General features: G+C 40.6%; 5 protein-coding genes across 7 annotated transcripts; 4 read left to right on the top strand and 1 right to left on the bottom strand.

Annotated features, from left to right (window-relative positions):
* The first annotated feature begins 22,584 nt into the window (after window positions 1-22,584).
* On the top strand, window positions 22,585-23,532 carry LOC127681207 (olfactory receptor 51H1-like). The gene has a single exon (XM_052177234.1). It carries the CDS (start codon window positions 22,585-22,587, stop codon window positions 23,530-23,532), a length of 948 nt encoding a protein of 315 aa, XP_052033194.1.
* A 10,484-nt stretch (window positions 23,533-34,016) lies between these two features.
* LOC127681202 (olfactory receptor 52I2-like) lies at window positions 34,017-34,991 on the top strand. Its single transcript, XM_052177223.1, has one exon. The coding sequence runs from the start codon at window positions 34,017-34,019 to the stop codon at window positions 34,989-34,991; it is 975 nt and encodes a 324-aa protein (XP_052033183.1).
* A 6,517-nt stretch (window positions 34,992-41,508) lies between these two features.
* On the top strand, window positions 41,509-42,459 carry LOC127684304 (olfactory receptor 52I2-like). Its single transcript, XM_052181286.1, has one exon. The coding sequence runs from the start codon at window positions 41,509-41,511 to the stop codon at window positions 42,457-42,459; it is 951 nt and encodes a 316-aa protein (XP_052037246.1).
* A 1,015-nt stretch (window positions 42,460-43,474) lies between these two features.
* Window positions 43,475-57,559, bottom strand: Trim68 (tripartite motif containing 68). 3 transcript variants are annotated; one of them, XM_052156034.1, is made up of 7 exons: window positions 57,397-57,559; window positions 50,186-50,649; window positions 47,802-47,897; window positions 46,265-46,525; window positions 45,784-45,806; window positions 44,936-45,036; window positions 43,475-44,746 (listed from the first exon to the last, which is right to left on the bottom strand). In XM_052156034.1, exons 2-7 carry the CDS (start codon window positions 50,609-50,611, stop codon window positions 44,196-44,198), a joined length of 1,458 nt encoding a protein of 485 aa, XP_052011994.1. In that variant the 5' UTR covers window positions 50,612-50,649; window positions 57,397-57,559; the 3' UTR covers window positions 43,475-44,195. The 3 variants fall into 3 exon arrangements, with proteins under 3 accessions (XP_052011994.1, XP_052011998.1, XP_052012006.1); XM_052156038.1 differs by lacking the exon at window positions 47,802-47,897; XM_052156046.1 differs by lacking the exon at window positions 57,397-57,559 and having other exon boundaries at window positions 47,802-47,979; window positions 50,186-50,289.
* Window positions 57,560-69,034: 11,475 nt separating this feature from the next.
* LOC127681194 (olfactory receptor 51D1) lies at window positions 69,035-70,003 on the top strand. The gene has a single exon (XM_052177211.1). It carries the CDS (start codon window positions 69,035-69,037, stop codon window positions 70,001-70,003), a length of 969 nt encoding a protein of 322 aa, XP_052033171.1.
* The last annotated feature ends 1,818 nt before the right edge of the window (window positions 70,004-71,821 follow it).

Below are 71,821 nucleotides of genomic sequence, written 5' to 3'. Positions count from 1 at the left end.
GTTTGATGATTTCCTGCCTTCTATTCCTCCTGGGTGAATTGGCTTCTTTTTGTTCCAGGGCTTTCAGGTGTGTCATTAAGCTGGTAGTATATGCTCTCTCCATTTTCTTTTTGGAGGCACTCAGGGTTATGAGTTTTCCTCTTAGCACTGCTTTCATTGTGTCCCATAGATTTGGGTATGTTGTGTCTTCATTTTCATTAAATTCTAAAAAGTCTTTGATTTCTTTCTTCCTTCCTTTCTTCCTTTCTTTCTTTCTTCCTTTCTTCCTTTCTTTCTTTCTTTCTTTCTTCCTTCCTTCCTTCCTTCCTTCCTTCCTTCCTTCCTTCCTTCCTTCCTTCCTTCCTTCCTTCCTCCCTCCCTCCCTCCCTCCCTCCCTCCCCTCCCCTCTCTCTCTCTCTTTCTCTCTTTCTCTCTCTCTCTCTCTCTTTCTTTCTTTCTTTCTTTCTTTCTTTCTTTCTTTCTTTCTTTCTTTCTTTCTTTCTTTCTTTCTTTCTTTCTTTCTTTCTTTCTTTCTTTCTTTCCTTTCTTTCTTCCTTGACCAATGTATCATTTAATAGAGTATTGTTCACTTTCCATGTGTATGTGGGCTTTTTGTTGTTTTTGTTGCCGTTGAAGACCAATTTTACTCCATTGTGATCTGATGGGAGGCATGGGATCATTTTGATCTTCTTATATTTGTTCAGGTCTGTCTTGTGACCAATTTTATGATGTATTTTGGAGAAGGTACCATGAGGTGCTGAGAAAAATGTGTATTCTTTTGCTTTAGGATGAAATGTTCTCTCTATATATATCTGTTAAATCTAATTGGCCCAAAGCTTCAATTACTATCTCTGTGTTCCTGTTTAGTTTCTGTTTTCCTGATCAGTCCATTGAGGAAAGTGCAGTGTTGAAGTCACCCACAATTATTGTGTTAGGTACAATGTGTGCTTTGAGTTTTAGTAAAGTTTCTTTTTTGAATCAGGGTGCTCTTGGATTTGGAGCATAGATGTTCAGGATTGAGAGCTCTTCTTGGTGTATTTTTCCTTTGACCAGCAAGAAGTGTCCCTCAGTGTCTCTTTTGATGACTTTAGGTTGAAAGTCAATTTTATCTGATATTAGAATGGCTACTCCGGCTTGTTTCCTGAGACCATTTGCTTGTAAAATTGTCTTCCAGCCTTTTATGCTAAGGTAGTGTTTGTCTTTGACACTGAGGTGTGTTTCCTGTATGCAGCAAAATGTAGGGTCCTGTTTATGTATCCAGTCTGTTAGTCTATGTCTTTTTATTGGGGAATTGAGTCCATTGATGTACCCATATGTTTGAGGTCCTTCCCTACTTTCACTTCTAAGTTTCAGTGTATTTTCTTTTATGTGGCAGTCCTTGATTCACTTGGACTTAAGCTTTGTAGTAGGATCTGATGGTTTTTTGAATTTCTACGGTTTCTGTTATTATGTCTCTCTCTTCATTTCTGATTTTTTTAATTTGTGTACTGTCTCTGTGCCCTCTGGTTAGTCTGGCTAAGGGTTTATCTATCTTGTTGATTTTCTCAAAGAACCAGCTCCTGCTTTTGTTGATTCTTTGTATGGTTCTTTTTGTTTCTCCTTTATTGATTTCAGCCCTGAGTTTGATGATTTCCTGCTGTCTACTCCTCTTGTGTGTATTTGCTTCTTTTTGTTCTAGAGCTTTCAGGTGTTCTTTCAAGCTGCTAGTGTAATCTCTCTCCAGTTCCTTTTTTGCATGCACTTAGGGCTATGAGTTTTCCTCTTAATACGGCTTTTATTTTGTTCCATAAGTTATGGTATGATGTGTCTTCATTGTTATTAAATTCTAAAAAGTCTTTAATTTCTTTCTTCCTTGACCAAGTTATCATTGATTAACATGTTGTTCAGCTTCCATGTGTATGTGGGTTTCTGTTGTTTTTGTTGTTATTGAAGACCATTGTCTGTGGTGATCTGATAGGATGCATGGGATTATTTCAATCTTCTTATATCTGTTGAGGCTTGTGTTGTGACCAATTATATGGTCAATTTTGGAGTAGGTACCATGAGGTACTGAGAAGAAGTTATATTCTGCTTTAGAATAAAATGTTCTATAAATATCTGTTAGATCCATTTGGTTCATAACTTCCGTTAGTTTCACCGTGTCTCTGCTTAGTTTCTGTTTCCATGATTTGTCCATTGTTGAGAGTGGAGTGTTGAAATCTCCCACTATAATTCTGTGGGAGGCAATATGTGCTTTGAGCTTTAGTAAAGTTTCTTTTATGAATTTGGATGCCATTGCATTTGAAGCATAGATGTTCAGAATTGAGAGTTCATCTTAGTAGACTTTTTTCTTTGATGAGTATGAAGTGTCCTTCCTTTTTTTTTTTCTTAAGTAACTTTTGGTTGAAAGTCAATCTTTTTCGATATTAAAATAGCTACTCCAGCTTGTTTCTTGGGTCCATTTGCTTGGAAACTTGTTTTCCAGCCTATTGCTCTGAGATAGTGTCTGTGTTTGTCACTGAGGTGCATTTACTGTATGCAGCAAAATTCTAGGTCCTGTTTATGTATTCAGTGTTTTAGTCTGTCTTTTTATTGGGGAATTGAGTCTATTGATGTTAAGAGATATTAAAGAAAAGTGATTGTCACTTCTTGTTATTTTTGTTTTTGGAGGTAGAATTATGTTTGTGTGGCTATCTTCTTTTGGGTTTGTTGAGAGAAGATAACTTTATTGCTTTTTCTTAAGTGTAGTTTCCCTCCTTGTGTTGGTGTTTCCTTCTATTATCCTTTGTAGGGCTGGATTTGTGAAAGATATTGTGTAAATTTGGTTTTGTCATGAAATACCTTGTTTTCTCCATCTATGGTAATTGAGAGTTTTGCTGGGTATAGTAGCATGGGCTGGCATTTTTGTTCTCTTAGAGTCTGTGTGACATCTGCCCAGGATCTTCTAGATTTCATAGTCTCCGGTGAGAATTCTGGTGTAATTCTGATAGTTCTGCCTTTATATGTTACTTGATCATTTTCCTTTCTTGATTTTAATATTCTTTCTTTGTTTAGTGCATTTGGTGTTTTGATTATTACGTGACAGGAGAAATTTCTTTTCTGGTCCAGTCTATTTGGAGTTCTGTAGGCTTCTTGTATTTTCATGGGCATCTCTTTCTTTAGGTTAGGGAAGCTTTATTCTATAATTTTGTTGAAGATATTTACCAGCCCCTTAAGTTAGAAATCTTCGCTTTCATCTATACTTATTATCCTAAGATTTGATCTTCTCACTGTGTCCTGAATTTTCCTGGATGTTTTGGGTTAGTTGCTTTTTGCCTTTTGCAGTTTCTTTGACTGTTGTGTCAATGTTTTCTATAGTATCTTCTGTACCTGAGATTCTCTCTTCTATCTTTTGTATTCTGTTGTTGATGCTTGCATCTACGACTCCTAATTGCTTTCCTAGGTTTTCTATCTCCAGGGTTGTCTCCCTTTTTGATTTTTTTATTGTTTCTCTTTACATCCTAGAGGGTTTTGTTCATTTTCTTAGCCTGTTTGATTGTGTGTTCTTTAAGGGTTTGTGTGTGTGTGTTTTCATTTTAAGGGCTTCTACTGTTTTCCTGTGTTCTCTATTTTAAAACCTGAGTTATTTATATCCTTAAAGTCCTCTATTATCATCATGAGAAGTGACTTTAGATCCAAATCTTGCTTTTCTGGTGTGATGGTATATGCAGGTCTTGTATTGGTGGGAGAACTGGGTTTTGATGGTGCCAAGTAACTGTGGTTTCTGTTGCTTATGCTCTTGAGCTTGCCTCTGGACATCTGGTTATCTCTAGTGTTACCTGCTCTTGCTATATCTGACTGGAGCCTGACCTTCTTGTGATCCTGGTTGTGTCAGAACTCCTCAGAGTCAAGCTGTCTCTATGATCCTGTGATTCTGGGATCCTGTGATCCTGAGATCCTGGGTGTGCTGAGCTCCTGGGAGTTAAGCTGCTTCTGGGACCCTGAGATCCTGGTGTGACTACGCTTTTCAGATACTGTCATCCTGTGACCCTGGGCATGTTAGAGCTCCTGGGAGTTGAGCTTCCTCTTGATGTTGTGGGACTGGCTGTGGAATTAGTGCCCTAGGTCTGCTCTGGGCACCAGCTCAGACTGGAAGTCTAATTTTATTTTTGAAATGAAAAATCTGGGGAAGTTTTTTCATTTTTATTTTATTGTTGTTTGCTTTTTTCTTTCCTCTCTTAAAAGTAGCCTGCTCATACAAACCTCAGATAGAATTTAGAAGTATTGAAGCCAAAAGATGTACCAACAACAAAACAAAACATGCAAAAATATGAAAAAGCATGGCAACATGACTCCACTGAAGGATCAAAGCTCCTCAGCTACAGAGCTCTGAACTACGGGACTAAGGGAATGTCTGATGAACGTTTTATATGAACAAGAGTCAGGAAGGAGCCCCATCATGTCTACAATAGCAAACCAGCAAATGCCTAATTCTGATAGGGGATAAAAACAAACAAACAAACAATTATCTAACAAAGCAAAAAAAACTTTACAGGAATCTGTAAACATCTCTCCATAGTAATCTTAAATGCAAACAACCTTAAGTCACTAATAAAAAGGGATAGACTAGCTGATTTGATTAAAAAACACAGTCATAGTATTTTCTTCAAGAAACACATCATACTGGCCAAGGCACCCACAAATTAATGTCAAAGTTTCAAATAAATGGAATCTGAAAACCAAGTGCTGTTCTATCTCATAAAGTAGACCAAACCAAAATTATAAGAGCTCAAAAGGCCACTATACATTTATAAGGGGAAATACACTAAGAAGAACAATACTTATAAATATATTTGTTGAATGTTGGGGCTCATAAAATACTAATTATAACAATATGTCACATATGTGTTTATATAATAATACTGGATGCTTTCAAGATTGCATTCTCACTGAAACCAACAAAGAAACTTCAAAGTTAAGCTATATTATACATCAAATGTAATTAATCTGTAGACTATTCCAGCTAATTGAATAACTTGTAATTGTGGAGCTAAATAACCCTTTGTCAGGATATATAATTATAGCAACATAAAATGAAACTAAGACAGGTGTCTGTTTGGTGCTATATGGTCTGCCAAGGGGGAAGTGCATGACTGATTTTCTGAAGGGACTTGGGAACTGAGTGACAAATAAACCCTCAAAGATTTTCTGACTACAGTATGGACACTTTCATCATTGTTATTAATAGCATTGAAGTCCCTATTTGTTGGAAAATCATGAACTAGGTATTACAAAATTGAATGAAATTTTATACTATAATGGAGTTTGGGGTTACTTAGTCTACATAGTGAATTCTAGGTTAGATGGGGCTAATGGTAAGTCCCTATTTAAAAAAACACAACACAAAACAAAAATATGACAGATAAAAATCATGGTATGCACTCACTGATAAGTGGATATTAGTCCAGAAGCGTGGGATACCCAAGACATATTTCACATATCAAACGGTGCCCAAGAAGGAGGAAGAAAAAAGTATGGATACTTGGGTCCTTTGTAGAAAGGAGAAAAAATACCCACAGGAGGAGATACAGAGACAAAGGGTGGAAAAGAGTCTAAGGGAAAGACCATCCAGAGACTACCCCACCCAGGGATCCACCTCATATACAGTTACAAAACCCAGACACTATTGTGGATGCCCACAGTGCTGGCTGACTGGAGCTGGATATAGCTATCACCTGGGAGGCTCTGCTAGTGCATGACAAATGCTGACTCTCAGCCAGCCATTGAAGTGAGCATAGGGTCCCCAATGGTGGAGCTAGAGAAAGGACCCAAGGAGCTGAAGGGGTTTGCAGTACCACAGAAGGAACAACTATATGAGTCACCCAGTACTCCCAGAGCTCCCAGGGACAAAATCATCAACCAAAGAGTACACATGGAGTTACCAATGGCTTGAGACTCATAGGCAGCAGAGGATGGCCTTCTTAGACACCAAAGGGAGGAGAGACCCTTGGTCCTGGAAAGACTTGATGCTGTAGTGTAGAGGAATACCAGGACAGGGAAACAGGGGAGGGTTGATTGGGGAAGGGGAGATGGCTTATGGGATTTTTGGGGGAGGGGGAAACCAGGAAAGGGGACGACATTTGAAATGTAAATAAAGAATATATCTAAAATTAAAAAAAGATAAAAATCAATGAAATGCAATATAAGTAGATTAAAAAATACATTCTCCTAAATTTTGATTCAGATATGAAGTGACAGAGAAAAGTCTATTAGAGGAGTAAAACGTGAAAGCTTGGATAATAGAACTAGACATATTTAAAATTTGCTTGTGTTTATTGGTTAACTTTTAACCAATGGGAATCTTAAGAAAGGATGATGTGGTGATCTGGAAATCAGAGCTTTGGTAAAGGTCAATGACCTTGAATAGATATTGTGCCTCTATTAGAGCACTGACCTCAGGAGACATACTAAAATGATCCAACTCCAAGGAGAATTATTCTGTATTTTGGAAACTTCTCCATTTTCTTTTTTTGCTTGTCTTCTATAGATATGTTAGTCATACAAAATAAAAGGTTTGATTATCATGTTTTCATATGCACTCTGCCCTACTTTCTACAGTAAAGAGATAGTTCAATGATGAATTCTGTGGCTTTTTTTTTTTTTTTCAATAGGTGACATTGATGGCAAAAAATAAAATTCTTTCCTTGGAAAATATGAGGTTCTCGTGAAAATAATCTCCAGGATAAAGGGTTGCTGGTTAGAACTGAGCTTGTGTATTGATACATATTTGTATGTATATATGAATGTACATGGAGCAAAGCCATAAATACAAGTCTGACTCTTCCTTTATGTCCTGGTGGCATCCCCAAAACACTTCTTGGTTTAGTGAATCTGTACACTTGTTCACTAGGTTTTACCAACAGGAATTTTGAGGTTGTGATCTCTGCAAATTCCCAGAGCTGCCTAAAGTTCATGTACTTGTTGACTAAACCATCCCTTGATTTTCTGTTACACTTTCTTGAGCTGTCGAACATATGCCATAAGCCATTTTAGGTATAAAATGTATGCAAACATATTACTGTTATTGGAATTATATAATATAGACATATATGCCACCTCATTAGGTAGTGTATATCCTGGGGTTAATGTCACACCCTTGATGCTTGCAGCAGTGATTTTTAAAAGGAAGTGGGTTACAACAGTGCTTCTCAAATGTTGATGTGTATGCAAATCACTTGGGAGGTCTTGTTAAAGCATGCTGATTACCATAGCTTGGAGGTGAAAGAATGTTTCTTTTCTTTTCTTTTTTCTTTTAACAAGCTCCCAGGTGATATAATACTTGTTTGAGGGCCATGCTTTATGTAGCAATGAGTTACAAAATCTTGGTAATTCCCTAAGTTAGATTGAAGTCTAATCTTAACACTCACCCAAAGATTCTATTTTTGATGAATATTATCTTCATTAGTGACCATAATGATATGTATTTGTGAAGGATTTCACTTTACCTAGACAATATGATAAACCCTGCACATGTAGTTAGTTAATTTTTAAAAATAATGTAGAGAATAACATGTTATATATGAATTGCAATTTACCAATGAAGAAATTCAGGTAGAGAGACATTAAATCACCTGGTTTGAGGATAATAAATCCCTTTGTTTAAATGACATGTTGGTAGATTTTATTTTCTAAACATTCACTAGAGATATATCAAGCTACCATGTTTGGCAAATAAAGGATACTCTATAAATCAATAATTTTAAAATGATTTGTTTTGTATGTTTTCTTTAGAAAATATCTCATGTATCTCATGCTAGTTTTCAATTCTTACTATAGCTAAGGAAACCTTGAACTTCTGATCCTCATCTTCATGGGTGTTTATGTGGTGCTGGGAACTGAGACCATAATGAAAACACTAGAAGAAATCGGAAAGAAAATCTCTTAAGTCCTTGTAATGTACAAGGCAATTCAGACAAGTCTCCAAGGGAAACAGAAAACAAAACCTAAAGTTTACAAGGAAAAGGAATTAAAAAAAGCTGAAGGGACAACACACAGAGTTGAAGAAGGAATTAACAAACTAAAAAAATGAGAAAAATGTTTCTGAGATCTATTGTACAGTAGGATAGCTACAAATAAAAAGAATATTATAGTGGATCAAGGACCTCCATGTAAAACCAGACACACTGAAACTAATAGAAAAGAAACTGGGGAAGACCCTTGAGGACATGGGCACAGGGGAAAAGTTCCTGAACAGATCACCAATAGTTTATGCTTTAAGATCAAGAATTGACAAATGGGACCTCATAAAATTACAAAGTTTCTGTAAGGCAAAGGACACTGTTAAAAGGACAAAACGGCAACCATCAAATTGGGAAAGGATATTCACCAACCCCACATCAGATAGAGGGCTAATATCCAAAATATACAAAGAATTCAAGAAGTTAGACCCCAGGGAACCAAATAACCCTATTAAAAATGGGGTACAGATCTAAACAAAGAATTTTCACCTGAAGAAATTCGGATGGCCAAGAGGCACCTTAAGAAGTGCTCAACATCATTAGTCATTAGGGAAATGCAGATCAAAACAACCCTGAGATTTCACCTCACACCAGTCAGAATGGCTAAGGTAAAAAACTCAGGAGACAGCAGGTGTTGGCAAGGATGTGGAGAAAGAGGAACACTCCTCCACTGCTGGTGGGGCTGCAAGATGGTACAACCACTTTGGAAATCAGTCTGGAGGTTCCTCCGAAAACTGGACCTGAGACTTCCAGAGGACCCTGCTATACCTCTCCTGGGCATATACCCAAAGGATTCCCCGGCATGCAATAAAGACACAGGCTCCATTATGTTCATAGCAGCTTTATTTATAATAGCCAGAAGCTGGAAAGAACTCAGATGCCCCTCAAAGGAGGAATGGATACAGAAAATGTGGTATATTTACAAAATGGAATACTACTCAGCAATTAGAAACAATGAATTCACAAAATTTTTAGGCAAATGGTTTGATCTGGAAAATATCATCCTAAGTGAGGTAACCCAAACACAAAAGAATACACATGGAATGCAATCTTTGATAAGTGGATATTAATTAGCCCAGAAGCCCTGAATACCCAAGGCACAAATTGCATAACAAATGACTCCCATGAAGAAGTATGGAGAGGGTCCTGATCCTGGAAAGGATTGATCTAGCATTGGAAGGGAATATAAGGACAGAGAAAAAGGAGGGAGGTGATTGGAGAAGGGATGGAGAAAAAAAGGTTTATGGGACATATGGGGAGGGGGGATCCGGGAAAGGGGAAATCATTTGGAATGTAAACAAAGAATATAGAAAATAAAAATATTTAAAAAAAGAATATTATACATTTCAAAAATCTGTAAGTATTTTAGAAGATAGAAGAAATGTTTTAAGATATATGTTTAAGTTGATTTAACATTATGTAGTGAATGTATACATGTAATATTACATATTACTGTAACATGTAATTTTAAAGATTTTTATATATTAGCTAAAATAAACTTAATAGCAACAGTATAAAATAAAATAAAGTTCTGCTATATATATTCAATTATGGCTAAGAAAAAAGTATCACCACATAAATTATTTCTATCTGACATGTGGTTATTTGCTGTGAAGATATGAATACACTTAAAAAAACAAAGGAGCTCCAAAGGAACAGGAGAGACAGAGTTACAAAGACACAGGCTGTGGAAACTGGCTATTGTTGTAGTAAGAATGATCTCAAATTGAAAACATTCCTGACACAAAACATCCAGGAGACCCGCGACACCAAACAGATGAAACCTAAAAATACTAAGAATGGCATAAAGAGAAGAATCTCAGTTCAAAGACCCAGAAAATATTTTCAACAAATCAGAGCTGAAAAATTTTCCTTAACTAGAGAGGAAGATGTCTATAAAGGCACCGGAAATATATAGAACACCAAATAGAGTGGAACAAAAAAAGGTTTCATTGCAACACAATAATCAAAATAAAAAGCATACAGAACAAAGAGAGAATACTAGAAGCTACAAGGCAAAGTAGTAATAAGGCAAACCTATCAGAATTACACCCAGCTTCTCAATGGAGACTCCAAAGGCCAGAAAGACCTAGAGAGATGTTCTGCAGACTCTAAAAGACCATAGATGCCAGTGTATACTACTATATCCATCAAAACTTTTAATCACCAAAGATAGAGCACACAAAATAGCTCATGAAAAAGTCAAATTTAAACAATATTTCTTCACAAATCTAGGCCTACAGAAGAAGGAAAACTCTAACCCAAAAAGGTTAACTACACCCATGAAAGCACAAATAATCTCACACCAGCAAAACCAAAAGAAGAGAAACACACACACACACACACACACACACACACACACACACACACGCAGCACTTCCAACAACAACAAAAATCAGGAATTAACTATTATTAATCATTGATATCTCTTAAAGCAATAGACATAATTTCCCAATAAAAAGACACAGACTAACAGAATGGATGCAAAACAGGATCTATCTTTCTGCTATATACAAGAAATACACCTCAATATCAAAGATAGACATTACCTCAGTGTAAAGGGTTGGAAAAAGATTTTCAAACTAAATGGATCCTAACTAAACTAAAAACAAACAACAGACAATAACAACAACAAAAGCTGGCATAGGTATTCTATTATCTAAAAAAAGCAAAAACAAAAATAAGACAAAAACAAACAAACAAAAAAACCCTTCAAACCAAAATTAATTAAAAGAGATGAGGAAGAGTACTTCATACTCATCAAAGGAAAAATCCACCAAGACAATCTTTCAATTCTTAAAATCTATACCTTAAATGCAATGGCACCCATGTTTGTAAAAGAAACATTACTAAAGCCTAAATCACATATTGACCCATACTCATTAATAGTGGGAAACTTTAATACTTGATTCTCATCAACAGACATGTCATTCAGACAAATGCTAAACAGAAAAAAAAATCACTCTAATGGATGTTATGAACCAAATGGACCCAACAGATATCTATACAGAATTTCACCAGTGTGTAGATCTTCTTCTCAGCAGCTCCTGAAACTTTCTCCAAAACTGACCAGATACTGGGACAAAGCAAGGCTCAACAGATACAAGAAATTTGAAATAATCTCCTGCATTTTATCAGACCACTATAGATTGAAGTTTAATTTTAAGAACAGAAACAACAGAAAACCTACAAACTCATAGAAACAGAACAGCTCTCTACTGAATGACTTCAGGGTCAAGGCAGAAATAAAGAATGAAGTTAAAGACCTCCTAAAATTCAATGAAAATGAAGGCATAATGTACTCATACTTATGGGACAGAACAAAAGTGATAGTAAGATAAAAGTTCAAAGCATTAAGCTCCTTCATAAAGAAATTAGTGACTTTTCGTACTAGCAACTTAACAGCATACCTAAAAGTTCTAGAACAAAAATCCCAAACACACTTAAGAGTAGACTTCAAGAAATAATCAAATTAAGGGATGAAATCAACAAAATAGAAACAAAGAGAACAATATGAAGAATCAATGAAACAAAGAGTTAGCTCTTTGAGAAAGTCAACAAACTATCTAAAAGACAGAGAGAAAGAATATCAAAAATAAATTCAGAAACAAAAAGGGGACACAACAGACATGGAAAATCTAAAGGAAACAGAAACTTTTCTTTATAGATATCACCTACCAAAGTTAAAACAAGATTAGATAAACAATCAAATTAGACCTGTTAACCCCAAAGGAAATAGAAACCGTCATTAAAATCTCCCAACCAAAACAAGTCTAGGGCCAGGTGTTTTTAGAGCAGAATTCTACTAGAATAGCAAAGAAGAAATAATGCCAACCCTCCTTAAATTATTATACAAAATAGAAACATTAGGAACATTGTCAAAATTATTTTATGAAGTATCACAGTTGCCCTGATACTCAAGGATTCAGCAAAAAGAAGAATTACAGACCAATTTTCCTCATGAAAATAGATGTAAAAATACTCAATAAAATACTCATAAACTGGAGGAAGCCTAGGCCCGTGGCTCTGCTGCTTGCTGAGCATGTGTGCAGCTTCTCTCCAGAGCAATAAGACAAGAAAAGACAACTTAGAAGAAAAAGTCAAGTATTACTATTTACATATGATATGATAGTATAAATAAGTCACCCCCAACATTCTACTAGGGAACTCTACTCTTACAGCAGATAAACACCTTCAGTGAAGTGGCTGAATATGAGAATAACTATAAAAAAAAGTAGCTCTCCTATAGACAAATGATCAACTTGATGAAAAAGGAATCAGGAAAACAACAACCTTTACTACAGCCACAAATAATAGAAACTATCTTAGGGTAACTTTATTTTTTCTTTTCTTTTTATTTATTTGATATATTTTTATTTACATTTCAAATGATTTCCCCTTTTCTGGCTCCCCACTCCCTGAAAGTCCTTAAGCCCTCTTCTCTCCTCCTATTCCCCCATCCACCCCTTCCCACTTCCCTGTTCTGCTAATCTTAGGGTAACTTTAATCAAGCAAATAAAAGATTTGTATGATAAAAGCTTCAAGTCTTTGAAGAAAGAAATTGAAGAAACTATCATAAGATAAAAAGATGCTCATGGATCCATAGGATTGACAGTAAAAATGACCATCCTACCAAAAGCAATCTACAGATTCAATGAGATCCCCACCAAAATTCCAATACAATTCTTTATAGACCTTGAAAGAATAATACTCAACTTCCTATGGACAACCAAAACCCAAAAGATATCTAAAATAATCCTAAAGAATAAAAGAACTTCCAGATTGTAGATTATTATCCACACCCTGATTTTAAGTGGTGTAACAGAGTGATAGCAATAAAAATTGCATGGTATTGGCATAAAAACAGACCTTTGTTCAACGGAATTTAATAAAAAACTCAAATATAAATCCATAAACCTATGGACAGTTTTTTTTTTTAAATAAAGAAGCCAGAAATATACACTGGAAGTAAGATAATGTCTTCATCAAATGGTGCTAGTCTGACTGGATGTCTACATATAGAAGAATACAAATAGACCCATATTATCACCCTGTAGAAAGCTCAAGTCCAAGTGGATCAAGTCCTAGACATAAAACCAGACACACTGAACCTGATAGAAGAGAAAGTGGGTAATAGCCTTGAACACATTTGGACAGGAGACAACTTCCTGAGCAGAACCAGTAGCGTGGGCACTAAGATCAACAATTAATAAATGAGACCTCATGAAATTGAAGAGCTTCTTGTAAGGTATAGTACACTGTCAATATGACAAAACAGCAAACTACAGAGTGGGAGAAGATTTTTTACCAACTCCACATCTTATATATATATATCCAAAATAAATAATGACCTCAAGAAACCAGACATTAACAAACCAAATAATCCAATTATAAAATGGGGTGTTGTTGAGTGGTGGTTTAGCACACCTTTAATCCTAGCACTCAAGAGGAAGATGCAGATGGATCTCTGTGAACTTAAGGCTAGCTAGGTTTACAGAGTGAGATCCAGGACAGCCAGGATTATACAGAGAAACCCTGACCATGACAGAAGAATGGATACAGAACATGTGGCTCATTTGCACAATGGAATTCTACTCAGCTACTAAAAATGAGGACATCCTGAATTTTGCAGGCTAATGGATGGAAATTAGAAAATATCCTTAGTGAGGTAACTGAGACCCAAACAGACATGCATGGCATGTACTCGTTAATAAGTGGATATTAGCTAAAAAAAAAAAAGTACAGTCCACAGAATTCAAAAAGGTCAACAAGCTGAAAGGCCCAAGTGAGGATGCCTTGGTCCCACTTGGGAGGGAGAAGAAAGCAATCACAAGTGGGGAGGGAGGGAGGGAAGGACATGGGAAGTTAAGTGCACTGGGATGCTGCTGGGGAGAATAGGGGAACTTGATCTGGTATTTGGTGAGGGAAAAAGACTGAAGCCCTGAGGGCCAGAAAAGAATGGAAATAGGCAACATTTGGGAGGTAGGAGGTTGAGGGTACCCTCCAGAATGCACCAGAGACCTGGGAGGTGGAGACTCTCAGGACTCAAAGGGAGGGACCTTATATAAAATGCCCAACAGTGAGGAGAGGTAACTTATATAGCCTACCTCCAACAGGAAGACAGGGCATCAAAGGAGGGAGGGGGCTACCAACCCATAGTCAAAACTCTGACCCATTCCTGTCTGAAAGAACTACAGGGATGGAAATGGAGAGGAACCTGAGGAAAAGAAGGTTTATTGACAAGCTCAAAGTGGGATCCAGCTCAAGGGGAGGTCCCAAAGCTTGACACTATTACTGAGGCTATGTAAGGGTTATGTGCTCACAAAAAGGGACCTATCATGACCGCATTCTGGAAGACCCAACAAGCAGCTGAAAGAGTCAGATGCAGATATTTGCAGCCAACCAATGGACAGAAGCTTCTGACCCCTGTGGTTGAATTAGGGAAAAGCTGAAAGAAGCTGAGGAGGAGGGAGACCTTGTAGGAGGACCTGTGGTCTCAATTAATCTGGACCCGGGAGATCTTTCAAACACTGGACCACTAAACAGGCAGCATACCCCAGCTGATATGAGGCCACCAACCCATATAGAGCAGAAGACTGCCAGGTCTGTGTTCAGTCGGAGATGATGCACCTAACCCTCAAGAGACTGGGAGGTCCCAGGGAGTTTAGAGGTCAGGTGGGGTGGGGGTTGGGGACATCCTTGTGGAAATAGGGTGGGGAAGAAGTATGGGATGTGAACAGTCAGAGGGTGGATGGGGGAGAGGAAATAAAATCTGGTGTTTAAATAAATAAATAAATGTATAAAGAAAAAAGAAATAACAAACATACGAACATTGCAAAAGAAACAAAGCTAAACAAATCAACCAACCCACCAACCAATCAACCAACCAACCAAACAAACAAAAAATCCAAACCCAAGCCTCCAAACCAAAATACAACCCAGACCAAACCAAACCAAGCCAAACCAAAAACTCAAACCAGGAGATTTCAACAGAGGAATCTCAAATGGCTGAAAAACACTTAAAAGAAATATTCAACATAGTTAGCCATTAATTCGAATCATATTTGAATTTTGAATCAAAATTCAAATCAAAACTACTTTGAAATTTCCTTTTCCAAAATCAGATGTGCTAAGATCAATAAGACAAGTGAAAGCTCAAGATAGTGAAGATGTAGTACAAGGGGAACACTCCTTCATTGCTGGTTGAAGTGCAAACTTGTACAACCACTATAGAAACCAATACGGAAGTTCTCCCTAAAACTTCAATTTGATATAACTCAAGACTCATCTATACCACTCTTGGTCATACCCCAAAAGGGTTTGCCATCCTACCTCAAATACCCTTGCTCAAGTATGTTCAATTATGAATAAAGGGGCTTTTATTCATAATAGCCAGAAATTGTAAATTACCTAGATGTCCCTCAACCAAACAATGGATAAAGAAAATGTGGTACTTTATACAATCAAGTATTACTTAACAGTTAAAAAAAAAAAAGAAGACCTAATGAAATATGCAGGCAAACAGATGGAATCAGAAAACATTATCCTGAGTGAGGTAACCCAGACCCAGAAAGACAAACATAGTATGTACTCATAGTATGTTAAAAACTGTACTCATAGTATGTTAAAAACATAGTATGTACTCATAGTATGTTAAAAACTGCATGGTATTGGTACAGTGACAGGCAGGAGGATCAATGGAACAGGATTGAAGATCCAGAAATGAACCCACACACCTATGGCCACTTGATCCTCGACAAAGAGGCTGAAAACATCCAATGGAAAAAAAGATAGCCTTTTCAACAAATGGTGCTGGTTCAACTGGAGGTCAGCATACAGAAGAATGCGAATTGATCCATCCTTGTCTCCTTGTACTAAAGCTCAAATCCAAATGGATCAAGGACCTCCACATAAAGCCAGACACTCTGAAGCTAATAGAAAAGAAACTGGGGAAGACCCTTGAGGACATCGGTACAGGGAGAAAGTTTCTGAACAGAACACCAATAGCGTATGCTCTAAGAGCAAGAATTGACAAATGGGACCTCATAAAATTACAAAGTTTCTGTAAGGCAAAGGACACCATCAAGAGAACAAATTGGCAACCAACAAATTGGGAAAAGATCTTCACCAATCCTACATCAGATAGAGGGCTAATATCCAATATATATAAAGAACTCAAGAAGTTAGACTCCAGAAAACCGAACAACCCTATTAAAAATGGGGTACAGAGTTAAACAAAGAATTCTCACCTGAAGAACTTCGGATGGCAGAGAAGCATCTTAAAAAATGCTCAACTTCATTAGTCATTAGGGAAATGCAAATCAAAACAACCCTGAGATTTCACCTTACACCAGTCAGAATGGCTAAGATTAAAAATTCAGGAGACAGCAGGTGTTGGAGAGGGTGTGGAGAAAGAGGAACACTCCTCCACTGCTGGTGGGGTTGCAAATTGGTACAACCACTCTGGAAATCAGTCTGGCGGTTCCTCCGAAAACTGAGCACCTCACTTCCAGAAGATCCTGCTATACCACTCCTGGGTATATACCCAGAGGATTCTCCACCATGTAATAAGGATACATGCTCTACTATGTTCATAGCAGCCCTATTTATAATTGCCAGATGCTGGAAAGAACCCAGGTATCCCTCAACAGAAGAGTGGATGCAAAAAATGTGGTATATCTACACAATGGAGTACTATTCAGTCATTAGAAACAATGAATTCATGAAATTCTTAGGCAAATGGATGGAGCTAGAGAACATCATACTAAGTGAGGTAACCCAGACTCAAAAGGTGAATCATGGTATGTACTCACTAATAAGTGGATATTAACCTAGAAAACTGGAATACCCAAAACATAATCCACACATCAAATGAGGTACAAGAAGAAAGGAGCAGTGGCCCCTGGTTCTGGAAAGACTCAGTGAAGCAGTATTCGGCAAAACCAGAACGGGGAAATGGGAAAGGGTGGGTGGGAGGACAGGGGAAGAGAAGTGGGCTTACGGGACATTCGGAGAGTTGGGGGCTAGAAAAGGGGAAATCATTTGAAATGTAAATAAATTATATCAAATAAAAAAAATTTAAAAAAAGAAAAAAAGAAAAAAAAACATAGTATGTACTCACTTATAAGTGGATATTAGCTGGTCAGTAAATGATAATCACACTACAATCATAGACCTAGAATGGTTAAGGAACAAGGAGGGCTCTCGGTGGTGGCAAGATCTTCCTGGAAAGAGGAAATAGAATAGGACTGGAAAAGGGTCAGGATAGGAACAAGAGGGATCAGGTGGGCAGGGACGGATGGAGGGAGAGAGTACAGGAAAGATAACTGGAACTGAAGGACATTTGGGGAAATGTTGTGGAAACCTAGTGCAGTAGAAAATCCTATGATTTTGATGTGGTGACCCTAGTGGTGACACAGCCACAAAACCTTTGACCCACAATTTATCCTGCTTGCAAGATGTGTTGTGTCAATGGAGGCTCAGAACTTGTGTGAGTGGCCAATCAATGACTGGTCTAATTTCAGGTCTATGCCAGGAGATGGAGCCCATGCCAGACACTGCATTCATGACTAGAACTGGAGGCTGGATAGCACAGAGACCTAGGATGAGATGGGGGTGGTGGTGGTGGTGGTGGTGGGTGAGTGGAGAAAAGAAAAAAAAATCAATAAAATGAGTCCTAATGATATTCCACTGTACTCATAGGTTGGCGCCTAGCCCAACTGTCATTAGGGAGGCTTTCTCTGGCAGCTGGTGGAAACAGATTCAGATACCCACAGGCAAACATTAGGTGGAAAGAGCCCAAATTGGTGATCTCCAGTGGGCCCTTCCCCTTGGTTCTTGGGAAACCTGTGGAAGAGGGGAAGGACTATAGGATCCAGAGGCCTCATGGACACCAGGAGAACACAGATTACAGAATCAACTAAACAGGGCTCATAGGGGCTCACGGAGAGTGAAGGGGCAGTCACAGCCTCATGGGTCTGCGCTAGGTTCTCTGCTTATATGCTATGGTTATTAGCCTTTGTGTGTGTGTGCTTGTGTGTGTGTGTCCCATAACAGTGGAAGTGGTGGTGTCTCTGACTCTTTTGGCTGCTCTTGGGCTCCTTTACCTCATTCTGGGTTGCCTTGCTATGGTTGTCTACTTTCATTGTATCTTATTATGTTGTGTTCAGGGCTTATGGTATCTCTGGGAGGCCTGTTCGATTTGGAAGGGAAACTGAGGAAAAGTAGATCTGGAGGAGAGGAAAAGACTTGGAGGAGTGGAGGAGAAACAGGTTGGAATGTATTGTATGAGAGAAAAAAATAAAAACTTTATGTCAAACAAACAATTAAAAAAAGAATGGCCTCTCTGACAATAAGGTTCACCACACAAACAAATGTCTATTAAAACAAATGAAAGAACATAGACATCATAGATTGAAATTATTAACCAGAAAATCCAAGAGTCTTCCACAAATACAAAGAGCTTTATATTTCTAATGGATAGAATCTAGGCAAATTTTCCTTTCATTCACAATTGAGTAAACCCCAGCCAAGTTTCAGGGAAGATTGTGGCATAATATCATCACTGAGTTGGAGAATGGCTTTAGAGGTAAGAGATTTGGATTCAGTGAGGGAGCGACTCTTACAACTGAGTGACATAATAAGAGGCAAGTGTGTGTGTGTGTGCGCGCGCGCGCGCGTGTGTGTGTGTGTGTGTGTGTGTGTGTGTGTGTGTGTGTGTGTGAGAGAGAGAGAGAGAGAGAGAGAGAGAGAGAGAGAGAGAGAGAGAGAGAACACAAACATATAATGGAAGCTTTGAGATGCAGAAAACTCTGTCCTTGCTGCAGTGGCCCCAGTGAAATCTGTAAAACAAAATTTTACAGACTGAGGCAAGAAATGTCTCCTGGGACTTTGTGGAACACCCTGTTCAGAAGCCAAAAATCTCACTTGGCAATTTCTTAAATTCTCCTCCTTCTTAGTAGCCCGGATCAAGAAAAACCAAGCTAATTAAGATGGGGGACTGAGGGGACTGAGGGGAGTGAGGGTCCAGAAAAGGGGAAATCATTTGAAATGTAAATAAATATATCAATACATTAAAAAAAAAAAGATGGGCCTGTGGTGCTCAAGAAGCAGTTTGCTCTGGACTTCCTCCTTTTCTCTCTTCACAGGGATTCCTACGGCCTGGGTCTTTGAAGTCAACTCACTGACTGCAAGCTCCCTTTGAAGAATTGCAATGTTTTGCCTCATAGTCATTTACATAATTACAACCTTCCAACCACATGCAGGTTTATATGGCTGTGCATATGTGGATGAGGGTGGCTCTGGCACTCTGGTACAGAAAGCATTGATTAAGTCAGGAAGTTTTTTTATTTACAAGGTAGAAGCTAAAAGTTAGATAAGGATTTCTCACAAAAAACTTGTTAAGACCCAGGGGGTGTAAGAAACTTCAAACTCTTTGAAGGTTTACTGTAAACTATTAGTGACTTTATATTCTAATTAGGAAATTTGATGGCATCTGTAAATTGATCCTCTGTATCTGTAACATGGGAAACATTGTATCTGATTGATTTTGCAATTCCTTGTACCAAATGGTTATGATAATTGTGCCTGCTTTACTGGCTACATCTTTTGAAATGGTAATACTAACTCTTCGTGTATAAAAATCCTTGTTTTAGAGCTCCTAAATACATTCAGATTCAAACCGCCTCTGTGTGTGTGGTTGTTTCTGTCTGTCATCCCGCCGAACCTGTGTCCTCTCCTGAGATACAAAAGTTCCCCCTTGGATCTGAAAGCTTTCAGCTGGGACCATCCCTGACATGTCCTGTTTGAAGAAAGGGGTTAGAGTTCTTGAAGACATGAGGACAGAATAGCCAAGCAGCTACACACCACTCCTCAAGGGATGATTTTCACAGCAGTTGTAAAATCCCTGTGGAATCCTGTTGGGTATAGATAACCACCGAGGTCTGATTCATCCTCATAAATATGTTGCAAGCTAGTCTCAAGGAAGACAGCACCTAAATAATTCATAACTGGAGCACAGGGATTGACTGAGGTAGGAAAAAATTTTAATTTGTAATGTCTTTTACACAGGCAGATTGTATACAAGATACTATATGTATATTTTAAAAATCCTCAGAGAGTTTGAAGAGCAAATAGAATTAAGACAGAAGAGGATAACAGAGAGCCATGCTACATGGAACGCTATAAGGAATGCTATGATGGAATGCTAAGGGGGAAACAAATAAAGCACAGATGCTTTTAGTCGGAATAAAAGATGTCTGCAGAAGGAAAGAATACAGTGCATGGAGAAGCTGAAATAAAGATGAGATTGAAGGACCGGGATTTAAACTGAGAGATGGGATAAAGAGGGCTATGAGTTCTTAGGGAAAGTCCTTAGAAGAAAAGGTATAGACTGTGGACAGGGATGACAAGGGACAGGACAGGGGAAAAGCAGGAAAAGGGATGGGAGAAGAGGAACCAACTGTTTGCACACAGTAGTGATTCAGGTGGCCCTGAGGTTTTCACCAAAGGTTACTTAAAGACTCTTCAAGAACTTCCAAATAAAATAACCTGGGGGATGTTACCTGATGATTATGGGGCCATTAGCATTGCCTGGAAGGATGGACCAAGAGGCCCTGAGAAGTGAAGGAAGGGCTGCTATGTAACATGGGAATTCTCATAAAGTTCCATGCTTAGAACATAGGCAGAGAACTGGACAGGCACTACGAAGTGCTTGCTTGGAGGTGACTGTTTACCTGGAGAGAAGCCTGGATTCTGGTTACAAGACGGCATGGTTTTGCAAAGGGACATGGACTCTGCCTTTTAAGGATTCCAAGAGATCAGAATCTGATGACTATCTTTCTTGTAATCATGGACCCTATGTAGCAATTACTCATCTTCTACAGAAATGGAGCAGGAGTTCACAGACCAGCACTTGAGTTGTATTTTTTTCTCTTTCCCTTCCTCATCCCTCTCTCAAATATGGATGTGAGCAAACTCTAGTATTATTAATCTCAAAGTGTCCCTTTATTTTCTTAGGCCTTGAGAAGAGATTTTTCCCCCCTTGGTTAACAATTATTAATCCATAGAAAGGAGATAGGGGAGGCATTTGAGGGTTTTCTAGAAGCCATGAAACAGCCTGACTTTTAATCATTTTCATCCATGTACTGTTTTCTTCCTTCACTGAACATAGGAAATGCTTGTATATTCTTCCCATATGTTCTATGAAGTGATGAATAATGACAGTTTTCTTTTATTGTGTTTAACTTGGAAGTCCAGAAAGGTATAAGTCTATACTTTTATGAAAATACTTATGCAACTTTTAACTAACTGCATTAATTTATAACAAGGAAGGATTCCAGCATGTAAAAATAGCATACCAAAGAGTTTTAAAGTCCTGTTAGCATTTGGAAAAGGGTCACTTGGTTCAGGTAGATTGGCTAGGTAAAGAGAAACAGATGTGGGAGACCTGATAAGGAAATTGGAAAAGTATTTTTTATAAACTTTGTATCAGAGATCCAAGTGTAAGTCTGGCTGGACTGAAGGGACCAAATGAAAGAGACACTGGTGTAAATTGTTAGGGATTTAGACCTAGGGAGGCAGACAGGCAGGTACCTGAGGGTTCTGAGAGTAGAATTCATGACCCTATTTAAGAACATTAGGATCTTTTTAAAAATTAATTTTAATTTATTTTTTTAGACTACTTGTTTATTTTATGTATATGAGCACACTGTAGCTGTGTTCAGACGCACCAGAAGAGGGCGTTGGGTCCCATTACCGATGATTGTGAGTCACCATGTGGTTGTTGGGAATTAAACTCAGGACTTCTGGAAGAGCAGCCAGTGCTCTTCATAGCTCAGCCATCTCTCTGGTCTAATTTAGAAGCATTTGTTTGTGATTAATAAGTCAGATTTCTAGAAAAATAGTTTATTGTAACTTAAGAGTGAAAAATTTGCTGAAAGAGGTGTAAATGTGGGGAAAATGACATGGAGTATCTGACATAGAGAAGCACATTACTTATGAGCTGTAAGAACAGAAAGAAAGGAAGAGGGGCACGTGGTACATACCTGTAAGCCCAGTGTCCATGGGGCTCAGGCAGGAGAATTACAAGTTCATGATCAATCCCAGGGACACAGTGAGACTTTGTTTCAAATCCCCTCCTTCACCAAAAGAGAATGGGAAGAAATGATCTGCTTTTATAACTTTCAGACATAAATTTGGAAATGAGTTAAACATTGCTTGAATGGTTTCCAGTATTACCTTCCAGATTTCTGGTGTATCAAAAGATTATGAAAATAAAATTTGTATAAATTTTTATATATCATTCTCTGTTGTTGGCTACCTTGAAATTATGTGGTTGACATTTGTACATTCACTACTGTGTCATATAGCTCTTCATAAACATAGTGGCTTAAGGGCATAGGAAAGTCTAAACACCCAGAGAAGGGAAGTCATCGTGTTCATCCAGGAAGCTGAAACGCAACGGGGAACAAAAGTTACTTAGCCACTCTTTGCTAACCCAATTCTTTTCTCTGTTTTATCTGTGTGTTTATGAAATCATTTGCTTATCTCATATGAAATTATCTTTTCAGTTTAGGAACTGTGAACCAAGTAAGAGAGACCAGCTTTATCCAGTGGCGAGATCACCAAGATGAACTCAAACATTTCACAAACCAGTCACCACAGTTTCATTCTAACAGGCATCCCAGGGATGCCAGACAAGAACTTGTGGATGGCCTTTCCCCTTGGATTTCTCTACACACTAACTCTCCTGGGAAATGGCACCATCCTAGCAGTTGTCAAGGTAGAGCAGAGCCTTCATGAGCCTATGTACTACTTCCTCTGCATCTTGGCTCTAACTGATGTTAGTCTCTCCATGTCCACCTTGCCCTCTATGCTCAGTATCTTCTGGTTCAATGCCCCTGAGATTCCCTTTGATGCATGCATCACACAGATGTTCTTCATCCATGGATTTGGAGTAGTAGAATCTGGAGTCTTAGTGTCCATGGCCTTTGACAGATTTGTGGCTATCCGGAACCCACTGCGTTATGCTTCCATCCTCACTCATGGGCTTATTGGAAAGATTGGACTAGTTGTCTTTGCCCGGGCAGTATGTATGGTATTTCCAGTGCCCTTTCTTATAAAACGGTTGCCCTTCTGTCGTTCCAATGTCTTATCTCATTCATACTGTCTTCACCGAGATGCAATGAGGTTAGCCTGTGCCAGCACCCGTGTCAACAGCCTCTACGGCCTCATTGTTGTCATTCTCACATTAGGGCTTGATGCTCTCATCATTCTTTTCTCTTATGTACTTATCCTGAAGACAGTGCTGGGCATTGCCTCCAGAGCTGAGAGGCTCAAAGCCCTCAACACCTGCCTCTCTCACATCTGTGCTGTGCTTCTTTTTTATATTCCTCTCATTGGTGCCACCATGATCCACAGATTTGGGAAACATTTATCACCAGTTGTGCACATGTTCATGGCTAATATCTACCTTCTCCTTCCCCCTGTGCTAAACCCTATTGTCTACAGTGTGAAGACCAAGCAGATTCGTAGACGGATCATCCAAGTGTTCCAGGGGAGAAAGAACATGACCTAGTTGGGTGGAGTCCTATACCAGATCTAGAAGAGGTAGACAGTGGAAAAAAACCAATAGTTACACATTTAGAAGCTGTGGTGAAATCAGATTTTATGCATTCAGTAAAACACAAGGTCAAGAAAGGTTTGTGCAGATAAAACACATGTAATTCTTGTTGTAACATAAGCTATGACAAATTGTTTAGATAGATAATATAACTACTCATTCTTATACTGTTAAGAATTATTTTAATTGTGCTGTTGTCCATCAGTTGTCTGTATTCTTGAAAGTAACTTCTTTTAAATGTATTGGTTCTCCAACTAATTAAAAATTATTTTATTTACGTATCAATTATGTAATAATTATATCAAGAAAGAGACAGTAAGTCCTATAGTAATTCTGAGAAATAGGTAGTAAAATTGTCTTTTATCCTTGGACTAGCCCCCTAGAAAGGCTAGCCAATTCCAAGAGGTCAGCCCTAAATACATATAAGCAAAAGATCTCAGCTGTATTTACTAACATATATACACATATGTAATGATTATAGTTAAGCAATTAGAGGCTACAAATTTGAGAAGGAGTGGAAGGAACTTGGAGGAAGGAAAGGGAGGAGAATGTTGTAAATACCAAACTCATAAATGTAATTTGCCCCCCCCCACCAATAAATAAGGTAAAAAAACCCTAAAATATTTTTACTTTTAAGTAGAGAAAAGAAAACTGTTACAGTATCAAACTACATCTGTCTATATCTATGAGTTCTTTGGAGAACTAAGAGTCTATGTTTCTTTACAGTGAAGTGTGTTTATGACACACCTAAAACAGATACATGTGTGATTCCTAATATGTGGCTTCTTTAGTAATATCTCTTCTTTTTATATTTAACATATTTCTAGATTTTCTATCACACACTTAGGGAAGTAAAACATGTTCTACCTCTTCTCTCTTGACCCCCCCCAAATGGAAATTTTTTCTCATACTGGATGATTCCTGGTCTTTGTGTAAAGCAAGCAAAAATTCTTCTTAGAAATGTTTTTTACTGCTGGGTGTGCTGGTGCACGCCTGTACTTCCAGCACTTGGGAGGCAGAGGCAGGCGAATTTCTGAGTTCGAGGCCAGCTTGGACTACAGAATGAGTTCCAGGACAGCCAGGGCTACACAGAGAAACCCTGTCTCGGAAAAAAAAAAAAGAAATGTTTTTTATTATCTGAGAATTTCATACATGCACATGTTTTGGAAGAAATCTACACTTCACCCTCCTTTAAAATCTTCTCTGTATTTGTTACCACCTTATCCTCTCAATTTCATGTGATGATTTTTTTTTAATACCAGTAGATTCACGTAATACTGGTAATATGAATATTGGTATAGGGGCATCCCCAGAGCATGTGTATCCATCCTATCAGTGCCTGCATCCCTGAAGAAAACTGACTCTCTCTCCAATAACCATTAGATTGCAAGAGTTCTTCAAGTGGGAGAGAGGAGTTTCATGACTTCCTTTCCATCCCTATTTGGAGTTTGACAAGCTTGTTCTTGTGTAGATCTTGTGCATGCAGTCATAGCAACTGTCAATTGTATGCATGGCCTCGTTATATCTGAAATGACTGTTTTGAAGCAGTCATCCACTGCTTGGGGAATCTTATAGGTTTCCTGCCACTTCTGAGACATTCCATGAGTCTTCAGGGAAAGACAAATGGTATATGTCTCATTTAGGGCCAACCACCCCATCCCCTCTTGTCCTCTGCACACTGACTAGTTTTGAATCTCTGTAGTAATCAGTATCTACTTTGATGAGGGCTGAGAGATGCATTAATCTATTGGTATAAAGACAAGTAACTAGGAGAAAATTTAATACTATATATTTAGTAGAATAATTATACTAGCCACTAGTTTTTGCCTATTTAACAGTACTAGAAATGAGTTCTGTTTTATGGGGAATGCCTTAAATCTAATTAAAAAGTGGTTGTGACTGCTCCAATGGATCTATGCTGCCAGGTCAGTTATTGCATCCTTAAGTGTTCACATCTAAATAAGGTTTACACCTAAGCAGAAAGTGGTTGGTTACTCCTTTAACATTTGTGCTACTATTGCACCAGCAGATCTATCTTGCTGGGTCAGTTGTTATTGCAGCGTGCAGTGTTCATATCTGAATTAGGTTAATGATTACTATTCTCTAAGAATAACATGCCCATCACCTTCCAGAGCTATGAAAAGTAGCCACTAGGGAGAAAGCTTCTGGGTCAGTACCAGCCTGGTTTCTCTATGTCCTACAATTCAAGTATGTGGTATCATCATCACTTTAGTCTTACTATCAAGCTTTGGAAGGTGAACAAGAACAGTGGCAATGCTCGGTAGTATTCTAATATCTGTGGGACCCCAACAACTCAAAAAGGGATAAGCACAAGGTTTTGAGTTTGATAGCCTATGGTGTATAGGAGAGGTATTACTCCTTTAACTTATTATAAAGTAACTCTATTTAAACTATTTTTATATATGCGTATGTATTTAATGACGTTTCTAAAGTATTAAGTTTCTTTATGGCCTTTTCAAGGGCTGCTAATGATGGTTATCCCTTCTTAGCACCTTTCTCATCTTGTCTTCCCATACCTTACCCACTTACCATATCCTGTTCAATGATTACTCTTTGTTAATACCATTTATGATATATCCCTCCATGCTTTGAAATCATGTTCATGACATGTTACTTGTTCCACGATGTCTATGGCTGTTTCAGTTTAGCACGCATGCACATCTAAAAGTCCCATAGTAAGATACTGTACTTGAAAGACGTGAAGGAGAACGTGTTGCATTTATATTTCTCAGTCTTTGTTACCTCAGTTAATATCTAGCTCCATCTATTTGCATGAAAATTTCAAAATTTATTTTTTCTTCACAGCTGAATGAATTTCCATAACCTATATGTATCACATTTTTATTGTTCATTCATCAATTGGTGGACATCTAGGCTGTTCAACTTCCTGGTTATTGGGAATAGAGAAATAGTGAACAGATATTAAGCCAGTATCTCTGTAGTATGAGGAAGAGTTATTTGGGCATATGTCAGGAGTCATATAGCTATATCATATAGAAGATTTATTTCTAGCTTTTTGAGGAACCTCCACACTAATATCTGTAGCTGTTCCAGTTTGTACTCCTACCAATAGTAAACAAGTGTTCTATTTTCCCCGACATCCAAGAGGGCATTAAAAAAAAATCTTAGCCATTCTCACTAGAGTATGATGAAATTTCAGACAGGGGTTCTCTGTGTAGCCTTGGTTATCCTGGAATTCACTCTGAAGACCAGGCTGGCTTTGAACTCACAGAAGTCTGCTTGCCTTTTCCTCCCAGGCTCTGGGATTAAATGTGTATGTCACTACTGTCCAGTTCAAAACAATTTTATTTTGCAATTATCTAATGGGTAAGGACACTGTACTTGTAGAATCCAGGAAACTATAAAGCAGCCATTGGTGGGAAGGAGAAAGAAACTTCTGAACATAAACAAACAACTTAGCCATTTCTATTTCTTCTTTTGGGAATTCTGTTTTATTCCATGCTTCAGTTTTTAATTGTTTGTTTTCTTGGTGGTTTAGTTTTTTGAGTTGTTTAGATAGTAAAGATTTTTTTAAAAAAGTTCTGTAAGCTACCTCTTCATTCAACTTATGGTGTCCTTTGCAGTACGGAAGCTTTTAGTTTTATTATGTTCCATTGTCAATTGTTGGTCTTAATTTCTGTACCACTGAAGCCCTTTTCAGAAAGTTCATACATGTGCCTGTGTTTTAATATATTAGACTTTGTGTCTATAACTTGAAAGGTCTTCTTTACCTTCTCCCCTAACAAACTCGGGGTATTGAGTTTATGATGAGGCCTCTGTTCCATTCTGAGTTGAGTTTTGTACAGGGTGAGAGCTTCGTTCCTCTGCTCACTGCTTTCAAGTTTGACTAATGCTATTAATCTTTAATCCTATGCATTCTTTGGGCTTTTTTGTTAAAAGTCAGATGGGTGTAGGACTGTGGGCTCATGTCTGGAGCCTCAGTTCTATCCCATTGATCAACACATCTGTTTTTATGCCAGTATCATGCTATGTTTTCTAACCATGGCTTGTAGTCTAACTTGAAATCAGGAATGGTGATCCTGCCAGCAGTGCCCTTATTGTTTAGGACTGTTTTGGCTATCCTGGTTTCTTGTGTTTCCCCATGAATTGTAAGGTTATCTTATCAATTTCTGTGAGTAATTCCATTGAATATATGGATTATATTTGATGGGCTAGTTGTCTTCATAAGGAGGGACAAGGAGTTAGACAGATTCTCTGACAGGCAGACAGGCTGGGAGAGTGACCGTGACCAGGCAACACAGGTGGTGAAGTTCTAGCATGGCCAACTTCTTCCTTTCCTCACCCACCTCTAGACTGTAGACAAAAGCCTGGCAGTTTGAAAAACCAGTCACTGAGTCACCAACCAGACAGCATACACAAGCTGGTCTGAGTACCCCCCCCCCCCATCCATATACAGCAAAGGACTGCTGTCTGGTCTGGCCTCAGTGGAAGAAGTTGTGCCTAGAGACTTGAGGTTCCAGGGAGTGGGGAGGACTGGAAAGGGGTGGAGTGGGATGTGGTGGGGAACATTCTTTGGGAGGGGGAACTGGGAGGAGGGCAATGACTGGTCTTTAAAAAAATTATAAGAAAAAAACAAAGGTCTTATAGCTAGCTTCTTGTCTCTAATTATCAAGACCCCTGCTAATGGACTGGATCAAGAAGTTCAAGGCTGATTGAGGACATGTTATGCAACAGTCGTGGGCCAATCAACCATCCTATCTTTCTTCAAACTGATCAACCAGAAATTAGCGGAAGAAAACTCTTTAGAGACTTAAAAAAATTAAAAAACTACAAAATAAACAAATAAACAAAAAACGGAACAAACAGAAAACAGTCTTTGGACTTTGAGAAGAGACAGGATGTTTTTGGCTGCTGTGGGGTGGGTCTTTATCAATGCGAGTCTGTGGCATGTGTGTTTCTCATCCCCAATAAATGCCTTCACCTGCTGATTCGATCTGCTCCTCTTTAGGATGTTCAAGATTTCTTCTCTGCTGCTTGTTGCACTTGAGATTTTTCCTGCTCTTTAAGTCTTTAATTGGCAGGGAAAATGAACCTAATCAAGATCTGCAACCTCACCAACAATATTAATCTTACCAACCTATGAGTATTGGAGTTCTCTCCATCTTTTGGTTCCCAAACCATCAACTACTATCTTATTTTTCACGCATTCATTCTACTGTGTATGCTAGGCAAGCACTCTACCACTGAGCTATATCCTCAGACCCTCACATAATATGTCTTTGTCTTTGAGATAGGATCTCACTGTGTAGCTCTGGCTAGCCTGGAACTCACGACATAGACCAGGTTAGCTTTGAACTCAGAGATTCTTGTCTATTCAAAAAGAACTTCCCAACAGTATGGCATGAGAAATACTTAATGGATAAAAGCCATCATGAACCTCCATGAGAAACCGAGGAATACTGAAGTGAATTTAAGAGACCAGTGTGAACAGTTGTCAAGTATTATGAAAAGTATCGATGATTAGACTCTAGCTTTGGATTCTCTGACTTTCTAGCTCTAGGACTTCTGCACACCTCATCCAGAACATATAGACATTGTTATGGTAGCAAAATCAGAGGGTTGAGAATGGAATGAGAAAACACCTGGAAAGAATCTCCCTGGGAACCTGGCACATCCAGGTTTTCCATCAAACCCTTTGTTTTCTTTAGGATGAACTCTGTATTATCAGACTAGTGTTTAGATATCCTCTGAGACCTGAAGAAACAAAGCCTGTTAACCCACTATGCGTCTGACTCATTCTGTAGTTTGGAAAGATCCAGATGGAACCAGACAAAAGCCAGTACTCAGGAGGATTTATTGTGTTTAGCTGTTAGGCAGAGGCCTGGGGACATTGGGTGTCCAGGGAAAAAGCAGGATGATAGAGTGACAGAGAGGAGAGTTCCCAGTGGGAGGTCTTTGAAAAGGACAATTCTCATCTTGACTCTCCATTGTTTCCTTTGGTCTCTTGTGGTGCTTGCTGCTTCTGAGAAGAGTCCTGAATAAATCTCATTTCTTCAGGGTGAAAGAAATATGTATCACCGTGCATAGATAATTTGAGAAAGTTAGGCAAACTGAACTCTAGCTTGTAGGTAATTGAAACAGGAGGTTGGGCTGCTGCAGACTCCAGGTCATGATCACCCTGGAAAGCAGGATTCAAGTCCTCTGCCAAGGGGTCAGTCAGTTTTAGAAGGTACTGCTAACACCAAAGGCTCCCTCTCCAGTGTGAGAGACTGGAAGGGACAGGAGAGTGAACAGGAATACAAAGTTTCTGTGTTTAAGGCAGAAAGAAGTGAAAAGTCCAACGTGAGAAAACTAGGGAGTCGGTTTTTAAAGCATAGAGTAGCTGAGAAAAGACTATGTGTTGGGGGAGGCACAGGCGCAGGCACACAGAATTATCATTCAGATGAGATGTGCTGTACTCCTTCATCTTCAATGGGATTCAAAAACTAAACTAAGGAGGCAGCTGCTGATGCGAAAAGGAGTCACAAGGTGGCAGCAGCTCTCGTGTAGAGGCTACTGTTGATCTTCAAAGAAAAATGATGTAATAGGTTGAATGAGATAAAAATTAAAAAAAGAGAAAAGACCAAATGTTCTTGGAAGAGGCGTGTAACATGTGCAACTTTCTATGAGCGATGATTGTAGGAAAAGACTTAGAAGATCATAGGGAAGTATGACGAGGCCAGGTTGTCAGGACTGGAGAGAGGAAGAGTGTGCAGCAGACCATGCCCTCCGCCGAAGGTGGATTTCCTTCAGGCAGCCAGGAGAGGACCATCTCAGGGTCAAAGATGAATGGGGCAGTGGGAACTTTGGATCTCTGGTTCTCCTCAAATCTATAGGCAGTGATGCTGAACCCTGATTTTGTGGCACTCAGGGCAGAGCCAGCAGTGTAGAATATCCTGAGTCATTTTCACTCTTCAGCCGCTGGTGTTCTGATTGCTTTCACCTGATCTTTTACTGAGGTTGTCTCACCCCTGTGGCTACACGCACAGCAAGGTTCCTATGGCCTACCTGTGGAGCTTACCACTTCCTTGGTCTCTGCTGTTGCATGGCTCCCCCTTCCTTGTGGTTTCTTTGTTTCAAAGTTTCATCATTTACATTAAGATCTCACACATTATGTTTTCCAGATAATTCCTGAAGATTCTGCTCAGGGTCTCTGCAGGCACCTGGGTGTCTGGTCACTTAATGCAGACGTCCATGAGACGGCAAGTGTATGTCACACATGAGGGCGACCAGGTAAGTGTTTTTTCTAGTGCTTAGATTACAAAGAAAGCATCTTCTGTAGCACGTGGGATTCCTCGTACAGATGCCCACAGGTCTGATCTGTACATTTACTCGGGAGGGACTGGACACACAGAAGAGAAACTAAAGACGGGATAATTGAGTAGGACTGTGGTAGCTAAGCCTTGAAACCCCTGACTGATTAGAGTCACAGGATTTAGCAGCTCCTCAGCATAGTCTCAGAGCTTGTGAAATAAGAACTATTCAACCTTCTTGACGATTCCTGGAAGCTTAAGAAATTAGTTCCTAGGTTATATTCATCTATTATTAAGTGAACACAAGCCATGTAATTGATGTGGTGACCTACCAGGCTGAGGCATTAACAGTGTGTGATATTTAGGCAAGGGGTTTGAAGTTAATTGGACTTGATGTAGTTCGTCCTTTGGATCTTGTGTCTGGGATAAGCTGCCTGTCCATTTCTTCTGGATGTGGAACATTGTTGAGATTAGTAGAACAAACAGTGCAAGTATCTACTTAACTGCCAAGAAGATCCTTATCACACACTCTCCACACCGTCCTTTCATCCTTAGAACAACTTTTATACAGAAGCAGGACCAAATAACAGTTCTCAGCCTTTGTTCTCAGAAATGAATGAGTTGTTATTTAGATGGATAAGTACCCTTTACACTAAAGTGACAATGAAAATAACCAAACAGTCCCCCACAGAAAACAAAACAGAGCAAATTACAAATTAGAGCCTCGCTGTATGAGTCCCTGGGTAAGATATCTTCCAGTGGCAGAGCATGCTTTAAAAAAATGTCTGAGTGACACTTACCCATTTGAATTTGTTATTTAGAACAACTTACAGGTTTAACCCATGCAAGCAGTCTTTTTAAAATTAGTTATACTTTATTGAGTACCTGTGTACCGAGCATCCTGCTAAACATTAAACATCTTTCAATATATGCGCATCTGTAGTCTTAGCTCATTGGAAGGCCAAGAGGAAATCTTCAGGAATACTCACTTAAGTATGCATGTTAGAGTAATCTGGACATACTGGGTTAAGCAGGATAAGCAATTTTTTTTAATCTACTTTCTGCACTTTATTAAACATCAGTTGCTCAAACCAGCATAATGGTTCCTTTGTCTAGCTTTCCATTTAAGTCCAAAACACCTCTTTGATATAGCGATGGATGATTATTTTTATCCTAACAATGTGCAGGTTAAGGGCTGGAAGGTTTGCATGATTTGATCAAGGCAATTTGGCTAGCCAGTGGCTAATGAGGGTTTTCACTGTACACATTAATATTTTTGAGCTACTACAATTAACCACTTTGTTTTTCTGTCTTTAAACCACAGAACTCTATCTAATAACACATTTTACATGAGACAGCAGAAGGGATTTTATCCTGTGCTTTAGGAGAAACTCAGCCTTTCTAGAAAATATGTCGGCATTCCCAGGTCTGAATCAAATCAAAGGGAACCTTGTGCGATGTGTTCTCAGAATACTGTGGGTCTTTTACAGTACTTACACATGCAAGTAAGATCACAGACTATGAGCAACTTAAAGGGAAGGGAGGTAAGTGGTTACAGCACAGGAATGTGACAGTGGTGTTGATCCTCTGTTTTAGGGCATCTGGCAAAGTCATTACATATCCTGTGACCTGGCACTACCTGAATGAGGACGAAACAGGGCCAATGCAAACACTACCAAGGCTGGAGCTCAGCTCCCTCCCGGACTCCCAGAGTAGTAAATTTCTTTTCTTCACCAAAACTGTCTGAATGAACCTATAGCACTTCTTTTTGGGTAAGTATCCAAAGTTGTTTTCTTGACTTTAATACTGTTAACTATACTGCCAGGAGTGAGTACTGGAAAGAGATAGATGGGAACCTCAAATGGACTGAACGATGTCATATGATACAAGATGAAGAACCATCTCATTTAAGTACTTAAGTCAATTGTTTTATGTAGATATTTGTTGTATATTACAAATGGAGAAATTCACTTATAAATGCAGTTTCTCATCTTGGTATGGTCGTATGCTGTTTTCTTTAAAACATGCTTTGCTTTCACAAGGATAAACTGCCCTTGGTTTGTGGAGCATCTTGGTAGTGTATCATGAAAAGGGGTGAACCACATTGAAGAAGCAGAAAAGCTATGGAGAGGTTCATCTTTATGTGTCTGAAGGGTTAATGTGTAATTTCTTGGGTTCATAATTGAAACTACTTCAAGGAAATTGAGCCTCAAATTTAGAAAATTAAATATTTCAACAACATCGTCTTATGTAGAAAGTGATTGTCATTTTTAATGACTTTATTTCTTGAACCTATACTTTCCATATAATGCATTTCTGACTGACACAAATGTGTCTTCATCATTTGTATAGGTACTTATCCAAAGAGACATAATATGACATTTGATTTCAGTAAGTTTGTCTAATTCAGCAATCATGAGCATAAAAGGCAAATTCTTCTGATTATTCATTATGTAGAAATATTTGACTATAAGGAATACATGAAATGTATCTCCTAACTTTGTTCCACAGGCTAGGAGCACACAAAATTATAAATTAAAGACACATGTTTGAGTGTGTACCATAAGTCACAAGTAGACTATTGGAATCATCAATCTGGAATCATTATGAATCAATAAGATTTTATGAAAGCTTGAAGGAAAAATGAACATGCAATACCTGCATAGGAATAGGTGGAAAGAGGGAAGGAGGGAGGGAAGGAGAGAGAGAGGGGGGAGGCAGAAGGATACAGAGTTAGATAGATATACACAGGCATACAGGCAGAGGTGCAGAAAGAGACAGATACAGAGACATAGAAAGACAAGAAGAGAGAGATAAAGGGAGGAAGAAGGATGGAAGGCGGGAGAGAGAAGGAGAGACGGAGGGAGGAGTGGGAGAGGGGGAGAGGGAGGGGGAGGGAGGGGCACGGGGAGGGAGAGGGAGAGGTAAAGAACTATCTGGTAGAAAACTGAAGAATTGTTCTTTATGATGTGAATAGATAAAGCACACAAGTCTTCAAACAATGGAAGATTACTTTTCCAATGTTAATTTTTAGGTCATGAAAAATACCACCAAGATGAAAATAATTCAACAATTTGTGAACATCACACACAATAATCTATTTTATAGGAACGCTACCTCTCTTATAGTATCTTACAAGTTAACAGTAGATCAGTCTGACCAGTGATGCTGGGGCCATCCTACAACCACACAATGGAGTCCCCTGCCACCTTCTTCCTCTTGGGCATCCCAGGTTTACAGTCTTCCTATCTTTGGCTGGCCATCTCACTGAGCGCCATGTACAGCACAGCCCTCCTAGGAAATATGCTCATCATTACCGTGATCTGCATGGACTCCACGCTACAAGAGCCCATGCACTTCTTCCTGTGTGTCCTGGCTGCTGTGGATGTTGTTATGGCCTCTTCTGTGGTACCTAAGATGGTGAGCATCTTCAGTTCAGGGGACAGCTCCATCGGCTTTAATGCCTGTTTCACTCAGATGTACTTTGTCCATGCAGCCACTGCTGTGGAGACAGGACTGCTACTGGCCATGGCTTTTGATCGCTATGTGGCCATCTGCAAGCCCTTACATTATATGAGAATTCTCACCCCTCATGTGATGCTGGCAATTAGTGTGACTATCACTGTTAGAGCTGTTATTTTTATGACCCCTTTGAGTTGGATGTTGAGTCATTTGCCGTTTTGCGCCTCCAATGTAGTTCCTCATTCCTACTGTGAACACATGGCTGTGGCCAAGTTAGCATGTGCTGACCCCATGCCCAGCAGTCTCTACAGTTTGATTTTTTCCTCCATCATTGTGGGCTCAGATGTGGCCTTCATTTCAGCCTCTTATACTTTGATTCTCAAGACAGTTTTTGGTCTGTCCTCAAGGAATGCACAGTGGAAGGCATTGAGTACATGTGGCTCTCATGTTGGGGTCATGGCACTGTATTATCTCCCTGGGATGGCATCCATCTATGTGGCCTGGCTAGGGCAGGACAGAGTACCACTGCACACCCAAGTGCTGTTAGCTGACTTGTACCTGATCATCCCACCCACCTTAAATCCTATCATTTATGGTATTAGGACCAGACAAATCCGGGAGCGGATATGGAGTCTTCTGACACGTTGCTTCTTTCAGCAGTACACTCAAAGTTCATGAACATAAAAGCTTCTTTGACCTCGTGTGTTCCAGCCACTGCAGAGATGACTTTGAGATCTATGGACATGGACAGGCGTAGAGTGTCCTTGCATAACACTTCAACCTCTCAGGAGAGCTTGACTGAAGTGACTGTATTTTCTGGTGTATTTATTTAGAATGTTATGATTGAAGTTTGGGCAGAAAATGATATTTGGTGTTTTGTTTTTGTATTCTGAAAAAAGTCATTATTCTAATGTCACATCAGTCTCTTGGTTGATGAAAGTTACTGTTTGTTTTACCTTTTCCCTCACTAGAATTTCTCAGATTTGCTCCTTCCCCATGTTGTGGCAGACTGTTAGGTTAGATCCTCTTCTCTGGCTCACTGATGGTTCCTTTTATTTGATTCCCATGCTTATTCCTTAAACACATATCTCCTCCAACTAAAACAGATTTTAGTTTATCTTATGTGAACTTGGAGTCAATAGTGCTGGCCCCTTTCTAATGAATGAATTGGAAAAAGAAATCTGAACTATGGTGAAAAAGAAAAGAACAAAAAAACCAACATGGCATGGAGAGACTCATGCTCTGGGTCCAACTCCCTGCTGAGAGTCACACAGTTTTATTGGTCAGAGACACATGTATTTAATTCCTAATGTAATTGAAAATCTTAGTAAGATTAATTCTCTGATATTTAAACTCAAAGCTCTAGGAGAAACTGCAATAGCAAGTTGGCTAACTGTTCCCTTGATTAGCATGTAATGTCCTCCATCTCTTCCGATTGACTTTGGTTTTAAGTCTATCCAAAAAAAAAAAAAAAAAAAAAAAAACAACAACAAAAAAACATGGTGTAGTATTGATACTGATATGAAGAAAAATAACCAGAGGAACAGAGCAGGGAGCTCAGCCCCAAACTCTGAGTACTGTTTGATTAATAGATCTGATGTTGGTCATGGTGTCAGGAACTCTGGACATTCAAATGTGAAACTAGTAGATGAGACCTTTACATTACATGATATGCAAAAAGCAATTGAAAAAAAAGGTAAAGAAGATTGAAAATCATGAAGCTAGAGGAAATATTCCACATTTCAAAGATTTCTTAGACATGATATCTAAAAGTGTAGGCAGCAAAACAGATAGATATACCCACAAGGACAGAAATGATTTTGTGTAACAAAAGACAAATGGAATGCAAAGATCCCATATATGGTAGAAAAAGATATATTTAATGTATATATTATATACATTTAAAATATATATTATAAAGTATATATTTGATAAGAACTATTTACCTAGTAAATGATGAAATCATATAATTCAACAACAATCACAGAAAAGTAGATACTTGACTGGAAGCAGACATTTCTGTAAAGGTGATGAACAAATGACCAGCTAACACATGTGATGATGCTTTTGTCCCTGGTCATTAGAGAGGCGAAATCTAGAAGGACAGTGAGAGAATACATTTTATCTATATGTATGATAATAAAAACCCAACCCAAAACAAGAAAAAAAAGAAGCAAGAACCAACTTTGGGTGAAAATATGGATGAACTGGATCACTTTGCATGGTTATTGGAGACTGTGATAGTAAAGTTCCTGCGGTAACAGTGTGGGATATCTATGAAATATGAAAAGCAGGGATCACCTGTGATGCAGCAATTCCCCTGCAGGTACACTCACTCACATACCACAGAAACCAGGGTCTATAAGCCACAGTGACTGGCACTCACATTCATGGTGTCACACAGATGTGCTGACTATATAAAACCAGGAAAAGGAGTTCTGATTTTGAATCTGAAGCTTCTCTCCTGGTCTTGGTAGCTTTGTGTACTTTCTGTATTTCATGTTCATTGATGAAATATAGGTATAATAACGGTAGCTACTTCAGCAGACTGTGTTAACCAATGTGGAAATCTTAGGAAAACACCCATTAGAGCAGTGGTTCTCAACCTGTGACTTACAACCCCTTCAGGGATTGAATGATCCTTTGATATCTAAGACCATTGGAAATATGAGATATTTACATTATGATTCATAATAGTAGCAAAATTACAGTTACAATATAGCAACAAAAATAATTTTATTGTTGGGGGATTTGTTACCACTATATGAGGAAGTGTATTAAAGGGTCAAGCCTTTGGAAGGCTATAAATCGCTGCATTAGAGGTTCTGGAATATTGATAAATTAAAAATGTAATCAGGGCTAACATGATGGTCCAGTGGGTAAAGGCATTTGCTGCTGTGCCTGAAAACCTCAGTAAAATCCCCGGGACTGACAGGATTTTAAAAACCTCAGTTAAATCCCGGGAAGGAGAGCATTGACTCTTGGAAGTTGTTTTCTGACATGGAGACTGTGGCATGGGCATGCCCACATACATATAGACAATCAATAAGTATATAAGTAAGTAAGTAAATAAATAAAGAAAGAAAGTAAAGAAATAAATATAGTAAGGAAAAAATGACACTTGGATCACTTGATGTTTTTTCCTAGATGTCCGATGTGTGCATGAATATTCACATGTATAGGCATGTGGGGCATGCATGTGCATGTGTGTGTCCATGCATGGGAAGATCAGAACTGGTCCCTTCCTCAGTTCCTCATTCATTAGCCTAATATTAAGTATCCTCTGGTGACTAAAATACACAAACACTGTTGACTCTCCAGGCTCCTGACTTCTCTCACAGTCTGGAATGCCCAAGGGGCTGAGCGCAGAAGAGAGCCAGTCTCTGGAGAAGGCTCAGTGTTTGGCGGCTGGGCAGAGGCTAAGCGAAGCAGTGTCCAGGGAAAAGGCAGGATGACAGAATATCTCCCAGGAAAGGGAAAGGGAATCTCCCAGTGGGAGGCATCTGAAAAGGACAGCCCTCATAGTAATTCCATTGTTTCTGCACTCCTGTGGCTCCTGTGGTGTTACAGCTTTTCTCGAAGGTCCTATATGAATCTACATATTATTTGGTGTGAGAAATGTGGAATAGTAGGCATACTTAATCAGAAAATGGGTGTTTCAAGAGGAAATCTGTTATGTGGATAACTGAATTAGGAAATAGTGATTTGATTTAAGAAGTTTTTAGGCTATGGTCATCTCAGAAATGAAGATTCAAGTTCTCTATCCAAGCAGACAATTATAAGGTATCTGATCAGCTCTGGAGGCATTATGGATACCTACATCTTTCTCTGGAAATGATGCAAGGGATGGCAGATAACGGAGAAGGAATAGGTATATAGGATTACTTGTGTTCTAGGCAGGCAAATGAAAAGGTAACTACAATACTGGAATGGTAGATAGCATATTTTAGGGTACAAGACTTGTTGTGAGAAAAACCCATGCTATAGGGCAGAGTAAGATTATGTCTGTGTAGAGGGAGGCACTTAGGGAAATGAGGTTATCACGGGCAGAAAGGCTGTGTTCAATGAGGTGTGCAGTAGTGCTCCTATCTGCTCCTATCTGGAAAGCACGTTAATTTTGAGTTGCTCCATCCTTTATTTGGAATGAAATATCATCTCAATGAAATCTTTTTATTTATTGATTTCAAATGATTTGCCTAGGCCCCTTTTCAGTGATGGATGCTCCAGATATCAGGTGCATCTTCAAGGTTGAAGGCAACTGGTGCATGGATGGAAAGGTGTCTCAGGAGATTTAAGCCTAGGCTTTCCGAAAAGAATTCACTCCAGTAAGCAGGAGGCAATTGTGGTGTGTGTCCATGTGTTGATCATAGAAACTGTGCATCTTACATTTACTTATCTTATAGCAAGAGCTAATTGAAAATCAAGCATCTATGACCGATGTTTATAAATCTTTACTGGACTCACAACAGATCTGTAATGGAGATCACTATTGAAGTTCATAAGAAAAAAAGTTAAACTTAAATATTTAAACATTTTAAATATTTTAAAGAGATAAAAAGCACACATGCATCTTTACAATGCTGATCAAGATGAAAACTGAATAAAATGAAATAAAAGAGAAGATCATTAACTCGAAACTACTGTGAGCATCTGGAAAGTGATGAGGTTCTGAGGGCTGGGAGACAGGAAGATGGAGCAGGGCATAAGGCGAGGATGGCCTCAGATGACCGGTGAGCTCACTAGAGCAGCTTCTGGGTAAGAGATGAATGGGTGTGGGCATTCTCGACCCTTCACTTTACTTCACATCTATAGACATCTATGTCCAACCCCAAATCTGTAGCATCCCGGCCACAGACCATGGCCTTAAGGATACCCAGGCTTATTTTTCACTCTTATTTCCAATTCTACTTTGAACTTCTTCTCAGTGCTGCCTTCATCTCTCAGTGATCCTTCACAATGTGATTATATACAACACAGATTTTATTGATATAGAACTTATTTATTTCAACCAGTCTCACTATATCTTTATTATTCTTTTTTAAAATTTATTTATTCTATTTATGTGAATACACTGTAGCTATCTTCAGACACACCAGAAGAGGGCATTGGATCCCATACAGATGGTTGTGAGCCACCATGTGGTTGCTGGGAATTGAACTCAGGACCTCTTGAAGAGCAGTCAGTACTCTTAACTGCTGAGCCATCTCTTCAACCCATATTTATTTTTCTTAAGGTTTTTGTTTAATTTTTTTTTCAAAAAACCATATGTGAACATCAACTGTCAGAAATCTGACTCTATAGAAAACCCTTGAAGATTCTGCACTGGTGTGGTATCAGTCACCTCTCTAGGAGTCAAGTTAAGGGCAAATGGACACCATACAGTGAGGCTGGAGAAGCAGGTAAATGCTTGTCTTATGTTTGGGTATCATAGAAAGTATTTGCTTTAGCACACAGGGAAGAGAATTAAAAGTAAGGTAAGTAGAGGCAGGACCCAAGGGTAAGGATCCAACAATTTAGATTGCAAAGCCTATTAATGAGGGAGTTGTGGGACTTGACAGCTACTCAAACTAGTCTTGAGGCTTGGCAAAGAAGCTCTTATTATTGAAGTCTAAGAAACAGTTCTTGGATTACATCTGAATACCGTTAAGTCAGCACCTATCTTGTTGGTGATGTGGCAACACCAGGCTAAGGCCTCAGGAGCTGCAATGTTAATGCTCCATGGCCTATGGAAAGAGATCAGAAGGGCTTCAATCTCTCTCTCTCTCTCTCTCTCTCTCTCTCTCTCTCTCTTTCTCTCTCAAATGCTGTCAAGTTTGCAGTTAATGAGTCAAATAATCTGGAAGCAGTCAGAAAATGTCTTGAGGCAGGAATGTAGTCTCTATAAAGTATGCTTTCCACACCCATTCCTATCACTGATTGAACTCTCTTTTGGTATCAGTATTTTATATAACATCCGGAGCCACATACACACTCATAGGCTTTATAGTTAGAGATAAAGTTGTATGTAAGCATAAGAATGACTTTTTTCTACAGAATTGATAATAATAGAAAAATATTAAACAAACAGACAACAGTCAGAGTTTGGGAACCAGTCTGTAAAAGGACATAGTGAGCTCCTCATTGCATTTTAGAATTATCTAGGCATTCATACCAACTCTAAGAGAAACCCCAGGGGCTGATCATGGCAGGGCAACTGAAAACCTGAACAGAATGGGTGTTATGTTGGTGGATTTAAGTTTCTTTTTTTTCTTTTGTTTTTTTTAAGACAGTATTTCTTTGTGTAGCCCTGGCTGTCCTGGAGCTTGCTTTGTAGACCAGGCTGACCTCAATCTCAAGAGATTCCCTTGTCTCTGCCTCCTGAGTGCCAGGATGAAAGGTGAGCACTATCACTGCCTGGTGGATTTAGTAGTTTTTAATTTTAGTCTCTGCTGCACTTCCCCACTTGTGTATGCTTTGGAGTTAAAAGGTTAAGCAGAGATAATATGTTCTACTTATTTTTTAAAATTTGCTCTACATTTTTGAAAACTAAGTATTGTATAGTCTTCAATTTAAAATTTCAAAACACCAATGATCAAATCAAGGCAAGGAAAGTTTCTATAATCTGATCACGGCAAAAACAGATAGTAAATGACACATAATGTTTTAAGTTTGGGAATGTGGCTAGCAGCAATATAATTAGTTCCTTTGCTTTACTGCTTCATGATGATGTAGGGCCAGCACCACATCTGCAGCAGAGCAGATGTTTTACATTCTAAGAAAAACTCCACATTTCCCCTTGAAGATCAACCAACATCCCCTGACAACAATACCACCTGAACAAGAGTCATCCACTAGAAAATACAAGATAGACCTGGGTAGAGCATTAGGACTGCCACGCCATATCTTTTCTAGATCACTCTGAGATTTAATTAGAAACTCATACAAATTCCTAATTTCACCTCTTCATGCAATTTGAGAAGAGTCTTCCTAAAGGAGGAAAGTCAGCAGACGATTATGAACAATGTGTAGACTCTGTTAACACAGAAAACCTTGATGAGCAGGGAAAATAGAGCAAGATGGTTTGTGTTTTCTGATTTTGAAAACACTACTGTGATACTCAGGATTTGCCTACTCCCCAGACAGGAAGACATCTGATGGCCCTCCACCCTTTTCTCCTGTGGCTTTACATTGTAATAGACAAAGCACCTCACCTATGATGTCAGGATCATCCTACAACTACACAGTGGACCTCCCTGCCACCTTCTTCCTCTTGGGCATCCCAGGTTTACAGTCTTCCTATCTTTGGCTGGCCATCTCACTGAGTGCCATGTACAGCACAGCCCTCCTAGGAAATATGCTCATCATTACCGTGATCTGCATGGACTCCACTCTACAAGAGCCCATGTACTTCTTCCTATGTGTCCTGGCTGCTGTGGATGTTGTTATGGCCTCTTCTGTGGTACCTAAGATGGTGAGCATCTTCAGTTCAGGAGACAGCTCCATCGGCTTTAATGCCTGTTTCACTCAGATGTACTTTGTCCATGCAGCCACTGCTGTGGAGACAGGACTGCTACTGGCCATGGCTTTTGATCGCTATGTGGCCATCTGCAAGCCCTTACACTACAGGAGAATTCTCACAGCTAGACTGATGCTGGGATTGTGTGTGACTATTGTCCTCAGAGCTGTCATTTCCATGACTCCCCTGAGTTGGATGTTGAGTCATTTGCCATTCTGTGGCTCCAAGGTAGTTTTGCATTCTTACTGTGAACACATGGCTGTGGCCAAGTTAGTATGTGCAGACCCCATGCCCAGCAGTCTGTATAGCTTGGTTTGTTCTTCTATTATTGTGGGCTCTGACATGGCCTTCATTGCTGTCTCCTATGTTTTGATTCTTAGGGCAGTATTTAATCTGTCCTCAAAGAAGGCCCAGATGAAGGCCTTAAGCACATGTGGCTCTCATGTGGGAGTTATGTGTCTTTTCTATCTCCCTGGGATCTCATCCATATATATAGCCTGGTTATGGCAGGATGCAGTTCCCCTGCACATCCAAGTATTGTTAGCTGACTTGTACCTGATCATCCCACCGACTTTAAACCCTATCATTTATGGTATTAGGACCAAGCAAATCCGGGAGCGAATGTGGGTGCTGCTGACATGCTTCTTATAGACAAGGTTCATGAACACAAGACTCTTCACATGTTTAATTCCCTAGACCAGCGCACAGATGTTTTATAGACATATGGAGAGACCGTTTCCCTTGTCTGTGGAGAGTCCAGGGTGAGGCTGTGAAGACTCTGCTTGCATAAACCTTCAATTTTTAGTGAGAATGTTATGAATGACTCTGATATTCTAATATGTTTAATAATTTCATTTACCTTGTATGTGCAGTAGAATAGAGACTTAGGGACACGGAGGTAGCACACTATCAGTCCTTTCTCGTGGGCAGAACCAATGATTCTCCCTCATCACAATATTGTCACTTGTGGGCTATTTTTGTGCATTTTCCCATGACATAACAACCACTCTAAACAGCTTAATATATAATCTTAATTTCCTTTCATCATCGTATGACTCCTAAACTGGTTTTTTAGTACAATTCTCTTCGCACATTTTGGTCTCTTGTATTTCAAGGAGAATTTTATACAGTTACAAGAACCATGTCAATTCTTCCAGTGCCATCAGAGGATCCAAATTTAACCCTAACTAGCTACTGGACTGGGCATTCCTTCCTGGTGACTTTATTTCTTCTTCCTTGTTATCTTGTTTTCTGTTTTGAGTTCACAGTCTTCACTCTAACTCAGGGACAAATACATGCAATCAGATACACAATCTACCACTGGGGCCTAATATCAGCATGCCCTCATGAGGTGTGACATGGGTACCTTTAGGTTTAAAGGGATCTGGACTGTTGGGAGGCACCCAACGGAACAAAGGTGCTGCTATGCAGGTTTTGTCTGCTTGTGGCAAAGCAGGATGGTTGTCACAAGAATCCATTGTTTGCCCTCCCCTCTCTACAGAGGACAAAAGTAGTGGATGGATTGTGGGGCTTTACAAAAAACCCACGAGGCAGAAGAATGCTATTTTAAGCCAGATTAGAGGCACCTTTTCAAAGAGGACATCCAAATCATCTCAAATACATGTTTCAGACCCAAATCTAATGAATGACACTCAGACTCGTGATCTGTGAATTGTCAACTTTGTTTCATTTTAATGTGAAAATCATTTTACAATCTTTAAAATCTTACCTCCCAAAGCTCTGTAGGAAACAAGGCTGTTTCAGTTTCTTTATACATACAGTAAAAATAAAAACTAAGGCCCTTAAGGTCTGTGACCCTGCCCCTTAGAGAAAAGGCAGGCCCTGGACGCAGACCCACCCTCATGCTCAGGAAGGAGCTATGGGGAGTGTCCTGGATGAGTTCTGCACTATGTGCTGGAAAAGCACAAACTGTGTTTCTCTAACCTGGAGGTTAGGGTTTGTTTGGTAGCAGCAAGCCACACTCGAAGTACCCGCTACCTGGTTTCACCATGACGATCAGCTCTGGCGTGTGCATTGTTATTCCGCCTCATTGGAAGATCTTACTTAAACGCTTTTCTGGAGTCTGCATTTATTTAATCACCAGCACCCACTTAATTATGGAACCAGAGAGGAGGGCTGTGATCTCCAGAATGGACAAAGTCCATCATTCCTGTCATGTTTCCATCATGGATCACAATGCTTATCTGACTGGGACTGTTTTTCTGTGAGAGGCACTGACAGTTTGTTCTAACAGCAAGATACCATGAGGTCAGAGAGAGGTGTCCTTGGGTTTTAAGCTGGGTTCAGGGACATGCTTATCTGTGGAAGCATCTTCCAACAGTGATGTGTACAAGGCCAAATGCCAACATTAGGTTAGGATGGCTCTCCTAGCCTTCCCCATCCAGGGTACAAATGGTGAGTGGAGTGGTGTTGTTAGTGCCAATGCTGTAGCAAGGACTGAAATAGGGCAGGAGACGTCCTGGGAAGGGATAGCGGGGGAAAGTGAAAATGTGGGAGCCACCATCAGTCACATTGTAGAAGGAGATGTCATGGGTCTCATAGTCTAGGAAGATTCCTACGCGGTGCGGCGGAACCGACAAGGGCAGGAGCGGATATTCATCTGTGCCTGCGCGGTACTCTATTCCTTTCCTTAGTCTTATCACCCAGAAGCCATAGTGAGGGGATAAGTAGACCACCTCCTTCCGGTCTACATTTTCCACACATACTCCCAGGCCCCATTCAGATCTGTCTCCAACCTCTACTTCCCAGTAGTGCCGGCCAGAGGAGATGCATTGGCTGCCCAAGACAATGTTATAGCGGTAAAATCTCTCAGGATTGTCAGGCAGGTTCTGCTGGGTGACTCCATAGTGCACACTTTTCCTGTCCTTGGAAACGACTAGGCGGGAGTAAGCTGTGTCTGGATCTAGGCGCACATCCACTGGGGAAAAAGATCTTAGTGGTAACATTGAGGCCAAGCAAGGGGGGTGTAGGACATCTCGGATGAAGACACAGTTCTCAGCAATGGGTGGGGTGGGGCTAGATGAAGCATCCAGACTGCATTGAGCTCTTTCACCTCTGTGGGCGGAGTTCCTCCCACTCCCCATCACAGCCCCCAAGAATCTAATACCTGCAAATGTCTTCAGGGTCTCTCTTAGTCCTAGCACACGGCACTCTGTCTTCAGCTCCAAGGAGATTGGTTCTAGCTGCTGCAGGCTCCAAGACTCACTCCTGAAGAAGAGGGTGTGTTTGGATCCATGAAGACTCTCAGCCCTGTTCCCTGAGTGTCCTGCCTGAGCCTTTAGTTTGGTGAGGAGGGGCTTGGCCAGAGCCAGTCACTTAGATTCCCCTGGCCAGCAAAGCAGAGGTTGCATAGCTGGCTCGTAGAGTTTCAAACTGCTTGTGACAGAGAGGAAAGAATGCTCAGAGCTTCCTCTCGAGGATGCTAAAAATTGGGACAGAGGAAGACGAACAGAAAGAGATGTGAAGCAAAGGAGAATGGGTGATCCTCTGAGCTTCATGTGCTGCCAAATTTTTGGAGCATTTTCATGAAATAACATACTTTTCCTCTTTTTTCTTTCTTTCTTTCTTTTCTTTTCTTTCTTTCTTTTTTTTTTTTTTTTTTTTTTTTTTTTTTTTTTTTTTTGAGACAGGGTTTCTCTGTGTAGTCCTGGCTATCCTGGAACTCACTTGTAGACCAGGCTGGCCTCAAACTGAGAAATCTACCTGCCTCTGCCGCCCAAGTGCTGAGATTAAAGGCATGCACCACCACTGCCCAGCTCAAATTCTTAATGGTAACATCTGAAATGAATTCCACTATGTGCAAAAAAGGAGACAAATCTTTCTCCAATATAACGTAAGATGGTGAGCATCTGCCTCCTGTAGGTACTCAGTCTACATTCCTTCTCTGGCCCTGGCTCTGGCCAGACCTCTCTATCTTATGTAGGGCTTCACAGAGTCTCTAAGATGGGAACATACCTGTTTAAGGCTTCCTGAATACCCTAGGAGAAAAAGATGCAGTTCATGAGTGTGCAGTGCTTCAGAGACACTAGGCAGATGCAAACTCTGGGAAGAGCTTTCTCAAAGGGATACACAAACTTTAGAGGTGGGGAGAAGCTGATGGGAGGGCAGCAGGACAGCCCTGGCTATGCTGAATACCTTCAGGCTCCATCTCAAGATGTCCAGGAGGAAAGGGCCTGGAGCGCTGTCAAGCTATCAGAATAAGGACCTGGGGTCCTACCTCTGGCTGCGTAGATGATCTAGCCCATGAGAACATTAAGGGTCAGGTCTTCTACCCAACCAGGATGAGAACAGCAGGTGTCAGCTGAAGGCAGACAGGGTCCTCAGCTGGTGGACAGTACGATGATAGGGCCCTTGAAGAATCAGCTAATACTTTCCCCTGGAGTCCCTGTCCATCTCTGGTTCTCGCTCAGGTGTCCCACGGAAGGCTGTTGCTCACCTGCAGCAGCCAGCACACAGGTCTCTGGGATCTCTCTTCCAGCTCCACAAGCATCCTCCACAGGACCTGTCTCTGCTGGGTGATCTTCACACGCCTCAGCTCCAGCTGGTTTGCTGTCTCTCCCTTCTCCCGCTCGAGGCTAGCCTGAACTGCAGCTGCCTCTTCTTCAGCCTGCTGGCACGGCAGTCCTTTTTCCTTTAATAATCGCCGATATTTTTCAAACTCCCATAGGATGCTCTGCTTTCGCATTTCTATCTGTGTCTGGAGTCAAGATTGGAATTAGCACTGGTCTTTTTAGGGTAAGGGTCACATGGGATGGAGGACACTGACACGTGCAAACACACACACTATGGAAATGCTTTGGTATAACCATGTCCTGGGGGCTATGGACGCAAAGACAAAGGATCTAATTTTTCTGTGTTTCTGACTCCCTGCAGTCTCAGGGGATTATTTTTGGTCCTTTCACAGGTAGCATATTTTCTTACAAATAACGAGTTGGATCAGAGTATTTCAGACTTGGAACTTTTCTGGATTTAGATTAAATGAATATAAAGAGATACTTTGGCAATGAGATCCAATTCTGAACATGAAATCCATCTTTGCTTCACATATATGTAGTACATACAACCTAAAAGTAATTTTGTAAAATAACTTTAGTGTGCTTGCATTCTGAGGATAGCCTCTCATTAAGTGAAACTTCCTTCTACTTTTGGTAGCATGTTGATTACCAGACACTTTTGGATTTGATCAGATAATTTGCAGTTGATATTTTGGGATGAGTGACCCTTCATCTGTACTACTTTGATCAACTGCAATAGGATCTAGGGTCCCCTCTTTCTTTTTTCTTGAGACAGGGCTCCAGTACAGAGCTCCCGTCCTAGACTGCTATTCACTATGTAGACCAGGCTGAACTTGAAATTGTAGCAGTTCTCTGCCTTTGCCTCCCAAAGTGGATTTCTAGGCATGCACCACCATTCTGGTACATGATATTATCTTGGTATGATGGGGACTAGCTTCCATTATCAGAAAAACAATGATGTGGTTACACTGATGGTTGCTATTTGCTAATTACACTGCTGGACAGTTTTTCTTCTTGGTTTTGTGAGTATGTGTGTGTGTATGTGTGTGTGTGTGTTTATGCTTATTGTATTGTTTTAGATCACACTGACCAAAAGTTACAAGAGTTTTATGCCTATTGGTTTTAAATATATTTCTGAGGAGTGGGGGTTTCCTAATATTTAGGTAAACAAAGTTTAAGCAGCTGTTTCTGTGAAACAGAAACTGTTTGACTACCACTCTACGAGCAATACTCCTATGAGCTCATGTGTGCAGAATGCCATTCCTTTCTCATACATGAAGATATGAAATCAGTGGCTCCTGCTACCCCAAAACCTATAAGCTGGACCTGAGGAGTTGTGTGGCCTTAGGTAAAGGGGAACCTGAAGGCCCTCATTCTGCCTCACAGATATGAGGAAGCCTCCATTGTTGGCTCTAGAAGAGAGGGATGACAGGAGCCCCCCTCTCAAGTGCAACCTGCCTTCCAGATGGCCGCTTGGTCCTTCTCACCGACTTCCAGTTTCCAGGCTTCTTCCTGTTCTTTCCTCAGATGTTCCAGAGCCTGCTGGAGTTTCCACTGCAAGAGGAAGGTCATGAGCACGCCCCAGCAGGAGGCACTCAGGCTGACAGAGGCTTTCCAGTGCTCCTCAGGCAGCAGGCTAGAGTAAATGGTCGGAGAAAAAGGACTGCCACAGAAGGCACAGACTCTGCCCATGGGACACGCAGGGAGGCTGTGTGGGTTGAGAATCACCTTAACACCCATAGTCCTCAAGTGTCTGTGAAGATCTACAACCAGACTTTTGAGGAATTGAAGATGTTGGACTTTCCTAGCCAGGACTATTTCTCCTCTCATTAATCCTGTTCCCTAGTATTTCCCAGGACGCTGCTATTGAAAGCATGGTCCAAAGCCAGGAACATCAATGTGGCAGAAGCTTGAGCCTGACCCCTCACCCATCAAATGAGAACTGGAATTTAGCAAGCTCCTTGGGTAGTTGAGAAACACAGTAAAGGTAAGAGGCTTTCCTAGGGAAGTAATGCAAAATATTCTCATCGGAAAGCCAAAAGGATTTATTTATGACCTTTCATTCTGATAACAGTCACTAGTTTTGTTAAAGATTTATAAAGTACCAGACATGGTTCAAGTATTACACATGTGCCAACACTGCTGGGGTTTGAAAGGGAACCATCTTCCACAGGTTCGTGTGTTTGAAGATCCTCAGCTAGTGATGGTCTTTGGGAAGGTTGTAGCAAACTTTAGGAGGTGGAGCTTGGATGGAGAAAGTGAATCACTGTGTGGTAGGCCCAGAGGCCTTAAGGCCTCGTCTCCATTCCTGTTCATGATTCCCAACTACATATACCACATGAACAGCTGCTGCTGCTCCTGTCCCTGTGCCTTCTCCAACATGATAACCTGTATTCTTCTCAATAAACCTCTCCTCCCTTATGTGGTTTCTAATCAGGTACTTGATGACAGCCAACAAGAATTATAACTGATATAAATACAGTTCCTGGATATTGGTGTCATTACCATTTTATAGACAAGAAAACGGAGGTTCAGGAAGTGACCTATCCACAGTTGCCCAGCTAGTAAATGACAGGGCTGGGAATTAACCAAGCTCTTAGTCTGTATGTCAGAATGCTAAATTACCGCCTTGTTCTAAAACTCTCAGAACAAAGCAAAGTAGACATACTTTTAATGTTTTAGATATCTGTCCTATAGAGAGGAATGCTGATTCCAAGGAGTCTCTATATATTCTTACATTTTAATCTGGGAAAAGAACAAGGTGGCGCCTGGTTAGTGGTTAAGACAAATAAGCAGTGCGTGTGATGGAGACGACTTATCCCAAAGCGTGGGAAAGAGAGAGCCTCAGGCAAAGCACAAGCTCCCTATTCGATTCTTTCTTCTCATGTGTCATGATTTGATGAAAATGGCCCCAACAGGCTCATAGGGAGTGGCACTATTAGGAGGTGTGCCTTGGAGTGGGTGTGGCCTTGGAGGAAACTTGTTACTGGGGGTGAACTGTGAGGCTTTAGAAGCTCAATCTAGGCCTAGTGTCACACTCTCTGTTCCTGCTGTCCTTCTGTCCAGATGCAGAACTCTTGGCTCCTTTTCCAGTACAGTATCTGCCTATATGCTGCCATGCTCCCTGCCACGACGACAGACTAAACCTCTGAACTGTTAGCCAGCCCTAATTAAATGTTTCCTTATAAGACTTGCTGTGATCATGGTCATGGTGTCTCTTCACAGCAACAGAGACCCTAACTAAGACCTTTCTCTTTAACTAATGTAACTGAAAGTCAGAAAAGACCTGATAATATGATACTGTATTAATATATGCTTAGTATATAAGCATGCCTGGCAATCAGCCAATCAATCTTAAGTGACTCATCTATGATCCCTTCTTGCTCCAAAATGGTATCATGATCCAAAACTACTAGGCCTGAGTTGTGTTTATGAAATGAAAAGGTTAAAATGATTTAGCTAATGCCAAGTAACTATACAAGATCCTAGTAAAGCAAGCTTGCAGGTTCTTGACTAACAAATAACAGTTGTCATATGTAATCTCATTTAAGTCACCTGCAATTCCAACTGAAACCAAGGGTTTGCTTCAATATCTCAACACCAAACGCATCTTCTGGTTAGGTATTCCCATGTTAAGACTCAAGATGGGACACAGAGGAAACAGGAGAGAAGAAAACCAAAGATAGTCATGAATGAAGGAAAAGATACAGTTCAGAATATTAGATGTAAGCATATGTAGCTACCAGTCCCCGGGGATCAGCTTTTAAAGACAGGCATCTGATATAGAGAAGGGCAGATGAGAGGAAGAGGAAAGGCTGGCCTGACCAGGTTCTACTGCCTACCTTATACTCCCAGGCGACATCCTTTATGGGTACAACATTGTGGGCTTCATGCTCTGGGGACTGGTTACAGGCCTCACAGATTACCACATCATCCTCTTTGCAGAACATGGTTAGATGTTCCTTGTGGAGATCACACACATTGGTCTTTAGTCCCATTTGAGTACAGAGGCCTAGCAGACGGAGCTTATCTACAACACTGGCCAGCTGCCAATTGGGACGGAGCTCCCTTGGCTGCACGGGAGCTCGGCAAAGGGGACAAGTGTAGCTCAAGGTCTGGGATTCTCCTGGGAGCTGCCAGAGTCCAGACAGACAGCCGTGGCAGAAAGTGTGGCCACAGTTGATGCTCATAGGCTCCCTGAGGAAGGTCATACAGATAGGACAGTTCACTTCTTCCACAATGGCTTCCATTAACACTGCAGGATCCATGGTTCTAAGTGACAGTTGTCTCAGAACATGAATGAAGGCTGCAAAGAATAAGAGAAAAACAAGGAAAAAAGGTAACAACTGTAAGTTCTTTCCCAAAACTACAATTAGTGATTAAAATCCACTTATTTTAGAACCTTATCAGCCGTGTATAATAAACATTGGCCTTGACTAAAGTTATTACCGGGTAATGATGTACACACCACAGCCACAGAAGACACAAACAGAGATGGTTAAGAAACTGGACTTGGTGTTCTGTTCAGGAACTTTCCCCCTGTGCCCATGTGCTCAAGGCTCTTCCCCAGTTCCTTTTCTATTAGTTTCAGTGTGTCTGGTTTTATGTGGAGGTCCTTAATCCACTTGGACTTGAGCTTTGTACCAGGACATAAGAATGGATCGATTTGCATTCTTCTGCATGCTGATCTCCAGTTGAACCAGCTCCATTTGTTGAAAAGGCTATCTTTTTTTCCACTGGATGGTTGTAGCTCCTTGGTCAAAGATCAAGGGACCATAGGTATGTGGGTTCATTTCTGGGTCTTCAATTCCATTGATCTACCTGCCTGTCACTGTACCAATACCATGCAGTTTTTAACACTATTGCTCTGTAGTACTGCTTGAGGTCAGGGACACTGATTCCCCCAGAAGTTCTTTTACTGTTGAGAATAGTTTTAGCTTTCCTGGGATTTTTGTTATTCCACATGATTTGAGAATTGTTCTTTCTAACTCTGTGAAGAATTGAGCTGGGATTTTGATGGAGATTGCATTGAATCTGTAGATTGCTTTTGGCAAGAAGGCCGATTTTACTAAATTAATCCTGCCAATCCAAGAGCATAGAACATTTTTTCTATCTTCTGAGGTCTTCAATTTCTTTCTTCAAGGAATTGAAGTTCCTGTCATACAGATCTTCCAATAGCTTACGTTCTAAGATCAAGAATTGACAAATGGGACCACATAAAATTACAAAGTTTCTGTAAGACAAAGGACACTGTCAAAAGGACAAAAAATGGCAACCAACAAATTAGGAAAAAATCTTTACCATCACGGTAAAGGGGTAATATCCAAAATATAGAAAGAAGGCAGACTCCAGAGAGTCAAATAACCCTATTAAAAATGGGGTACAGAGCTAAACAAAGAATTTTCACTTGAGGAGTATCAAATGGCTGAGAAGCACCTAAAGAAATGTTCAACATCCTTAGTCATCAGGGAAATGAAAATCAAAACAACCCTGAGATTTCACCTCACAGCAGTCAGAATGGCTAAGATCAGGAGAAAACAGGTGCTGGAGAGGATGTGGAGAAGGAGGAACTCTCCTCCACTGCTGGTGGGGTTGCAAGCTGGTACAACCACTCTGGAAATCAGTCTGGCAGTTCCTCAGAAAACTGGGCATGATACTACCGGAGGACCCTGCTATACCACTCCTGGGCTCCTGCTTCACTGTGTTCATAGCAGCCCTATTTATAATAGCCAGAAGATGGAAAGAACCCAGATGTCCCTCAATGGAGGAATGAATACAGAAAATGTGGTATATTTACACTATGGAATACTATTCAACTATTAAAAACAATGAATTCATGAAATTCTTAGGCAAGTGTGTGGGAACTGGAGAATGTCATCCTGCATGAGGTGACTCAATCACAAAAGAACATACATGATATGCACTCACTGATAAGCGGATATTAACCCAGAAGCTTAGAATACCCAAGAAACAATTCAAATGATGCCCAAGAAAAAGGAAGGAGAGGCCCCTGGTCCTGGAAAGGCTCAGTGTAGCAGTGTAGGGAATTACCAGGACAGGGAAGCGGGAAGTGGGTGATTGTGGAACAGGGGGAGGGAAGAGGGCTTACGGGGACTTTCGGAGAGGGGGAAATACAGGAAAGGGGAAATCATTTGAAATGTAAATAAAGAATATATTGAATTAAAATTCAGGTTGGTTCAATATACGGAAATCTATCAATGCAATCCACTACATAAACAAACTCAAAGAAAAAAAAACACATGGTCATTTCATTGGATGCTGAAAAAGCATTTGACAAAATTCAGCATCCTTTCATGCTTAAAGTCTTGGAAAGAACAGGAATTCAAGGCCCATACCTAAACATCGTTAAAGCAATATACAGCAAACCGGTAGCCAGCATCAAACTAAATGGAGAGAAACTTGAAGCAATCCCTCTAAAATCAAGGACTAGACAGGGCTGCCCCCTTTCTCCTTATCTTTTCAATATTGTACTTGAAGTACTAGCTCGGGCAATTCGACAACATAAGGAGGTCAAAGGGATACAAATTGGAAAGGAAGAAGTCAAACTATCATTATTTGCAGATGACATGATAGTCTACCTAAGTGACCCAAAAAGCTCCACTAGAGAACTCCTACAGCTGATAAACAACTTCAGTAAAGTGGCAGGTTATAAAATCAACTCAAGCAAATCAGTGGCCTTCCTATACTCAAAGGATAAGCAGGCTGAGAAAGAAATTAGGGAAATGACCCCCTTCACAATAGCCACAAACAGTATAAAGTATCTTGGGGTGACTCTTACCAAACATGTGAAAGATCTGTATGACAAGAACTTCAAGACTCTGAAGAAGGAAATGGAAGAAGACCTCAAAAAATGGGAAAACTTCCCATGCTCATGGATCGGCAGAATCAATATAGTTAAAATGGCCATTTTGCCTAAAGCACTATACAGATTCAATGCAATACCCATCAAAATCCCAACTCAATTCTTCACAGAGCTAGAAAGAGCAATTATCAAATTCATCTGGAACAACAAAAAACCCAGGATAGCTAAAACTATTCTCAGCAACAAAAGGAAATCTGGGGGAATCAGTATCCCTGACCTCAAGCAATACTACAGAGCAATAGTGTTAAAAACTGCATGGTATTGGTACAGTGACAGACAGGAGGATCAATGGAACAGGATTGAAGATCCAGAAATGAACCCACACACCTATGGCCACTTGATCCTCGACAAAGAGGCTGAAAACATCCAATGGAAAAAAGATAGCCTTTTCAACAAATGGTGCTGGTTCAACTGGAGGTCAGCATGCAGAAGAATGCGAATTGATCCATCCTTGTCTCCTTGTACTAAGCTCAAATCCAAATGGATCAAGGACCTCCACATAAAGCCAGACACTCTGAAGCTAATAGAAAAAAAACTGGGGAAGACCCTTGAGGACATCGGTACAGGGAGAAAGTTTCTGAACAGAACACCAATAGCGTATGCTCTAAGAGCAAGAATTGACAAATGGGACCTCATAAAATTACAAAGTTTCTGTAAGGCAAAGGACACCATCAAGAGGACAAATCGGCAACCAACAAATTGGGAAAAGATCTTCACCAATCCTACATCAGATAGAGGGCTAATATCCAATATATATAAAGAACTCAAGAAGTTAGACTCCAGAAAACCAAACAACCCTATTAAAAAATGGGGTACAGAGTTAAACAAAGAATTCTCACCTGAAGAACTTCGGATGGCGGAGAAGCATCTTAAAAAATGCTCAACTTCATTAGTCATTAGGGAAATGCAAATCAAAACAACCCTAAGATTTCATCTTACACCAGTCAGAATGGCTAAGATTAAAAATTCAGGAGACAGCAGGTGTTGGAGAGGGTGTGGAGAAAGAGGAACACTCCTCCACTGCTGGTGGGGTTGCAAATTGGTACAACCACTCTGGAAATCAGTCTGGCGGTTCCTCCGAAAACTGGGCACCTTACTTCCAGAAGATCCTGCTATACCACTCCTGGGCATATACCCAGAAGACTCCCCACCATGTAATAAGGATACATGTTCTACTATGTTCATAGCAGCCCTATTTGTAATTGCCAGATGCTGGAAAGAACCCAGGTATCCCTCAACAGAAGAGTGGATGCAAAAAATGTGGTATATCTACACAATGGAGTACTATTCAGCCATTAGAAACAATGAATTCATGAAATTCTTAGGCAAATGGATGGAGCTAGAGAATATCATACTAAGTGAGGTAACCCAGACTCAAAAGGTGAATCATGGTATGCACTCACTAATAAGTGGATATTAACCTAGAAAACTGGAATACCCAAAACATAATCCACACATCAAATGAGGTACAAGAAGAAAGGAGGAGTGGCCCCTGGTTCTGGAAAGACTCAGTGAAACAGTATTCAGCAAAACCAGAACGGGGAAGTGGGAAGGGGTGGGTGGGAGGACAGGGGAAGAGAAGGGGGCTTGCGGGACTCTCGGGGAGTGGGGGGGCTAGAAAAGGGGAAATCATTTGAAATGTAAATAAATTATATCGAATAAAAAAAAAAAAAAGAGTCCTACGAACTGGACTCAGCAAAAACAAAAACAAAAAACAAAACACAAAACAAAACAAAACAAAAAACTGGATTTGGCCACAGAACTCAAAAAGGTCAACAAGCTGAAGGGCCCAAGTGTGGAAGCCTTGGTTCCACTTGGGAGGGAGAAGAAAGCAATCACAAGTGGGGAGGGAGGGAGGGACCTGGGAGGGAAAGTGGATTGGGGGGAGGGTAGGGAGGAGGGAAGAGGGGAACTTGATCTGGTATTTGGTGATGGAAAAAGGACTGAAGCCCCGAGGGCCAGCAGAAAGAATAGAAACAGGCAACCTTGTGGGGTGGGGGGTGCGTAGGAGTTTGGGGGAACCCTCCAGAATGCACCAGAGACCTGGGAGGTGAGAGACTCTCAGGACTCAAAGGGAGGGACCTTAGATGAAATGCCTGACAGTAGGGAGAGGGAACTTATAGAGCCCACCTCCAGCAGGAAGATAGGGCATCAAAGGAGGGAGAGGGCAGCCATCCCACAGTCACAACTCTGACCCATAGTTGTTCCTGTCTGAAAGAACTACAGGGATGGAAATGGAGAGGAGCCTGAGGAAAAGAAGGTCCAGTGACAGGCCTAAAGTGGGATCCAGCTCAAGGGGAGGTCCCAAGGCCTGACATTATTAACTGAGGCTATGGAGCACTCACGAAACAGGATCTAGCATGACTGCACTCCGGAAGACGCACAAGCAGATGAAAGAGTCAGATGCAGATATTTGCACCCAACCAATGGACAGAAACTGCTGACCTCTGTGGTTGAATTAGGAAAAGGCTGAAAGAAGCTGAGGAGGAGGGCACCCCCCCCCCCAACTTTCAGACACTGATCTCTCAGACCAAACAGGCAGCATACAGCTGGTGCTGATATGAGGTCCCTAACACACATACAATAAAGGACTGCTGGGTCTGTGTTTATTCAGAGATGATGCCCCTAACCCTCAAGAGTCTGGAGGCCCCAGGGAGTTTAGAGGTCAGGTGGGGTGGGGGTGGGGGTGGGGGTGGGGACATCCTTGTGGAGACAGGGGATGGGGAAGAGGTGTGGGATGTGGAACAGTTGGAGGGTGGATGTGGAGGACAAAATCTGGAGTGTAAAAAAATTTTAAAAAGTAAAATAAAGAAAGTGGACTTGGAGAATTCCTTTTGATTTATTTGTTCAATTCTCCTCTTGGTCTGTCTGGCCCCACTATTCACCCTCTAATCATGACAGAGAAATCAACATAGTCTCTGTGGGCTAGGGCAAGTTAATATAACATGTGATATTCCAACATTCAGAGGAAAAGCCACATAACAGTGTCTGCTTGTACTTCTACCATCTCCACCAAGCTATGAGATCCAGAATCCTAGGATGCAGTGTGTGCTAACACTGAACTCCGAGGCCTATGTAAGGTCGAGTGGAGGGAGGGAGGGAGGGATCCTGAGGTAAGCAGCCTCCCTCACCCTCTTCCACTTTTCTGAAATGGTGGGGATTTAACAAGAATCTCAAGCACGCTGGGCAAATACTTTACTGCTGATTCAAATCCCTCCTCTTCTTGATCTTCCAAAGGCACCAGTGACAGCCAAATACTCCTCAGTGCTATGCGCTATACTGGGACTCTGTGTCTATTCATTTTACCCTATTTGGGATCATGCTCTTGTGAGACTGTTTCCAGGATCTCACTGTTGACACCATTTACCACGAGACTGCTGTTTTCTTGATTCACACACTAGAAATTTACTATTCCTATTTTCTGTTTTTCTCACAATATCCTAAGGCCATGAAACATTTAATACAGAGATATTTTCAGTTTTGCTCAGTGTATTCTCGAAGCCAAGAGCAGTGTCTCAATACTTGTTAAATGCATGAGAATTAAATGAAAATGTTTAGGTCCAGCTGATAGTAGAGGTGTTAATATCTTCATCTAAGGCAGTGTGTGTGTGTGTGTGTGTGTCCACTTGTTCATGCTCTGGTGTCAAAAGCACTACTTAAAGCTACAGAAAACAAAAAACCAAAACGACAACAACAAAACAAACAAAACCCAGCAGATGAAAGTTTGGAAGACACTGGCAGTAGGAAAGCGAGGCCAAGAAGGATAGAAATGATAAATCCTAAGAAATCACAAAAGATCTGGGGATAAACAGATATAGTTCTCCAATAGAGGATTTCCAATAGAGATATTTTATTAAACATAAATTACTTGGTTAAGAGTTTGAATCATTAACCGCTCAGACCAGTCCAACCTGCAGCTGAAGGCAGCTATTGAATACAGGCCAAACACAAAACTGTAAAAAGTTAACTTGATGCGATTTTGTTCTCCAGAGTGAAGTTTGTAGACGACAATGTCAAAAGGTTGCAGCAAGCATCCTCTGCCTCTTCAATGCCCAGGGCCCTGAAGGGACTGAAGCGGTAGGGAGCTAGGCTAGGGTCTGGGAGCGGCGGCGCTAGGCAGGTCCCTAGGGTAGTGGGACTGAGGACAGGGGAGGGTAAAGAGGGCCGGACCTGTGTCTTCCTTTCTTCCTGCTGTCGCTTCGTCTGCTGCGCAGCGTACCACCCAGTGGAGGCGCGGGGCTCCAGAGGTCCAGGCCGCAGAGGAGGAAGCAGAGGGCGCTCGCCCTCCTCCCGCAGGAATCTGCGACCGCGGCAGGGGTGTCGGAGCCCGGCGACTTCCGCAATTCCAGGACCCGCCCACGGCCCAGGAACCGACGAATCACTTCTGCACATAGAGTGGCCTGATTGGCTGTTCGCTTGCTACTTTTCCTGGTTGAATTCACGCTACTTAGCGTGGGAGCGCAGCCGGATTTCCTTAAGTAGCAACTTTACTTATTGGAATCCGCGGTTCTCTGGAACATAAGAGGCCGATCATAACTCCAGGTTTCAGACATTTAAACAAAAGTTTTAATAAATGCTTCTGTTTTTCCTGGCTAACTCTTGAAACTTCCTCAGGTAGCCCCTCATTGCAGCAAACTAGTTTCAGAGTTCGAAACAGTTACTAAATTACAAAGCAGAAGAGTCCTGATCATAAGCTGCTGCTAAAAAAACTTTTTAAAGCAGTGCGTATCCTTTCCTCTCATCCAACCACAGAGACACAGAAGACAAACAACAGGCTGTTGAACCAGTGACCTGGATTTTTCTTTGTACTCCTAAGGCCCCTTTTCTGATACTTGGACTTAAGCAAGAGGAGACACTCAGTGACAAAGCAGAAGTAACCAAAAAGTCCTGGATGAACCCAAGTTCTGATGATATGTTTATTGTTGGGACCCATGCTCTTTGAATCCCATGCCAATGTCAGAGCTCAGCACATAGTTGACATTCTTCAGTGTGAGGCCCAGAAAATTACTGAAAATAACCAGGACTAGCACAGAAGGGGAGAAAGAGAGACTGAGATTTGAGCTGAGCCCCTGCTTCTTAGTAGAGACAAATGACTACTTATTTCACAGTGAACAGATGAAGTCAAAGAAAACATTTTTAAAAAATATTAATTGAGCATGAGTGCAAAGAGACCTGAATTGCAAGTCTGGGTCATACATGCTCCACCCATGTTCAAGGAAATTTAAATACGTTAAAGGGTACATTTTCTTTCACGTGTAATTGAATGTGTTTGTAACTGACTGACTATCAAAGGCTCTGATAATAGGGTACTGTAGAGTTGCTGGGGGTAGAGGCCTGTGTTTATGAGGAGAACTTTGGAAAAACTTTATAAGTTTTGAAGACAAGATCAAGTAACCTCATCGACTGATGAACTTATACAGAATAAAAATGAGCAAAGAGATTCCTACATTATTTACATTTACAGAGTGTCTCTCCAGGATGGGTCTGTTCATGGATCTGAAAAGAAGCAGAATGTACAAATACTTTTCTATAAAACTTGCACTTATTTATACAATATTTTAGGTATGGTTCTCTAGAAGAACAGAAAGAAAAATATGTACACATACACTGCTTAATTAGTGTTTCCATTGCTGTAAAGAGATTCTATGACCAAGGCAACCTATATAAAGGAAAACATTCAATTAGGGCTGGCTTATTGGTTCTGAGGTTGAGTCCATTATTATCATGGTGGGAAGCATGGCAGTGTGCAGGAAGACAAGGTGCTTCCCACTGTAGGACTGAGAGTTACACATCTTGTTCTAAAGGCAAACAGGAGAAGACTGACTTCCAGGGAGCTAGGAGAAGGGTCTCAAAGCCCATCCCTACAGTGACACACTTCTTCCAACAAAGCCATATCTACTAATAGTGCCACTCCCTGGGCCAAGAATATTCAAATCAATACACACACACACACACACACACACACACAGAGAGAGAGAGAGAGAGAGAGAGAGAGAGAGAGAGAGAGAGTAAGAGAGAGAGTGTGTGTGAGAGAGATTTAGATGGATTTATATGATAGGTTCTGGGTATTAAAAACAACCATTAGTATCTTTTAGAACAATGATTCTTTTTTTTTTTTAAAATATTTTTATTTTCTATATTCTTTGTTTACATTCCAAATGATTTCCCCTTTCCCGGATCCACCCTCCCCATATGTCTCATAAACCTTCTTCTCTCCATCCATTCTCCAATTACCGCCTTCCTTTTTTTCCCTGTCCTTATATTTCCCTCCAATGCTAGATCAATCCTTTCCAGGATCAGGACCTTCTCCATACTTCTTCATGGGAGTCATTTGTTATGCGATTTGTGCCTTGGGTATTCAGGGCTTTTGGGCTAATTAATATCTACTTATCAGAGATTGCATTCCATGTGTATTCTTTTGTGACTGGGTTACCTCACTTAGGATGATATTTTCCAGATCAAACCATTTGCCTAAAAATTTTGTGAATTTATTGTTTCTAATTGCTGAGTAGTATTCCATTGTGTAAATATACCACATTTTCTGTATCCATTCCTCCTTTGAGGGGCATCTGGGTTCTTTCCAGCTTCTGGCTATTATAAATAAGGCTGCTATGAACATAATGGAGCATGTGTCTTTATTGTATACCGGGAATCCTTTGGGTATATGCCCAGGAGAGGTATAGCAGGGTCCTCCAGAAGTGTCATGTCCAGTTTTCTGAGGAACCGCCAGACTGATTTCCAAAGTGGTTGTACCATCTTACAGCCCCACCATTAGTGGAGGACTGTTCCTCTTTCTCCACATCCTTGCCAACACCTGCTGTCTCCTGAGTTTTTGACCTTACCCATTCTGACTGGTGTAAGGTGAAATCTCGGGGTTGTTTTGGTTTGCATTTCCCTAATGACTAATGATGTTGAACACTTCTTAAGGTGCCTCTCAGCCATCCGAATTTCTTCAGGTGAAAATACTTTGTTTAGATCTGTACCCCATTTTTTAATAGGGTTATTTGGTCCCCTGGGATCTAACTTCTTGAGTTCTTTGTATATATTGGATATTAGCCCTCTATCAGATGTGGGGTTGGTGAATATCCTTTCCCAATTTGATGGTTGCCTTTTTGTCCTTTTAACAATGTCCTTTGCCTTACAGAAACTTTGCAATTTTATGAGGTCCCATTTGTCAATTCTTTTTTTTTTTTTTAATTTTTGTTGTGGTATTTTTTTTATTGTTATATTTTTTTTATTCGATATAATTTATTTACATTTCAAATGATTTCCCCTTTTCTAGCCCCCCCCACTCCCCGAAAGTCCCGTAAGCCCCCTTCTCTTCCCCTGTCCTCCCTCCCACCCCTTCCCATTTCCCCGTTCTGGTTTTGTCGAATACTGTTTCACTGAGTCTTTCCAGAACAAGGGGCCACTCCTCCTTTCTTCTTGTATCTCATTTGATGTGTGGATTATGTTTTGGGTATTCCAGTTTTCTAGGTTAATAACCACTTATTAGTGAGTGCATACCATGATTCACCTTTTGAGTCTGGGTTACCTCACTTAGTATGATGTTCTCTAGCTCCATCCATTTGCCTAAGAATTTCATGAATTCATTGTTTCTAATGGCTGAATAGTACTCCATTGTGTAGATATACCACATTTTGTTGAGGTCTGTCTTGTGACCAATTATATGGTCGATTTTGGAGAAGGTACCATGAGGTCCTGAGAAAAAGGTATATTCTTTTGTCTTAGGATAGAATGTTCTATATATATATCTGTTAAATCTAATTGGTCCAAAGCTTCAATTAGTTTCATTGTGTCCCTGTTTAGTTTCTGTTTTCCTGATCGGTCCATTGAGTCAAGTGCAGTGTTGAAGTCACCCACAATTATTGTGTTAGGTGCAATGTGTGCTTTTAGTTTTAATAAAGTTTCTTTTACGAAAGAGGGTGCCCTTGCATTTGGGGCATAGATGTTCAGAATTGACAGTTCTTCTTTTTGTATTTTTCCTTTGACCAGAAAGAAGTGTCCCTCAGGGTCCCTTTTGATGACTTTGGGTTGAAAGTCAGTTTTATCTGATATTAAAATGGCTACTCCAGCTTGTTTCCTGAGACCATTTGCTTGTAAAATTGTCTTCCAGCCTTTTACTCTAAGGTAGTGTTTGTCTTTGACCCTGAGGTGTGTTTCCTGTAAGCAGCAAAATGTAGGGTCCTGTTTACGTATCCAGTTAGTTAGTCTGTGTCTTTTTATTGGGGCATTAAGTCCATTGATGTTAAGAGATATTAAGGAATAGTGATTGTTACTTCCTATCATTTTTGACGTTATTTTTTAAATTTGAATGCTTATCTTCTTTTGGGTTTGATGAAAGGTTACTATCTTGCTTTTTCCAGGGTGAAGTTTCCCTCCTTGTATTGGTGTTGTCCTCCTATTATCCTTTTTAGGGCCGGGTTTGTGGATAGATATTGGGTAAACTTGGTTTTGTCATGAAATATCTTAGTTTCTCCATCTATGGTGATTGAGAGTTTTGCTGGATATAGTAGTTTTGGTTGGCATTTGTGTTCTCTTAGAGTCTGCATGAGATCTGCCCAGGACCTTCTAGCCTTCATAGTCTCAGGTGAAAAGTCTGCTTTGATTCTGATAGGTCTTCCTTTATATGTTACTTGGCCTTTTTCTCTTACTGCCTTTAGTATTCTTTCTTTGTTTAGAACATTTGGTGTTTTGATTATTATGTGACGGGAAGTATTTCTGTTCTGGTCCAGTCTGTTTGGAGTTCTGTAGGCTTCTTGTATATTCATGGGCATCTCTCTCTTTAGGTTAGGGAAGTTTTCTTCCATAATTTTATTGAAGGTATTTGCTGGCCCTTTAAGTTGTAAATCTTCACTCTCATCTATGCCTATAATCCTTAGGTTTGGTCTTCTCATTGTGTCCTGGATTTCCTGGATATTTTGGGTTACAAGCTTTTTGCATTTTGCATTTTCTTTAACTGTTGAGTCCATGATTTCTATGGAATCTTCAGCATCTGAGATTCTTTCTTCTATTTCTTGTATTCTGTTGTTGATATTTGCATCTCTGTCCCCCGATTTCTTCCCAAGGCTTTCTATCTCCAAAGTTGTCTCCCTTTGAGTTTTCTTAGTTGTTTCTACTTCTGATTTTAGATCCTGGATGGTTTTGCTTAGCTCCTTCACTTGCATGTTTGTGTTTTCCAGGAATTCTTTAAGAGATCTTTGTGTTTCCCTTTTCATGACCTCAGCCTGTTGACCAAAGTTCTCCTATATTTCTTTAAGAGATTTTTGTGTTTCGTCTTTCATGACCTCAGCCTGTTGACCAAAGTTCTCCTGTATTTCTTTAAGTGTTTTTTGCATTTCCTCCTTGTTGGCTTTTGTATTCTCCTGGATTTCTTTCAATGATTTTTGTGTTTCCCTTGCAAGGGCTTCTAAGTTTTGATCCATTTTCTCCTGAATTTCTTTAAGTATGTCCTTCATGTGTTCCTGTACCAGCATCATGACCAGTGATTTTAAATCCAAATATTGTTTTACTGGTGTGATGGGGTATCCAGGACATGTTGGTAGAGGAGAATTGGGTTCAGATGTTGCCATATTGCCTTGATTTCTGTTAGTGACGTTCCTGCGTTTGCCTTTTGCCATCTAGTTCTCACTGGTGTTAGTTTGTCTTGTCAGTGCTGGACTCACCAGTGTAAGCTGCCCCTTCCCAGTTGGCCTCTGGTGCACAGCTTACCTCCTGCACTGCTTGTAGACAGTGTGCTGCTGCCCAGGCTGTTCCGATCCCAAAGCAGGCACCCGAAGGCTCCCCTGGGGCCTGCTGGATTCACTGGAGCACACTGACTTCTCCCAGCTGGCTTCCCGGAAGCCCAGCTAGCCACTTGCAGGACTTGGAGATGTGGTGCTGCCGCCCAGGCTGATCTGGATCCAGAAGCGGAGGGAGTAGGGCTGAGGGCTTCCGCCTGAGGCCTTGCCCCAGATTGTGTCTGTGGACCAGATGGAGCCTGTGTGCACCCCCAGGGAGTGCTGATGGTGTATGCTGCTGTGATCTCCCCTGTGTTCTGCTCACTCCGCTGGGCAGCCGATCCGCCAACCGGGCTGTCGCACACAAGGTTAGCCTGGCCACCCAGTCCCTGAGTCCAGGCAAAAGCCTGGGAGGCCAAGGTCCGAGCAAAGTTCCCCTAGGGCTATGACTGTTAATTGGGTCTGCCAGGTGACTAGGATGGCGGGCGTGCGCGCCCGCACTCCCTGAAAGCGCTGGGAGAGTCTGCTGTGCTAACAATCCCCTGGGCGGGTTGACTCACAGATGGCCCACCAAGCCGCCCAGTCCTTGGGGTCAGTCCTGTGCCTTTTGGGGCCTAGACCTTCGCTTTGTTAGCCTCAGGCTATGCCTGTTACAGGTCTGCCCGCCAGAGCTCTCTGTCGTCCTGCAGGCAAAATGGCGGCGGCGTGCGCGTAGGCCTGGGCAAAAAACCCCCTGGCTGGGTTGGCACCCCGATGGCCCCCCGACCAGCCCAGGGCCTGGGTTCAGGCCAACGCCCGTCGGGCTCAGACCACTGTGGTGTTGGCCTCGGATTATGTTTGTGTACCTCAGTCTGTCCGATCCCCGGAGTCCGAAACCAAGATGGATGTACCTCTCCTGACTGGTGGGAGGCCGAGTTCTCAGAACAATGATTCTTAATCTGTGGACTATAACCCATTTGACAAACCTCTATCTCCAAAATTATTTACATCATGATTCACAACAGTATCAAAATTACAGTTGTGAAGTAGCTTTAAAAATCATTTTATGTTTGGGGTCATCACAGTACAAGGAACTGTCTTAAAGGGTTTTAGCATTACGAAGGTTGAGAACCACTGCTTTAGAGACAAGGAACTAAGTGGCTACTCTGTCCACAGAGTTGAATGTCTCAGCACTGAAGACACAGGACACCGGACTTTCCTCCCTCCCCTGCCTCACTCCCCACTCTGATCCTTTATATTGATATCATGTTGGAAGGCTGAAGAACCTTGAGTATAATATTGGTGGAGCATGGCAAAGGTAATGACAGATAGAAGAGAAGGTGAGCAGGCACACACTGGGTTTGCCTTGACCTTTTCTACCTATGGGCTGCCTGTTAGAAGGTGCCTAGTCTGAGGATGGGCGTTCAGCTAATCTCTGGAGACATTCTCACAAACACAATCAAGAGTATATCTTTTATGTCATTCTAGATCCCATTAAGTTGGTAATCAAGACCAACTATCACATGTTTTCCCCTTTGATATCCAACCACTTCTTATGTTACACTTAATTTCCAAATAAAGGTAATAAAGTGGTTGGCATGTAGCATAACTGGGAGGTGCTTGCCTGGTAGGTATGAAGCCCTGGGTTTGAGTCCCAGCCCCACATACATTGGACATGGTGGTACACAAATGTAGTTCTTAAAGTTGGGATGTTCAGTAAGCGGATCAGAAGTGCAAGGCTATCCTGAGCTACATAGCTACTGACCCTGTCTTATATCAAACAAACTGGGTACTGAGATCCTGTCTTAAAACAAACAAAAAGACAATGGTGTCATAATTTTACCTAACATGATATAACTATCCCCATACAACCTATACACATCACTTATTCTCCAAGACTAAATAGTGGAGTTCCTTTTGGAATATTTGCAGTTTAAATGCACTGATATAGATTAAAAACTTAACTACTGATATCAACACAATGCTATTTGTATAATAAAAGGAGAGGAAGGAAAACATGGATGTTACACACATACACACACACACACACACACACACACACAGACATATATCATATGTTTACATGTGCAAACATATCCTTAACAAAATGGGACAAAATCACTCATGACATTTACACTCCTCATTTCTGTAACTGGTCATATGGCCACAGCTGGTGTTATCTGGCTATGGCCTGGGTTTTGTTTTTTTGTGTTTTTTTGTGAATGTGAGTGTAGATACACATGTGCCATTACATACATGTGGTAGAAAGAAGATACAACCTTGGAACACAACCTCTGTCTCATCTTCTACCTTCTTTGAGACAGGGTCTCTTGTCATCTGTTGCTCTGTGTGCCAGGCTAGCTGGCCCATAAGTTTTCAGGGACTCTGCTGTCTCTGCCAGCTTCCTTTCTGTAGGAGCTCTGGGGCTGCAGATGCCCACAAGCACATTCAAGCCTTTGTGGATTCTGGGATCTGAGGTTCAAGTCCTTACGCTTGTATGCAGTTCTCTTTCCTCCCATCCGTTTTTAAGCATTGCACCAACTCCTGCTGTTTTGGAATGGTCAACCCTTTGTGTCCTTTCTGCAAGTCTAAACATTTCCTTCAGGTATGCTTTAGGTGTTACTTAAATACAGATGGCTTTCTTGTCATGGCCTCTCATTTCTGTGAGTATCTGAATTTAATCTGCAAATGCTCAAAGCTGTGACAGGAATTAAGAATAATGATAGAGTGTAAAGGTTAACCTGAGGTGTTTGAGGGGATTTTACATCTAACAGGCAGTACCATGTCTCAAACGTAGGAGAAAAACCTGGTCTGTTTAGGTGATTGAAGCTATGGTGGGGTAGTAAAATCCTTCAGGCTAGTGCGCAGAGGGAGAAGACAGGAGGAATACATGGGCCACAGTTTTGTCTGTTTGTTTTTTGTTTTTTCGAGACAGGGTTTCTCTGTGTAGCCCTGGTTGTCCTGGAACTCACTCTGTAGACCAGGCTGGCCTCGAACTCAGAAATCTGCCTGACTCTGCCTCCCAGAGTGCTGGGATTACAGGCGTGAGCCACCAGGGCCCGGCTTGGCAACAGTTTTGAAGAAACTCAGCCACATGAGAAATGAGGACGGGCAGTCTCTTTACCAGTTCTATCCTGATAACGTTTGTTTAATGTGTATTTCAAAGCATTAAACAGGTATCTCTGGGCTCCTGGGAGCTACTAATTTTTAGAGGGTTGTCCAGTTCACTACTGTTCACATGTAGGCTTTTAAAGAATCGACCACACCCACTTTCACATTTCTTCTCTGCTTGGAACGCGTTCAAGATTCCACCAGCCAATCCTAACAGCTCTCAAAGCAACCCAGGACCTTGTACTTTTAGTCTTTACACTTTTCCATTTCAATGTATTTTTTTTCCTCTTAAAGTTGCAACACCATCTCAATGGGTGTGTCCTCTTGCTTAGTTCGTAGTAACAAAGGATCAATAACACTAACTGGAGGATAGTTAGTGCGTTTTTATTTTTCACTACATGCTGACGTAGGCTAAATCTGTTTCATTCAAACCTTCACTCTATGCTGTGCAAGAGCCATGACTGACCACACTAGGAAGAAAGAGTACAGAAAAAGAGCTGAACGGAAGTAACCCAGAATAAACTTTTTGGTTCTAGGCTGCAAATCTTCCATATGGCCACAAGAGGGCGGCATCCAAAGTGGGACCTAGCTCCTTGAACATTGGTACTTTTGGAACAAAGTATTTTGAGGTTTGTGTTTTCTGGTGCCAGCCTATCCCTCTAGTCCAGTATTTACTCTTTTCCATCCTGGTCATTTATTTTCTCTCTTTCATAGCAAGAACTCCTCACTACCACTGCCCTCAAAAGGTCTCAGAAGAATTGTGTAGGAATTAAGGCTCAGCTCTCCTTAGGGGTTTGAGTGGACCCTGGGTCCCAGATCACTCTCCTCTGCTGGCGCTCCCAAAGGTCACCAGACAATCTATATTTAGGTAGCAGAGCTGATGATGGACATGCTCTGGCTCAGACATAAGGGAGACAGCACAGGGAGGTTTGTCTTGGCTTTGGCAAATCCACAGAGACTGTCTTGGGCATGGCGGGTGCATTTGGATGGCCTGATTGCTTGGAGAAGTCTGTCATCAAGCAGTTCTTCCAAGTTACAGTAGCCTGGAGCAGAGGCTACGACCAGTGACTGCACAGGGAGGAATTTCTTCAACTCTCTCTGAGGCCAGTTACAATTATTATCTACCTCTGTGAGAGGACTCTCCAACTCCAGCCTCCTGCCATTAAGAAACAAGGCAAGGGAAATGAGTTTACCAAAAATAATGTGAAATGTAAAGTGTGTGTGTGTGTGTGTGTGTGTGTGTGTGTGTGTGTGAGAGAGAGAGAGAGAGAGAGAGAGAGAGAGAGAGAGAGAGAGAACATCAGGACAGGCTTCCACAGTTCTCCCTAATGGAAAAGAGTGATCACTTATAGGGGTAAAGGGATCACTTTTCAAAACAGCGTTCTGTGTGCCTCACCTGAAAATTCTGGCTCTGTGGGGAGTGGAGCAGGTACTGGTGGATGGTGTTTGCAACTCTCTCAGATAATTAAAAAAAATCACCTTGTCTATTTGGGAATTTCATCATGGGCACAGTATGTTTTGATCATATTCATCCTCCTCCTTCCCTTCAACTTCTTCAAGACCCCTCCTTCCCAACTTCATATTAGATTATTTTATTAGGGGAGATTGAGAAATGCTACACAGACTTAAACAAAACAGCCTTCTTGAAAACAGGCTCTATAATGAGCTCCCTGCCATACATCAGAATATGATAGGTCAGAGGCAATCAGATACCAAACCTCTGGTTTTGGACCTATACCTGTCCCATACCCAGATTGTACCAGAAGTGACACTGTCAAAACCTGATGGGGTGTAGCTCAGAGTCATGGCCAGGCCAACAATACTAGCTCTAAAAAAAAAAAAAAAGGTTGTTCTGAGTGTTTGGGGAGGAGGCATTCACTTATCCAGATTAATAGAATGGTATCGCAATTTTCTTATGTAGTGCTGGGACTTTAGAGGGTCAGGATGAAGTTTTGGATGACCAGAGATATATGCATAAAAACAATGGCTTTGGATCTGGTTAATTTTGGTGTGTGATTTTTTTTTATTTGTGCATTTTTATAATGAAGTTTATAAAATTAAAAATAGGAAGAATGAGAACAGAAAGGGGAGAGGGCTCAGGGCACTCTTTTTTATTTTATTTTTTTAATTTTTTATTTATTGAAAAGGGAAGTAAAGGGAAATAAAAACACTTTATGATAAAATTAAAGATTTACATGGAAAATATTTCAGATAAACACATTAAAATTGACAATTTTCATGGAAAATTAAAGAGTAAAGTGGTAGACATGTAAAACTTTGCTAAATTAATTGAAATATAGGACAGAAACATTTTATAATAGAATTGAAGATTTACACGGAAAATATCTCTGATAAAATTGTAGAAAAATGTAGAAAAACATGTTAGAAATGTTTTCAATGTAATCTTTGATTTTATCACAAATGTTTCTAATTTCACCTTCAATTAATTAGAGTTTTTATAGATACCATTTTATATGTAAAATTTTCCATGAAACAGTCAATTTTAACATGTTTATCTACTTATTTCTTGAATTTTACCAGAAATATTTTACACGTAAATCTTTAATGTTATTTGAAAATGTTTATAATTCCACCTTCAATCAACTTAGAATTATCTTTATGCCTATCACTTTATCTGTCTAATTTCTATGATAATCTTTAATTTTAGCATGTTTTTTCTATATATTTCTTCAATTTTATCAGAAATATTTTCCATGTACATCTTCAAGCTTATCAGAAAATGTTTATAATTCCACTTTCAATCAACTTAGGAATACTTTTATACCTACCTTTATTATTTCTATATAAAATTTTCCATGATAATCTTCAATTATTACACATTTTTCTACAATTTTATCAGGATACTCTTTTTTATATAGTAAAGTTTTTATTTTTACTGTGACTACTCCAATGTTTTTTTTCTTATTAGTTCTTCTTTTTCTCTGAGCCATAACTGGGTACTGTTCTTTCTTTTTTCTTTCACAGTCTCTGGATCTGGCATGCCACAGCCCTTGGTCCGTCTCATCGCTACTCCAAATGGAAGTTTGGCTCATCCAGCCCATTTTCTACTGGTAGGCATCCCTGGCCTGGGACCCAGTATCCACTTTTGGCTGGCTTTGCCCTTATGCTTTATGTATGCAGTGGCCACACTGGGCAACCTGGCCATCATCTTCATCATTCGCGTGGAGAGGCGCCTGCATGAGCCCATGTACCTCTTCCTCGCCATGCTGTCTACCATCGACTTGGTGCTCTCCTCTGTTACCATGCCGAAAATGGCCAGCTTGTTCCTAACTGGCATTCAGGAGATCGAGTTCAACATTTGCTTGACCCAAATGTTCCTTATTCACGCCCTCTCGGCCATGGAGTCTGCTGTCCTGCTGGCCATGGCTTTCGACCGCTTTGTGGCCATCTGCTACCCGTTACGCCATGCTTCTGTGCTCACTGGGCCTGCCGTGGCCAAGATTGGCCTAGCTTCCCTAGCCAGGGGATTTGTATTCTTCTTTCCACTGCCCTTCCTTTTGAAGCGTCTGTCATACTGCCAAACACATACTGTCACACACTCCTTCTGTCTTCATCAAGACATTATGAAGCTGTCCTGCACTGATACCAAAGTCAATGTCGTTTATGGGCTCTTCATCATCCTCTCAGTCATGGGTGTGGACTCCCTCTTCATTGGCTTTTCCTATATTCTCATCCTCAGGGCTGTGTTGGGGCTGTCAACTCGAGGGGCAGCACTCAAGGCTTTCAACACCTGCATCTCCCACCTCTGCGCTGTCCTGGTCTTCTATGTACCCCTCATTGGGCTGTCTGTGGTGCATAGGCTGGGTGGTCCCACATCTTTGGTCCATGTGGTTATGGCTAATATCTATCTCCTGCTACCACCTGTAGTTAATCCCATTGTGTATGGAGCAAAGACCAAGGAGATCCGCTCAAGGATTATCCGTATGTTCTCACAAGATGACAGGTGAGGACACACAGCTTGTTGTGCTCAATCATACCAAAGACAGAATAGGGTTTGCAGAATGATTTCATGACCACATCATGCAACCCACTGGACTGTCTGCCTCTAAATATGTACAGAAAGACTTGTTTCTGACAATATGTCAATACAGAACTTTTCATCAGTCCAGACAGACAATCATGGAGAACAACTCTCCTATGGTATCAGGTAGAATAACTGGGTCATCTTTCTTTCTCCCAACTAGAAAATATACTTAGTCTTGACATGAGAAGGCTGTAAATGCTACATCTTGTGATTCTTTACTTTTGATGTATAATTTTTATGGTGTATTCTTGTGTACCTGCCAGTGAATCTGTGTTGATTAAATAACCTACTACTCAAACCTCAAAGTAGTGACATAGTTGTATCTGGGAGTCAATGAAGGAATTCGGAGGGGATGTAATTGGAGTGGAGCAGTTGATTCGAAATATTGAATTGTATACATTTGCATGCATTATGTGGAATCTGTCAATGTCTATCTCTGGTTTTATGGAGACTATTACTCCTGTAAAGATGTTTTCTATTTTAGTTTTGAATATGTGTGGGCGTGTTTACATAGAAAAGATGGAAAGAATGGAAAAAAGAGAGGGAAATATGAATATGTGCTAACTATGTCCTGGTGAATGTATTATTTATGTCTGATGTGTGTATGTTACATGAATGATGTCATTGATTGTACCTTTACTTAGTTTTTGAGATATATGTAAGCTGATGTATTGAAATACATCTGCATAAGACTGCTGATTTCTGCATCTTATGGTGGGGGTATGTATACGAATGCCTGTTGCTCGTCTTTTGCTTATACCTGTAGAATGTGATATACCCATCTGTAGAATTGGGATGTTTTGTCATTCTGCATATGTATTGTCTGATTTTTAGCATATGCCATTACTATGTTTATACTGCATAGTATTTTATGAATATGATTGTTTATATGTGCATATGGGTGAATATGAATCTGTGCTTTGATGTGATAATTCATTTTGGGGAATATTCCTGGCACATTTGTTTCAGACACATTGCCCTTTTGGATTGTGTATGGATTATGTGACTCAAGACTCAGACTTGGTATTTCTGGACTGGCAAATGATTTCGGTGTAGATCTGTGGGTGGATGTAGAAGATTGATGAAATCTGGTTGCAAGAATAGTTTCCAATATTGAAACACAAATCTCTAAGGAACCTGGACACTTGGTCAAGGCTTTGGCTATGACTCTGAGAACATAAATAATCGTCATGAGTTTTCGTTCTTTCCCTAAGCCAGACCATATCTTATTTTTTTATCCTACCCACAACCTCCTCCCATCTTCCTGCATCTTCATCTGGGCATTACCTTCCTGCACTTCCTGTCTGTGTCTTCCTTCCTCAGGAGCAGCTCAGAGTTTCCTCACTTCTCTCCCTTTCATTTCTTGATGGTTTGCCAAGCATGTTTAAAAGTCCTTGATTGGAGATCTGTCAATATCACTGAGGAAGCCAGGAGCAGAAGAAGATGGACACGTGACTCTTTCTGAAGCACTGTTAATCTGCTTACAGATCTTGGCATTGGGTTAAAAATATCAGACCAAGGAAGTATATGTAGAAACAAATGTAGATTATAACAGGGAAAAGAATACTGAAATACAACTTACAAGGTACAAATTGGAAATATTATAAAGTGACAGTTCACTCAAGTGTATGATAACCAACTATTATGTTAGTGATGGAACAGAGATTTTTGACATACTTTAAAATGTTTTAGGTGTTATCAGCATGCAATAGACGATCATATGCATCCTGTCTTATTATAC

This window comes from Apodemus sylvaticus, chromosome 1 (assembly GCF_947179515.1).
Source record: "Apodemus sylvaticus chromosome 1, mApoSyl1.1, whole genome shotgun sequence".
NCBI classification, from domain to species: Eukaryota; Metazoa; Chordata; class Mammalia; order Rodentia; family Muridae; genus Apodemus; species Apodemus sylvaticus.
Note: the sequence above shows the minus strand (reverse complement) of the source record. Positions and strands in the feature narration are given on the sequence as shown.

Bases quoted from the DNA above. Each gene is read 5' to 3' on its own strand.
- LOC127681207 (XM_052177234.1), top strand. From the start codon at position 22,585: ATGAACTCAAACATTTCACAAACCAGTCACCACAGTTTCATTCTAACA.
- LOC127681202 (XM_052177223.1), top strand. From the start codon at position 34,017: ATGCTGGGGCCATCCTACAACCACACAATGGAGTCCCCTGCCACCTTC.
- LOC127684304 (XM_052181286.1), top strand. From the start codon at position 41,509: ATGTCAGGATCATCCTACAACTACACAGTGGACCTCCCTGCCACCTTC.
- Trim68 (XM_052156034.1), bottom strand. From the start codon at position 50,611: ATGGATCCTGCAGTGTTAATGGAAGCCATTGTGGAAGAAGTGAACTGT. The intron at 47,898-50,185 runs GTAGGCAGTAGA...TTCCTCTTGCAG, and splicing joins ATGTCGCCTGGGAGTATAAG to TGGAAACTCCAGCAGGCTCT. The intron at 45,037-45,783 runs GTATGTTCCCAT...CCTCTTCTTCAG, and splicing joins ATTCAGGAAGCCTTAAACAG to GAGTGAGTCTTGGAGCCTGC.
- LOC127681194 (XM_052177211.1), top strand. From the start codon at position 69,035: ATGCCACAGCCCTTGGTCCGTCTCATCGCTACTCCAAATGGAAGTTTG.